At 39.2% G+C, this 72,089-nt stretch overlaps 2 protein-coding genes across 3 annotated transcripts; one reads left to right on the top strand and one right to left on the bottom strand.

Moving 5' to 3' along the window:
- The first annotated feature begins 4,322 nt into the window (after window positions 1–4,322).
- LOC149218995 (2-oxoisovalerate dehydrogenase subunit alpha 2, mitochondrial-like) lies at window positions 4,323–10,531 on the top strand. 2 transcript variants are annotated; one of them, XM_089384210.1, is made up of 9 exons: window positions 4,323–4,884; window positions 7,438–7,575; window positions 7,696–7,878; window positions 8,251–8,408; window positions 8,552–8,651; window positions 8,834–8,945; window positions 9,061–9,200; window positions 9,741–9,926; window positions 10,087–10,531. In XM_089384210.1, exons 1-9 carry the CDS (start codon window positions 4,588–4,590, stop codon window positions 10,252–10,254), a joined length of 1,482 nt encoding a protein of 493 aa, XP_089240336.1. In that variant the 5' UTR covers window positions 4,323–4,587; the 3' UTR covers window positions 10,255–10,531. The 2 variants fall into 2 exon arrangements, with proteins under 2 accessions (XP_089240336.1, XP_089240337.1); XM_089384211.1 differs by having other exon boundaries at window positions 4,746–4,884; window positions 7,454–7,575.
- Window positions 10,532–54,442: 43,911 nt separating this feature from the next.
- Window positions 54,443–54,958, bottom strand: LOC149218994 (uncharacterized). The gene has a single exon (XM_089386684.1). It carries the CDS (start codon window positions 54,956–54,958, stop codon window positions 54,443–54,445), a length of 516 nt encoding a protein of 171 aa, XP_089242810.1.
- Between the last annotated feature and the right edge of the window lie 17,131 nt (window positions 54,959–72,089).

The raw sequence follows: 72,089 nt of genomic DNA, 5'->3' as shown, positions 1-72,089 counted from the left end.
CGATTTTTGGATCCAGTGGGAAAATCTCTATGTATATGTGTTTTATGTGTTATGCTCTCGCATTGTTTATTTTTTGTGTTTTAGAGTTCGTATGCAGGTAATTTTTGTACGGGCTTAAAACCTACAATTTATCAATACCACATGCCCAAAATATCATATGACACGTGTTCATATGATATATATATATATATATATATATATATATATATTAATTTAATTAAAAGAGAAAAAATGACATAACTACTTTAAAAATAAATCTAACCTTTGATTTGTGTAAACCATTAGTAATATTCTAAGATATTTCTTGGATGTTAAATATTTTTTTACACGGTGGAAAACCTATCATAACTCAGTTGTCAAACCAACAGTGAGGACGACAACAGTGAGGACGACCATCTCTTGTGAATTCAGGCTGACTCATCACCCTGTTATTCAAGGAAAACCAAGCCACTTGGAATAACCCGTTGGTGGTCCATAATGGGGCAAATTTTCACTTCTACAAAATGCCTCTAGGTCTTGGGTTGTTAACTTGTTTCCTTATATCCTAGAAAAATGAACTCTTAACCAAAAGCATAAATAATTTTAAGGCATACTGCACCTTTTAGATATTAAATATTTACCATCCATCTATAATTAAATTAAAATTTTGAAAATTTTATTCTAGAATAAATATACCTATCAACATAATAAGTATTAAAAAACTAATTTAAAATTTAATAAAATAATAATTAATATTAAAAATCTATAGATTTCTGATTTTTTTAATCTGAATTTTAAATATATAAATTATTACCCACACCTTTATATTCTAATTAAGAAAATGTCACCATTATATGATTAAAAAAAGTCAGAAAATGATGAACGTTAAAGCAGGAATCTAGGGATCCTCAATGTCAATCATGGTCTCACCAAACTCCAAGTCAGTCCTATCCGTTTGTCATATAGATATATAATGACAACCAAATATATGATCGCCATTAAAATAGGTCATCAAATAAAAATAGGATAAAATAGGTCATCAAATGATGCCTAAACAGATTCTCAATGTCGATTATCATCTCATCAAATTTCATGTAAGCCCGGTTGGTAAGCAAAAGTCATAATTCTATGAGGTTAACTTTTTCCATAAAAGTGAAATCCCCTTACAATGCTAAAATTTTTAATATTCTATTTTTAAAGTATTTTTATTTGATTGAATGACCTTAGTAAAAGTTTATTTTAATTTGACCAAAGAAATTATTTCTATTTCAAAATCAAAGTGGCAAATTTGTACCAGGTATACACCTCATTGAGTGGGTGGCAATCACAACAGCCTCTGTATAACATTTATGCTTTTTTTTGGCATTCTCAAATTTATATTAACATCGTTTAAGTGGAGGGTATTTGAGCTTTCATAATGTTTATGTATTTTATTTTTGGAATGGTTTTGGGTTATTTTATAAGCTTATTGTTTTTTATTTTTTTATTTAAGAGAATTTAACTTCTAAAAAAATATTTTTAAAATGTTGTTGTTTTTTTTTTTATAATTTTATATTATAATATTTTATATTTAATTTTTAATAAAAAATTGATTTTAATTTAGAATTATCTTTATTTTATGAATATTAATTCAGATGAAGTTTTATAGAAAAGAAATTTACATATATGTAAAGATTAATTTTTGAATATAAGATAGGTTAATGTTAAAAATATGTTCATATTATTTTTTAATTTATTAAATCTACATGAAGATAAGAAGATTGGACAATCTCAACCCACATTAATATTGCTGTGATAAACACAATGGCCGAGTTGAATATTTGGTATCATAGTTTGACAAATAAATCAACCCTCCATCAAGACCATGGTCCTTCTTCTAGAATCTTTGGACATGATCTTTAGGGTTATAGGAAGAAAAACAATACGAAAACCATTCCATCAAAGCATCATTGGATATTAGGTGGTCTAGGTCAATTTAATTCATTTAATAAGATTTTTCTTTTTAATTATTTTTCACAAAAACTGGAAAATTTGTATCATTAAAATGGTTGCAGTGAAATAAATAGCACTAATTTATTTATAATTGGTTGGCACGATTTTTAATTTATTTGCATTATTGACAAGAATTGGAAAATTTGTATTATTAAATTGGTTGTAACAAAATGGATAGCATTAAAAGTACATAATAGTGACTGGTTGATTCATATTGAAGTTTGTCTAGAGATTTCTTTGATACCCTTTTACAAAAATTTCAAAAAGTTTCTATTACTATAGATCCTAGAAAAGACTTTAAAATACTTGTTACTTTAAATATTAGACTAGAGGAAAGAGTGGTGGCTTGCTACTTTATCAATTCCATTATTATTGAACGTTAGCTCTTGTTCAATAATATCCACGCCCTTAATTATTTGTGCTATTGTGTTTTCATTCCCTTTGTTCCCTTGCAATGAACCCCACTAGTTAGATGCCATTGACAAAGCTTCTTAGATCATTGATTCCACCATATGCTTGAGAAGATTGCATTTTTTCTCCATTGATATCTAATATTTAATTTACCTACGAAATTGTGTTCATGATTTTTGTAAATTGTGACATGCCTTGCAGCTCAAATTCCCCGAGCTTTGAAATAATGGTGAAAACGTTGGTTCTATTTCCTTGATTATCTCCTAGTGAATCCTTAATAATTGTCTAAATTCTATGAGGTCATAGGATTTCATTATGATTGAGGAGAGTGGTAACAAACCACCCCCTAAAATAAATCTAGAAGCTACAAAGAAATCCAAATCCTCAAAATACAATACTTTTGGTAGCAACAAATATTCCCATATAAGTAAACAAGAACACAAAGTTTATACTTTTTTCCAGAGATAAAGACTCTTTCCTAAAGACAAAGTCAAATGATACCAATTATGGGGTGGGGAATTATTGATATTCATTGGTAACTAGGATGTGGTAGGTAACTTTATTATTATAGATATTAAATAGATATGCAAGGATAAATAATTTAGACTGAACCAATAAAGATGCACTATCTTTAAAATTCTTTCTTTCTCATTCACACACACATAACACCAACTTGGCCAATGTGTGTCTGAATGAATAATCAACTTTCTCCATTAGGTTGTGACTCAGTGGTTTGGATGGGGACTAAACTAATTTTATAACAAATAAATCATTTTTCTAATTATGAATTTAATAAAAATTTATTAGAGGTTTCATTGCTTTTTGTGTTTGGTGGAATGATACTCTTTAGGGTTTTGCTTCAAAATTAGATAAATGTCTTGGATTGATGAGAATTCTCATGAGAACTTTCACTTCCCATATTGTGAAATTTTGACAACCAGATAAAAAAATGCTACAAGATTAGATGGTTTCATTCACAAAAGGCATTGCTATTAAAGATCCAAGTTAGCATTGTCACTAAAAGCCCAAATTGAAATCCCAATAAATATCAAGACTTGAAAAGTTAAAGAATACACTAACCATACAACAAATAGACTCTAATTTTGACAATAATTTTGTATTGATTCTCATAATTTTTTTAATATAATCAAAATTCAACTACAATTCAAATTTCATGTATAGGAAAACTTATTTTTAAGAATTGTTCCCACTCTTAAATGACTCAAACACTAAAAAAATTATTCAAAATTTTATATCAATTCAATTTTAATATTTTAAATTGTGAAAATTTCATTAAAAAATTCAATAATTTTAATTATAAATCAAATTTATTAAATATATACCACATAAACATTAAATTATAAACCAATTTTAACAATTTTGTAACATTAAATTATAAACCAATTTTAACAATTTTATAACAGATGCATGAAACAAATATCTTCACCCTCTGGGCAAGATAATTATCCCCTCCCTAAATTAAATAAACAAAAATAACAATAAACTCAACTTAATAATTTTATAATTTTAATTATAAGTCAAATTGATTAAAAATATACAACATAAACATAAAATTATAAACCAACTATAACATAAACATACAATTATAAACCAACTATAACAATTATATAACAGATGCATGAAACAAAGATCTTCACCCTCTAAACAGGATAATTATCCCCTCCTAAATTAAACAAACAAAAATAAAAATAACAATAAACTCTATTAAAAATAGGATGATGATTTATTCCTATTGAAACATTAACGGAACATATTATAAACCAAATTAAATTATAAATCTGGTTTATATATACATAATACGATAATAATATGAGAATTTAAGTATATCAGGTTTTCAAGACGCATCTCTAAAATTATAGATAACAATAAATCTTCCTGGTGCATCGGAAATTGGGTGGCAATATTGAAAGCTGACCTGTAACTTTCAGCAATATTCCATAGAAATCTGTAAATCTAGTCACCTCATCGTCATCGATTCCCACCTTACCAATCATGCGGAGCTATTGAATTTTTTTTTTTTATGTCTAAAATATTCAAGCCCATGATTGAATTTTTTTTATGTCTAAAATATTCAAGCTCTAGCTCTAGATACATCAGAGGATTTTATACCGGGGACACTGGCCCTCCTCCACATAGACCACATCCACATTTCGATTTTGGGTTGGAAGCGGATTGAATTTTGCCATGGCGATCTTCTTACCATCCAAGGCTTCTAAGTTGTGTCTGAATCTGCTTCGCCGAGATTGTTTGTTACAGAGGGCGCCCTGTAGTCTGGTTGGCTCTGTATATGGTAATAATGATTCTAGCTTTTGGGGTTCATCTGGTTTCCACTGTCGAGAGTTTGGACATTACAAGCAAAATCCCTTGCAGGAATGTGGCTTAGAACATGGCTGGAGGCTTTTAAGCCATCGTGGGCTGACCACTGAAAAGGGTTTTGATGAGTATTCTGACGAACAGTTGGAGGATGATGCTGAAAGCCGGGTTTGTTTCTTAACAAAAACAATAATGGAAGTTATGTCTTATGCATATTAGGAAGTGAAGTCAGGAATCAGTATACAGTTGCTATATAGTATCAAAATCTAGCGTTCTTAGATTTTGTCAGTGGGATCTGTATCAGCACAAAACAATAGAGTAGCTATATCATTGCTATTGCAAGGTTCTTGGATGAATTTGGTTTTGTTTGTTTATGTTTCTGGTTTAGCGCCCTTCGAGACCTACGCGGTCTCTAAGACCTCTTCTGAGAATAAAAATGGGAAAATTGGAATTGAGCTTAATTATAAGATACCAGAAATTTTATCTAGAATGTTGTCTTTTTAAAACCCATTTCTTAGGTTGAACACCTCAGCTATGGAACTTTCAGGTCCATTTTGTTTCTGCGGGTAAGGCTATTTTGGAGAGAATTATCATTCAAAATGATTTGTATTTCTCAATGGGCTGCTTGCTTAGTGTTGGTGGAAGCAGCCCCACAAAGGTTCAAGCCTGTCCAATGACAGGTTCCTTTTTGTGCCCTGCTACTGCGATTCAAGTCTCTCCAATGACAGGTTCCTTTTTGTTCCCTGCTACGGCGATTCAAGTCTCTCCAGTGACAGGTTCCTTTTTGTTCTCTGCTACTGCCCCATGAAAGTTCAAGTCTCTCCCATGACAAAGTTCTTTCAAGTCTCTCCAGTGACAGGTTCCTTTTTGTTCTCTGCTACTGCCCCATGAAAGTTCAAGTCTCTCCCATGACAAAGTTCTTTTTTGTGCTTGTGCTTGTCTATGCCTTAATGAATGGGTTTGGTGCACCACTAAGGTTCAAGTCTCTGCAATGACGGGTTCCTTTTTGTGCTAGTGGTTCAAGTCATTGCAGGTTCCTATTTGTGCTGGTGCTTGTGCATGCCTTAGTCGATGGGTTTGGTGCAGGTCCTACGAAACTTTGATGGAATAGATAATTCCTATTCTATGTCTCAGATCTAGTGGAAGTTTTAGGTTTCTCTAGTGCAAGTGTTAGGTTGTTCTAATGTCCAGTATGATGTGTAAGGATGTTCGTCCATTATTGAAGTTGAGAAATTTTACTATGTCAGCCAAAATAAAAATTAAAACGAAATTGGATCTTTCTCGACTCATCTTAGATCCGTGTTTAAAATAGATCTAACGGCCGATATGATGTGGAAGGATGTTCGTCCATTATCAAAGTTGAAATTTTACTATGTCAACCAAAATAAAAATTAAAACAAAATTAGATCTTTCTAGACTCATGTTAGATCCGTGTTTAAAATATAGATCTATGCTGGTAGGTAATGATATGCTTTTAAGTCGTGATACATCTCACATCTGAGATATGCTGCTCATCATTGAACAAAAGTATTTTATAAAAAAATTTTCTTCTGTAGTCATCTCCAATGGGTTCCTTGGCCGCAGAGCCTAGGAGGAGGTGTTTTCTGTTTGAGATGACTTGAGGTATACAATTTTTACAGGTTCGTTCTTCTCCATGGGTTTTAGGAGACAATTTCCAAATAGGGTCATGATTTCAACAGCCATGAAGTCTTTTCATTAGGATAAATGACACAGCCCCTATAACAGAGTTTAATGCAAAGCCCTAGAAGTGGACAGCCAAATTTTCTGTTAAGGAGCTTTTAAGAATCATAAGCACTAGCAAATTATATTTCCCCCATTTAGCTGTGAAAGTATTCATTTAAATTTTATTTGTATTCTTTATTGTCCTTCTTGTTATTGAGTTGTGTCCATTTGGAGGCTTGTAGAGAGTTTGGACTGAATTAGTTTCATTGCTTATCAATGATAATCAATTGATCAAATTTCTGGCAAGTCCTTGTTATTGAGTTGTGTCCATTTGGAGGTTTGTCGAGAGTTTGGACTGAATTAGTTTCATTGCTTATCAATGACCATCAGTTGATCAAAATTCTGGCCACTAGTGGTGATACTCGTCAAAATTGGACTGGTTATAACCAATTTAGTGAAACTTACCCTCTATCTGGTTTGAGAGGTTAAGTTCGCGGTGATTCCCTTTCCAGGCATTTCAAGAGCTATTGAGATATTCCAAATTGCATATAGGGGTAACCTTTAAAATACAGGTCTGCATATATTTGACATCTGAAACCTGAATCTGTGTCAAGATTATTTAATTTTCATTTATAGACTACCATTTATAATTTGAGATCTTCATGATGGCTGTTGAATCTCATTCAAATTGAAGCTTTGTTGTACATGACCTTATTTAGAATCAGCGCTTCTGTTATCTATTGCAATGTGAGCCTGAGCATATTTTCGTTTGAAAGTAGTTCGGTAAAAAAGCTCTTCCCTGTGATGCCCCTGCTGCAGTTTGACTGAGACTTCAAAAATGCATTTCGAAAGCTCAATATACAACCAGTTTATTCAAAATTAGTTATTAATTCAACATAGTTAAGACCTGCTTGAAAACTACGAAGAATCAAAGCCATGTAGAGTAGAGATTGTTATTGTGAACTGCAGATTTAAATGCTAGAAAATGAATGATTACTCTTACAATTCTGATTTTAAGTTCTATTTTTGAATTGACAGTTTCTGGATGTTCCAGGCGGGAAAGTTGAGCTCACTTATCAAATGAACTTCATATCCGAGTCTTCGAATAAACGTGTACCGTGCTACAGGGTTCTGAATGAGGTTGGGTGTCAGATTTCCACTGATGGCTTCAGTCAGGTGATCTATGTACTTATAAATATTTGATGAGTTCCATTGCTGTGACGTGGACTTCTCTGATGTATATTTAATCACGAGTTTATCTGTGACATCAATATCCATAATTTTGATGTCTGACAGATTAGCAAAGACTTGGCATTGAAAATGTATGAGAGTATGGTAATTCTTCAAGTTATGGACACCATATTTTATGAAGCACAAAGGCAAGGCAGAATTTCTTTCTATCTGACGTGTAATGGAGAAGAGGCCATCAATATTTCATCAGCAGCAGCTTTGACTATTGATGATGTGGTCTTTGCCCAGGTATATAGTTTGATCAAGATGTGTTAGTTTAGAAATTGAAAATAAAAGTGTTTTCGAAAAATTATCTTAATCGGCTTGTTCAGTGCTAAAGACCTTGGCTGAGAATGGAATTTTAACTTGTATGGCTGTTCTGAAGCAACAGCTAGTCTCCCAAATTCATATACACCATGGTTTTGCAACCTTTCCATATAGATAATACCACTTTTAAAAGCATCCCAGCATCCCACCAGGGTTATGAATTGTTTCATTAATAAGCACCTCAGATCTATATTATTATTCTAGAAGCCTTTATAGATGGTTGAATGTACTGCCAAAATACTTAAGCACTACAGTAAGCTTAACCGAAAGGGCTTATGTTTTTAATGTGTGCAGTATCGAGAACCAGGGGTCCTTATTTGGCGTGGTTTCACAATGCAAGAATTTGCAAACCAGTGCTTTGGGAACTGTGCTGATTATGGCAAGGGGCGCCAGATGCCTATCCATTATGGATTTAATGCATTGAATTACTTCACAATATCATCCCCTATAGCGTAAGGGTCTGCTTCACTTGAATGGTAGTTATCTTTATGAATTTAGCTATCAGGTATATTATGTATTAGTTTTATTTTGTAAACAATCTTTTGGGCTGATTGGGAGTTCTTACTGCATTTCACGTATCATGTGTATTTTCCAGGACACAACTTCCTCATTCAGTAGGTGCAGCATATTCCCTAAAAATGGACAAGAAGCAAGCTTGTACAGTAACTTTTTTTGGTGATGGTGGCACGAGTGAGGTCAGTCTCCGCTCTCAACCATCACATTTTTTACTGATCCAGTTATCCTTCCAAAGAAAGATGTTATCTTAATCTGTGCTCCTAATGTCAGTTCAAATCTCAATTGCTTTTAATCTGTGCTCCTAATGTCAGTTCAAAATCTCTATTGCTTTTAACTGATGCATTTCTCCTTTTTGCCTCAGGGAGATTGTCATGCTGCCTTAAACTTTGCAGCAGTTCTAGAAGTTCCAGTTGTATTTATTTGCCGAAACAATGGATGGGCAATCAGTACCCCATCTTCAGAACAGTTCAAAAGTACTCTCCATATTTAATAAGTTTGTATGCCTATTTGTTACTAAAAATGACTCTCTTCTGGAAGGGCACTCTAATTTGATTGTCTATTTGTTCCCTATTTTTTGGCAAATTCCAGGTGATGGTGTAGTTGTTAGAGGGCAAGGTTATGGGATAAGAAGCATTCGTGTAGACGGGAACGATGCACTTGCTATGTACTTTGCAGTTAGCAAGGCACGACAGATGGCCATTGATGAGTCTAGACCAATCTTGATAGAGGTATACTTTCAGTGGTTTTCACATAGTTCAGATTCCCTTATTTCTTTAAGAAAACCTTACAGGAAACCAAATGGATGCTTCCCCACATTAGTGAATGATATCCTTAATAAAACTGTTAGTGTAAACTAATACATCTAACCCAGTGGGATTCAAATTAGGGACAAAATGCTCAACAATAATCATGACAACCCATTCAGTTAACTCCTTACACTTCACATGTTATTTTATTGTATTCACTTTGTTAAAGTCCAATCATTTCTTGAATCCTAATACTTTGTTGGGACAAATAGTAACAGAAGAGTTGTGATCTTTTATGGATTTTAATTTATTGTTCTAATGTTTCATCTTCACTTTCGGTACATGAACAACATATTTGTCCAAACGAATCTGGATTTGTATTTATGTTTTTTCTTGGATGTTGACAAATCACTAATACTTGGCTGTTTGTAAGGGGATCTAGCAATGCTTGTAATGTATATCTTTATATAGTACACTTATGATGAAGATGAAGATGGTCCATTCTGATTATTATATTGGCAGGCACTTACATACCGAGTAGGTCACCATTCAACATCAGATGACTCAACGAAATATCGAAGAATAGATGAAATTGAACATTGGAGGCTGAAGCATGACCCTGTGTCAAGGTTTAGAAATTGGCTGACTCAAAATAACTGGTGGACTGAGAAGGCTGAATCGAACCTTCGGACTGAAATACGAAACGAGGTATACTTGAAATCCAAAGCCTCGTTTTGCACAGAAAAGTGTTTTATGGTATTCACTATCACAGCTTTGATTTAGATTATGTCATTGTAAACAACTTTGAGCTGTTGATAATCCACATGAACCATGTTCGGGAAATTAACTTTCCTTTTGGTCTGTACAGGTTTTACAGGCAATACAAATTGCTGAACGCATGGGAAAACCAAGCATTGAAAATCTCTTCTCCGATGTCTATGATAGAGTACCTTCAAATCTTCAGGAACAGGAGAAACAACTTCGTGAAACAGTTTCCCTACATCCAGAATCCTACCCAAGTGATGTACCTTTGTAGGAAGAGAATGTAATTACTGTAACTTGATTCATTTTACAGTTTACAACATGATTCATGGATCGAGTCTATTAGGATTCAATGAATATCTGGGCATGTACTGATCTTTGGTCGAATAACTTCTAAGTAATTCAAATATGCTGACAGACTCGGTTCTGTATCCTGTAATCTGGGTTGGCAAGCCAAGCTATTGATCTGGCAGATGTATTATATATTTGAATCCAACTTTATAAAATGCTGAAAATATAAAACTCCAGAATTTCTGGAGAGTTCCTAGTCATCTTGTTTCAATCAAAGGCCATAGTGGAGAATGTGTTATTGTGCTTGGTTCTCAGTGAATAGATAAAACAGGCCTATCCATATAATTTAATCCATAATTGCATACTGTACTCTATGGTACATTATGATTGATGTATCATAACCACTGGCAGCGTCTACAAATGCACACTATTCGATGACAATGAAGGAAGAAAGTGTTCATATAATTTAATCCATAATTGCATACTGTACTCTATGGTACATTATGATTGATGTATCATAACCACTGGCAGCGTCTACAGATGCACACTATTCGATGACAATGAAGGAAGAAAGTATTCATATAATTTAATCCATAATTGCGTACTGTACTCTATGGTACATTATGATTGATGTATCATAACCACTGGCAGCGTCTACAGATGCACACTATTCGATTGATGTATCATTATTGATTAATGCCATTTGGAAGAGGAGCTGTTATAAAATATACCATCAGAGCCTGGACCTGAGATGGCCAAAGAATGATATAGATATGGCCAATTACAACGTTTGTAACTACTGTTGAGATCCTTTTTTATCCATATAATGTAGAACTTACTTTCATTAGAGCCTGGACCTGAGATGGCCAAAGAATGATATAGATATGGCCAATTACAACGTTTGTAACTGCTGTTGAGATCCTTTTTTATCCATATAATGTAGAATTTACTTTTGTTTGATATGAAACCATTTTCTGTAGGGTAAGCCTCTACAGTAATTGCTTACGTGAAAAGTTGTAAGATTATTTTATAATTACAAATATTATGGTTTGCACTTGTGTAAAGTGATACTTTTTATAAGTATGAATTGTGGAAGAAAGTGTAACTAGGTTCGGTCTTCATAAATGTAATTTTGATCTTTGTACTTGTAAAAGAAAAGAATTATTATTTTTATAAATTTTATAAATGAGTTTCTTGTTCATTGCATAGGTCAAATACATGTTTGAGTGCTTCTAGGAAAGTCAAAGAGTCAATGTAATTATCAAAGACTCATGTGGGCATGTTACACTGTAAATCTATGTATTAGAGTCAAAGAAATATGTCAAAAGAGATTCTCCAAAGCAAAGACAAGCCTCCTCTTCAAGTCGGCTCAAAAAAGATTTTTTGGTGCACTTAAGGATATGTCGGCCTCACTAGTTCAAGTCGGCCCAAATAGGAGGGACAAACTCCTATATATAGGGCAGTTCGACCTCACCAATAGACCATCAAGCTATCTTTGAAATCAGCGAGGAAGAAAGTCAAGAAGGAGGTGCAAAGAAGAGCAAAAGGTTGCTTCTAGGCCAGTGAAGAAGAGAAGAAAGAAATCCAAATTTTTGGGACTGTTTTAGGGCTCTTTTCTGTCACACATGTGAAGGAGAAAGGGCTCATTTTGCTGCCACATCAGATCTGCAATTGCAGTCATAAGAAGTAGCTCGGTTGGGCTAGAAGAGATCACCAATCAAAGTCTCCTCATCAAGCGAAGAAGGGGACACCTAAAGCGAAGGAAAGAAGCAAGTAAAAAGGTCAATTCCAAGCCCTAGATCAGCCACACGTGCGAAGAAATCAGATCTGCAGTAGGGTTAAGAGGATCAACCTCTAACTCAGAAATATACCGGAAGAAGAGCCTCATTCTCTAGTCTAAGTATCAAGGAGAAGGAAGATTGCCAAGCGAGGTAGAGAAGGAAAGGAAGGCACCAAAGAAGAGGTCTCTAAGGAGACCTAGGGTTTCGGCAGATGCCGGAAAAAGAGCGAAGGAAAGTGCCATCACTTGTCGGAAAAAGAGCGAAGGAAAGTGCCATCAGTTGTCGGAAAAAGAGCGAAGGAAAGTGCCATTAGTTGCTGGAAGAAGTGCAAAGGAAGAGATCTAGGTGCATTGCAGAAGGAGGCTTTGATTGAAGAACATAAGGGAAGGTACAAAAGAGACACTATGTCTTGTGCTTGGAGGATCTACTTGTCAAGGGTCTAGGGTTTGACATTTGTCAATTGAAGCTTCAATAAGAGAAATTTGCAAAAGGGTTTTCCTCTCTAGGGGAGATAGGTTTTGCCCAAGTTGAGAGCCAACATCTTGTGTTCTTGTCTCTTTTGTTTGGTCAATGTTTGATGAAGTAAAAGAACTAGTGTTGATAATATCGATATCGGCAAAATATCGGCGAGGGTCCATCAAACATTTTATCGGCAATATCGGCAAAAATATCGACAAGCATAAAAAATGCATAATATATTCATTTTTTTTTTTTTTTCAGATTTTTAAACATATAAAGCAGTAACAACATGAACTAAACACATTGGCACATAAATATGAAGAAAACACTATTATATATGATGTCAAATAGAAATGATACATCAAACTTCAAAGGTGATACCAAATCCTGTTGATCCTTGATAATTGTCCAATCAAGGACTCAAACAAAATAACATCACATATATAAAAGTATCTCATCATCATGAGTTATAAACTTATATGTAGCAAAACAAATAAAACTAGCAGCTATCTATCTGAAACCAGTGCCCTCTTGCTAGCAGCTATCTTTTTGTCTTGTTCAACAATTGCTTCAAGAGCTTTTTGTATAACCTCCGCACTAGAAACCATACAAGGTATTACATTTGCATCATGTGCAAGGAGTCTAGCCAGATGGTATTTCAATTTCGTAACCCCTCCTGACATCTTGGTTCCACACAATTTGCATGATATATATGCTCGATTTGCCCCACCAACAGGCTCCCCATAATCCCAAAATGGGTCCAAGGCTTTTGGCATATTTGACATTTGTAGTGAACTAATTCAAACCTAGGGCACAAAAAAAACAAAATATTGGCATTAAACCCCCCAACACAAAAAATAATAAGTAATAACCACCTCATTTAAAAAAATTACTACATTATTTGCACTTTGCAATGTGAATGAAAAATGGCAATAAGAGGGTGCATAAGAAAGTTGAAAAAAAAAATGAAGCTTGCTGTCCAAATATGGAGAAAACCCTTTCATTGGCTCATGGACATGAAAATCATAGCAAATGAAAATAAAACAAAGAAACAAAATGTTGGTAGGCAAAGAGGCGAGCAAGCATAACCCTAAATTTATGAAAAAATCATTAACATAGGGGTTTTTAAGAACATACATGTTAATGGAAGAAATGAAGTTTGTCTCGCTGTTCTTCAATCTTTGATCCACAAAAAATTTTTAGTTGGTGGTGATAATCGTTGTTTGATCCTCAAGCCCTCCTTGACAACCACCACAAAACTCTTCCCCTTCCTTCTCCAACACTCGGAAATAGAAATGAAGAAAAAAAAGACAAAGTTATCTTTTTCTAGTCGTGGCCTAGCTTGCCCGACGATATTTTCTATCGTCACGCGATATTTTGCCAACATATCAGCGATATCTCGGAAATATCGCAATATTTTCGAGAGCCAAAATATTGCAATATTTTCTTGGCGATATTTCAGCTCGCTGAAAATATCGTAATATTTTCAATTATCAGCGAGATATCATCACTGAAAAAAACACACTCTAATAATAATAAGAGAAAATTGTACTAATAAGAAAAAGTAAAAAATACCTCACAAATAATTATCATCATCAAAAAAATCTTATCCTACTTAAATCCCCTAAATTCTACCCCTCTCCAACATGAAAGAGATGTGTAATTGTGCTATACACAAATGGTTGAATGGTTGAATGCTAAGATAGATACTTTCTGCAATCCAATTTGAAACACTTAAAAAAAATACAACAACAAAATTTTTATAATGTTCAAATAAAAAAAAATTTATCCGAAACATTAATATATCTTGATGTGAGGAAGATCCTAAGTTATGACAACTTCATATTTGTGAAAACAAATATACATGAACCATTGAACAACATCTATAAAATATCCATCTCATATCATTATAAAGTGAAACAGGGTAACGGAGTGAACTAGTGAAATATAAAGGAGGAGGACTTTCTTTATGAAGAACGGATGGGGTGACACTACAACTAAGGAGCACTTAGCAGTTGGCATTTATAAGATTTATCGATATATTTGTATCATGAAACTTAGTTACTAAGTAATTGTTTGATGACCTGTAGTTGACTAAGGAATGTATTGTTACCTTGTTTGTTGTGAATCACCTTTATCTATTTATTATAATGTGAGATTTTATTTTACTTAAATACTCTACTATGTAATGTAATGTGTATAGTGAGTAATTTCATTATTAGAATTGCATCACACTAGTTTTATGAGTAGATTTTCTTGTAAGTTAATAAATATTTTAGAGTTTGGTTAATGATTAAAAGCATGTTTTTTTCAAAGAGTTGAGAGTTTCAAATTTAAAGTGGGGTAAAGTTTGTATATATTTTTAATGTTTTACGTATTAATTGGGTCTTTTGTCATATAAATAAAGGGGTTTTATACACACTAATTTGGTATCTAGTTTGGTTGTGACTTTAATATTAGATCATTATTATTATTATTATTATTATAACTATCTCACATTACTTTTTACAAATATAAAGGTCTCATATATATCAATTCGCTGTAGAACATATTGGTCCCTTGTCCCACAAATAAAGGGGTCTCATATACACCAATTTGGTGTAGAACATATTGGTCCCTTGTCTTACAAACAAAGGGGTCTCATATGCACCAAGTTGGTGTCTATCTTGGTTGTGACCTAAAAATTACATTATTATTACTATTTTTATCGCTTTTCTAACTATTGTATCATAGTAGTTTAAACGCTTGGGAGCATGGTTTGTTGTCCCATCCTCTTGGGTTCAATTCCAAGGGACATGTTTGACCCCTTGTGATAAGGCTCACAGAGTAGGCTCCCCCACTTGTGATAAGTTTCAAGGAGTAAGATCCCCCATCACATGGAGTTTCAGCGCTTGCTATGATTTGTACACAGTCATAGACATTCCATTAGACAGTTCGTCACAACAAAACTGATAAATTTATACTTGAAAATCCAAAATCTATGCTTTGAGGGGTTATTTCTCTTTATATTTCTTGACCTGTAAATTATTGTTTAATGTGTATGCATGGAAATTATGAATATGTAGAAAATGGAGAACAATGGAATTAAAGCTCACAAACCAAAATTAATACGAAATATATCTTGGGAAACCCTTTTAGGAGAAAATACAACTAGAAGATGAGGTCACTCTGCTCTCTTTCTAAGAATATAAAATGGTTGCAAGTACAAAGAAGTAAGGTCTATGGCCTATGGGCTGCTATATTGCATAAATATTCTTTGTGTGATCTCACCCTATTTCTCTCTATTACTCTGCTCATTTATGGAACAAAATTCCCTTGAAAAAATGGAACCCCTTTTCCTCGTAGTGGCCCAATTATAACATAACCCGATAGTCTACTAGTGGTTAGGCCCTTGAATCCTTCAAATCTTAACTAGAGTTACAATTTGGACTCTTCTAGAGTCTTCTTCATCATGATCATGTGGCTAGCCTATTTTCCATGAATAATGGGGGTTGCCATGACATCCTCTTGAATTATGGTGGCAAAAAATGGAAGGTCAACTTTCGAGTGGCATAATTTTTGCATATGAACATTGATTGAGGTGATTCTTGTGCCATTGGAAAGGTCTTTCTATACAAAACAGAAAAAAGAGAAGTGTTATTCTAGCAACAAAACTTTACCCTAAAATCCACCCTCCGCCCCCCCCCCCCCCCCCTCCAAAAAAAAAAGACGACGTTCCTAGAAGGTTTCAGACCCCAATTTTCCAAACTAGGTCCTGCTAGTAAAACTGGTCATATGAGTTAATTCCTTCACTTTTTCATCTCTGTAAGTATCAATATGGATAACAAACAATATAATGATCCAATGCAAATCACAACTCCCCATTTTGGGACACTTTTGATCCCCAAAAGCTTATAATGAATGAGGTGAGGAAAATTTTCTTCCATCTTCTCTCGGGTGTACCATTTATCTTTCCCTAGAAGTTGTCCTTTCAACCTAATTTGTCAAAGGTCATGCTACCCTTTTCTTCTCGTTTTGGACCTCTTCTACAAAATTTCACCCTTTGTCAATTTTGCTTGAGCGTTTGCTGCCAAATCCTCTACAGAAGGTAGGACCTATTCATTTTCCTAATCTAGCATGGAAGGCTCATAGATTTTAGATTATCTACATTCACCACTGAGTAAATGTGCATGTATGGGGGTATACCGAGTCTATAAGAATTATCTCCCACCATTTCCAGTATCTCAAAGGTACCATAACACAAAGCCTTGATTTTCTCATCGAGACTCGGTAGCCACTCCTTGTTCAGTTGAAACCATACTATGTCTCCCACCTTGAAGGACTTCTCTGTTTTGTGTTGATCATGCATGGCCTTAAATTTTTCTTGTGACTTGCAATGTCTCCTGTACTTGTATATGGATATGCTTGATCTTCTTAACAAAATTTTCAATCCTCAAGCAATCTCCTGTAAAATCCTCCCTCACTCCTTGTTTCCCATATGCAATATCCAAAGGTGAAGGTGGTAAATATCCAAAACAAGTTTCAAATGGGGACTTACTCAGTGTAAGTGTGGACTGATCTATTATAAGAGTAATGTAAATATACCATATTTTCATCCCAAGTCTTCCAATGTTTCTAATTGTAACCCCTAGAAATTTTCACCAAAGTCCTATTGACTACTTTTATTTTCCCATCTGTCTATGGATGGAATGTTGTAGACCTATTTAAATTCGTGTCATTCTTCCACAATATAGTCTCAAATGTGCCAAGAAACCTTGTGTTGTTGTCTAAAAGGATGCTCCTTGGTATCCCAAAGTGCACCTAGACTTGTCCAAATAACAAATTTGTAGTTTCTTGTCTGCTGACGATATTTTTTATAGAGCATCAGAACTCACATCTTGGTGAACTTGTCAACTACCATGAACATGTAGTCATGTCCCTTCTGGGTTGTTAGTAGACCTCCCATAAATTCCATGGAAATGCTTTCCCAATGACGAGTGGCTACAAGTAAGGGATGATATAGACCTGATTCATGTCACTAGGCTTGATGTAACAACAAAGTATGCATCCTCTTATGAACCTAGCTACATGTTCTTGCATGTTTGGCCAATACACATACCTCTGCAAGTTGGCCACTATCTTCCCTACACCAAGGTTCCCTACAACCTTGGAGGTGTGAGCCTCTTAAATTCGCTGCAGTTGCTCACCTTTATGAACACATAACTTATCCATCTTGTAGAGTAACCTGTCCTGGATATGGTAGTCAATGGTGCTATCACCATTGTGCACATGACTATGGCTTTGCAACTATTGAAACACCTCCTTGAAGTCCTCATTCTCTAAATATGCCTCTTTGTATGCATCATGCGTGAATGGCTCCATGTACCACAAAGTACCCAAAGTTGTGATCTTTGATGTGGGTGGCCTTGAAAGCATGCTGACCAATTTGTTTGTTCTACCCTTCTTATACTTGATCACTAAATGAAACTGCTGTAAAAACTGATCCATTTGTAATGTCTAGTTTTCTATAGCTTACTCTAGGTATGCAAGTATTGTAGTGGCTAGTGATCTGTGTGGAACACTGTCTCCTTTCCCATAAAATAATGTTTCCACTTCACATCTTCCACTAGGGAAATAGATCTCCTTGTCATGGTAGGGTAGTTAAGAATTGCCCCATGAAATACTTCAAAATGGTAGCATACAGGCCACGAAGACTCCCATAACATACCCACTCACATTTGTCTCCACTTAGAAGGGGTGCTGCAATTTTGGTAATGCCAGAACTTGTCCTTTTTCTCCTCAAAGGCCCTCTACCGAATCCTTTCCCACTGGAAATTCTTGCCACTTGTTATGGCATGGAGTGGTGCTACTACTACTAAAAATGAGGCTATGAATTTCCTTGGGTATTGTGTTTCCTAAAAAAAATCTCCTGACCTTAGAAACATTAGTAGGAACTGGTCATTTCATATGACCCCCATCTTTGCAGGATTTATCTCATGCTCTCCTCCACTTATCACATACTAAAAATACACCAAAATTATTGTGCAAAGTCACACTTCTTGAGGTTTGCTAGCAACTAGTGCTTCTTTAATGTCTTCAACACCTATGTCAAATGTCAGATTTACTCCTCCTAGTTAGCACTATATACCAATATATCATCCAAATAGACAATAACAAATGAATCTATAAATGGGAAGAATATATCATTCATTAACCTCATAAACATAGTTGGTGTATTACATAGGGTAAATGGAATGACTAACTGCTCATACAAACCTTACCTGGTTTTGAAGGCGGTTTTCCATGTATATTTTTCTTTGAATCGAACTTAGTGATATCCAAACTTTAAGTCCATCTTGGTAAAGTATTTCACTTATTGCCACTGATCCAAAAATCATCTATTTTGGGTGGTACGTGTTCTTGAGCATAGTATTTTTCAATGCCATGTAATCTATACATATTTTTCAAGTCCCATCCTTCTTTGGCACAATAATGATGGGTGGCCCACATGGTGATGCACTCTCTCAAATGACACCCTATTCCAGTAGCTAATGCAGTTATTCTTCACCTCACTTTTGTAACATACTACTTATACAACCTAATGTTTGGTGATGGGAAGTTCGTAAATAGTTGGATATCATTCTCCACTTCTCTCTTGCAAAATAACCCTTTAGGTTCCTGGAACACATCTTTGTATGCATGTAGTAGTGTTGCTAGATCCACTGGTCCTCTACATACTCTATAGGGTAAAATTGTGACTTTATGAGGGTTTTAAAGTCCTCCCATTTTGTCACTAGAGGATCTCTCTCCAACCTCAAGGTCTTCTTGTGGCTTTCCTACCAAGTCAAGGCATGGCCATCTGATTTCAACTATACAAATGAAATCTTTTGTTATTCCTCTATACGATGAAAACTAAAATAAAGTTCTAATTGATGCAACCAGTGATTTAGCTTTAGAGCATTGATCTCACCTTTATATGGCTTGATATTGACCTTTGCTTCCATTTTGAACGGGCATTATGTATGGTTAACGACACTCGATCTCGGTTGATATTTTTTCGGTTCTTTCTTCTGCTCCTTTATTTCTTCCCGATATCCTGATCTCCCCTTTGATTGGACCTCTGCATTAGAACCCCATCTTCTCTAGATTGTTGGAATTGTAACTAGATTTGGTCTTCATAATTGTCATTGTACTTGTGTCAATATCTATTTTATGTAAAATTAAAAAGAAAAAAAAAGTATTATTATTATTTTTATTATCAAGCATGTTATTCATGTTTTATTTAGGTTGTGACCCTATGAAAACAAGAAAAAAATTATTTTTTGTAAGTGTCATTTGTCCCTTCAAGTTGCCAAGTCGACCCTCTAGGAAGACAAGTCAGCCTGCCCAAAAGCCATGTCTTTTCGCATGAGGAAACAACTATATATTGGCATTGTTCCTCCACCATTTGTAAAGAAAGTTCGGTCTTATTCTATTGAAGATAATTTGGCTCTGTATTAAGGAATCTAAAGCACCGTATTCTATCATATTAGATCAAGTTGTGGCACCTTCTATGAATGTGAGCTACATAAAGACACTAGGTTCTATGATAATGATAATGCATATTTTATGTGATGATGATGATGTGGCTCTCTATGACATATCTCTCTTTAATGATGCAAACTTTTGTGATGATATTGATGCAAGATTCAATAATAAGTCTCTCCTTGATGATACAAATATTCCGTGGAACATTATTGTGCTTATGCGAGTTATTGTAGCAACTTTCTCTGTGATAAAGTAAGTCTTCTATGAAACCTACTAATTTTTGATGTGGTAGGCTTATGTAGGCAGATTGGTTGAACATCTTGTTGATGAATCATGGTATAATTTGGAGGGTTGACTTGGCACTTAGATCACTGGTTGACTTGGATTTCTCTTATTGATGAAGAATCTATAAGGAAATGATTGTTTGGTTTTCCCCCTTGTGTGGTTTTGCCTTGGATTGGAGCCTAATTTTTGTGTCTCGTCTATTTTTTTCTTGAAAGAATGAAAATTTGTATAATTGTTTGATGAAAAACATTTAAGAAGTAATAAGAATACATTAAACATTCACAAGTAATTATCAAGACAGAGAATTCAAGCCTAACTCTACTACACTTGATTTCTCAACATGGTATCAAAGCTATGGTGAAGAAAAGAGAACGAAGAAACCCTAAGTAGGGCTAAAATATGAAATCAGAGCATAAGAAAGAAATTTTTGGGCATTCGAATATAAGAGAAGAAAGAAAATTCAAACATATGATGACACTTGTGAAGCAATCTAAATCGGTGATGATGCTTTGGAAGTGATCTGAATTCTCTGTGGTATAATAGAGATACGAATTACATGGAAACTCAAATTGTCGAACTATTTGTAGATTGTGTGACATAAATACAAATTGGGATAGAGGTATGCATTGACTAGTAAAATATCCAATCTTGTACATCTAATTCTTTGTGATTTGTGAAGGAAGACAATGAGTATCTAGTGGATTTTGAAGCCTCTTAGCCATCTATTATAGCTTGCTCTTTCTCAAGGTTGAAGGTTGAGTTTATAAGAGCCATCATTATAAAGAGATCGAAGTATGTCCAAAAAAATAATGTATGCAAAGTTTTGAAACTCCTTCTCTGTGCAAAGACATTTGAAGTCCCCGTGGAATATATCTGAATTGGTGGATCAAAAGTTTTTTCTTCTCCCTAACGTCACTATAATCCTAATACAAAGTTTGTAAAGAATCCAAAGCTTGTCTTCAATAGTGAAAGACCTGATTTTGTGATCTATAGTGTGTGCCCTTGTTCAAGGTTATTGTCATGAGAGATCTGAACCTAGGTTGAGACCTAGATGATCAATCCAAGCATTCTGATCAATGATCCAAGATATACTTCTGATATGTGATCCAAGTTTATGTTGTTATGATTCTAAGTTTCATGGTTTAAATATCTATGGATCTAATCCAAGTCTATAACATTGTATTCTTGTTTCGTGGTAGCTTGATCCAAAGTTTGTGACCCTAATTGGTGAGTTGTGGCACTAGTTCGAGATATATGCTCTACTAAAAAGAGGTATGAACCATCCACGACATTCAAATTATCTATGTGGAAAGCATAAAATGCTAAGGCATTATGTTACTTGTAACATTTTGGCACTAAGAATAATGCAAGAGAGCTTAATGATGAAGTTTATGGCACAAGTTTGTGAAACCTTGATATCCTTACTATACATAAAGAAATACGAATGAAGCCAACCTATCTATGAATTCTAAAAAGAGTCTAAAGTTTATGGAGATATTAAGCCTCCTCTATAGACTATGTCTGTGAAAATTGTGTAACCCAAGACAAAGGAAATTACAAGCATAAATATTTGTGATTCATATCCTAGTTCGATGGCTGAAGGTTTGAGGTACATCTATTGGAAGAAGATGATACATGTCAATTGAAAGTCAAAGGATTGGATCTCAAAAATAATGGATAGGTAAGGATAAAAATGAAGGTATATACTTTTTGTCTTTTTGTAACCAATGATCTTATGCTCTTTTAGACAATAGTATATTATAAATGGATATGTATAAATATGTTAAAGATCATTGATGTAACATTTGAAGTCTCTCATTGCATAGGAAGACTAGGTTTTATGATCAAGGAATGAAATCTCATGCATAGAAGGATCCTCAATGACATCTCTAGGGTTTTGCAACTAAATCATTAATATGCCTGTAGAATTTTCAATTCGTAAATGGCATATCTTGAAGACTTTGGAGAATCTAGGGTTTGTAAACAATAGAAAATGTTTGAATTATAAATCCTAGGAATAAAAACCTAACTAATCGTTTCCATTGTAATAAGAATATATAGCTCTTGAATATGACAAAAATAACATCATGAGAACAAGGATGGTGAATAGGTTCAATATTAAGAGGGAGCTAAACTTCCTCAAAAAATAAGTACTCTACATATCCTTTATTTGACTACCACTATTGCTATTTTGTCTATGCACTTTGCTTTTGTTCTTCTAATAAAGTTTGCGAGTAAAAATAGGAGTTGTCTAAACTTTACAAGAAGATGGAAGAATGGAAGAACATAGCAAAGAATGAATATTTTTTTGAATATTATTAGACATAAATGAAGAAGGAGAAAGTAGTTTAAAGTATGCATCAACGAAGTCGATTAGATGGCAACATTCCAAAGTAAGACTTAATAAAAGGGAAGAAGTTCAATTACCTCAGCTAGAAAGAGAGAGTTGTAAGATATTAGATGGATACAATACCACTTGAAGTTTGGCAAAGAAGCTTGTGACATATGACATATTTATGGAAATACCCTTTAGCAAGAAGTTGAAGAGTTATGATATTATTGATACATCATTATATCGACAACTAATTCATTTCTTGATATATATTTGATTCGAGAACACATTGATTGGGTTGATCCTAGTAGAGATACTAATAATGATTAGGAGATGATATGATTTCTTGGAAGAGGGTGAAGCATAATTATATTATAATAAGAAGGAAGAAGATGTGAAGGCTTGTATAATAAGTTGTGAAGAAGTTTGGCTCTATGAGGAGTTTGTTGAAATACTTAATGACATGTTGGATTTTATTATGATATTGATCAAAGATACATTAAGATTTTCAAACAACTAGGAAGGTTGAAGTGCTTTATGATTCGAGAGTATGATGTAGGTAGGAGCAGAGAAGGTGCAACATATATCCACGGAAAAACAGGTAGCTGATGTAAGGGAAGTATAAGCACCTCCAACACAAGCTTGGGCTTGTAGTTATCTCCTCCATGTTCGAGAGGGAGTGATGATCTCCTCCCTAGTTGAGAGGGATTGAGGATAGACACTGTGTTCTCCATGTGTCATGTACTATGGCCAGGACTAACAACTGTAATCCTAGTGCATGAAAACTCGTAGGGAGAATTATGGATTGGATAAGCATCAAGGATGTACATTCTTCAGTCATGTATTGTGGTTGACTAGGATTAACATTCTTAGTTGGATACATGGAGTTGGTAAAGAATGTTCCGAAGAATGTACTTTTCCTTGGATTAGGAAATGGTCTTGTGAGGTCATACCTTGGGAACACTCGGGTGGGGTATGTTCCTTGAGAGGCAGTAGTGTGCAAATTTATGCCTCCTAGCATTGTATTATGATCTAATGGAGAGATAGAGCATGCTTGTCAAGGCCTTGGTATTTTGATAATTCTGGTTATGATGATATAAATCACCATTGATTCTTAGCAATCCAAACCCTTTCTTATATAAGTTTTCAACTTGAGAATATCCTGATAGTCATTATGAATACCTTTGTGGTTAAGAGGAAGTGATGGAATTGTAACTAGGTTTGGTCTTCATAATTGTCATTATACTTGTGTCAATATGTATTTTATGTAAAAATATAAATAATAAACAATATTATTATTATTTTTATTGTCAAGTATGTTCTTCATGCTTTATTTAGGTCAAAAGAAAAAGTCAGAAGGCATGTTCTTTGTGACAATATGAAAAGAAGAAAAAATTGAATTTTTGTAAGTGTCCTTTGTCCCTCCAAATTTCCAAGTCGTCCATGAGGAAACAACTATATATTGGTATTGTTCCTCCACCATTTGGAAAGCAAGTTCGGTTTTCTTCTGTTGAAGATAATTTGACTATGTGGTAAGGAATCTAAAGCACCTTTTTCTATCATATTAGATCAAGTTGTGACACCTTCTTTGAATGTGAGCTACAAAAGGACACCAGGTTCCGTGACAATGATAATGTAGTTTTTTTGTGATGATGATGATGCGATTCTCTATGACATATCTCACTTTAATAATGCAAACTTTTGTGATGAAATTGATGTGAATTTCAGTAACAAGTCTCTCCTTGATGATATGAATATCCTGTGGAAAATTCTTGTGCTAATGTGAGTTCCTATAGAAAACTTCTTTGTGATAAAGCATGCCTTCTATGGAACCTACTTTTATGTGATGTGGTAGGCTTACGTAGACAAAATGGTTGAAAATTTGTTGATGAATCATGGTAGAATTTATAGGGTTGACCTGGCACTTGGATCACTGATTGACTTGGATTTCTCTTGTTGATGAAGAATCTACAAGGATTGTTTGGTTTCCCCCCTTGTGGGGTTTTCCCCTGGCTTGGAGCCTAATTTTTGTTTCCCTTGTCTATTTTATATTCTTGAAAGACTAAACATTTGTATATTTTCTTTATGGAGATAATTTAAGAAGTAATAAGAAGACATTAAACATTCACAAGTAATTATCAAGATAGAGGAGTCAAGCCTAACCTCACTACACTTGATTTCTCGACACAAATAGCCCGAGCTTATTATTCAAGGCTAATATGAAGAGATTTATGTTACAATTTATATAGGCAATTTGTGCTTCTAGCTGCAAAAACCTCTCCTCTATAGGATCAAGAGGGTTATTAACGGATTCCTTGGCCATGACTGGGGTTTTATGACTTTAGCAAATCTATATCCCCTGCATTTCTCCAGAATATGCCCAAAGAAACATACTCTAATACCAATATGATCCATTAAATTCCATGGATATTCTATTGGATAGTTTGTCACAATAGCTCTGATAAAATTATACTTGAAAATCCAAAATATGCTATATGAGGGTTTATTTCTCTTTAGATTTCTAGATCTATAAATTATTGTTTGTAAATGCATGTAAATTATAATTATGCAGAAAATGGAGAACAACGGAATTAAAACTCACAAACCACAATTGATCTGATTAAGAAAATTAGTTTTGTTGTTCTAAATTTACTTTTCAGATTATATTAAATATGCTTGAGGATTCATGATATTGATTGCAAGTTTAAACATGGGTTTTTGAGTGTTTTTATGTAATCGTTATGTGAAAATTAACATAAACAAATGACTGAACAACAACAAATGACAAACATTAACATCACCATAAATAGTATCACAAAAACACATGATAAAGGAGTTCATCCATCCTAGGCTACATCTCCTTGGTCTAGCTTCCAATGGCTTGGCTCTCTCTATTATGCTAAAAAATGTGAATACATCAGTTTACAATGCTTAGAATGCTCTGAAACCTGTTCCAATGGCTCCAGAATGCCCAAAAATATCTGTGTAGCCTCTTTCTGCTCCTGATTTGGTAAAAAACTGAAGAAGTTATGGCCTTTCCCAATCTTTTTCTAATCGCACCACAAATTCCCCAAAATCCGACATCATCCTACAATTTCGCCCTTAAAATGTGCTAACAGAGTGACAATTTTGCTGAAAACTGGGTGAAATTGTCAGACAATTTAAATCTCTGTTAATGCCTATGTACCAAAATTGTGGCCACATGGGGGGCCACGTGACAGGGACTAAGGCCAAAAACCCACCCCCACTAGCTGTGCTCCCACTCCTCCTCCGTGGTGGTTGTGTGCATGGTTATATAACCAAGGGCTGGCCCCCACGTGGGCTGGACCATTCCCTAAACAATGTGCACATGTAATTTAAATAAACACTACGGTCTATACATGTTAAGACACACGATCATGGTGTCTTGGTAACGACTTTGTATTAGTGTTGGGAGGCCGCGGGTTTGACCCCCATTGTCCCTGCTCAGAGTATAACCAAAATTTTGGTGGCCTCCCAGGCTGCCACATGGCGACCTCCGACTGGGCCACGTGTCAGCCTGTGGTTGGCCACCACTCCAACCAATGAAATTGTGCCAATTGCACCTAGTAATAAAATGACACTTGTCACATTGAGATTCGCCGAGGAGTCCGTTGACCAAGTCAATGACCACATACCCTACTAGTTAGTGCCACGTCAACAGTACGGACTGCTGACTGGGCTGTCAATTTTTTTGAAAATTTTCCCTATTTGGGAAAGTGAACAAAACTCATTTCTAGAGTCATACAGAGTTTGTTTCATGCAAGACATGTTGCGTCAGATTCAGGATGATGAGCACTACGCGGCCGTCCAGGTTCCACACCATTCCAACAACGTTGATTTTTGAGCTAATTTTTGAGACCCTGATCATTCCTCCCCACTGGAAGCCTTTTGGACCCCAATAGATCACTTTTAGTTGTCTAACAGGTGAGGGTATAGTTCCCTCACCTTTCCAATCTCGATCCATTCATCACTGACTTGGAACTTGTGATATACATGATGCTTTTCATGCCTTGCTTTGTACTTGGCTTTGCTCTTTTCAAGTTGATCTTGCACTATTTGATGTACCATTTGGAGTCGTTAAATGAACTCCTTGGCTTTGTCCATGTTACTGTCAATAGCAACATCCTTCTTACCAAGATGATACAACACATTATGATGCAAATGGTAAACAAATTCCTCTACTTGATTCATTTGACTCAAGCTTGAATGTACATCTTGAAATTATGTATTTTGTTGATCATAACTTTCATGTAAAACAAAATTATGCTTGACAAAAGTAATTATACAAACAATAGGCCTAGAAAATATATCAAAAAACTTGTCACTTATACCTTTCTTGTTCCTTTTGACCAAGTGGAATATTAGAATAAAACCCATCCAATGAAAGTGCCTTTTTTGTTGCAAATTAATCTTTGCACCATTGAAAATTTCTGAATGAAATGAAATGGGCTTACCATGTTGCATAAGGACTGCTCCCATGGCATAGTCACATACATCAACCTAAAACTAAAATGACTTTTTCAAGTTTATAAGAACAAGTATAAATTTTGAACTGATCTTTACATTCAATGCATCAAATGCCTCTTGTTGTTTGCCTCCCCACTGGAAGACCTTTTTCACAACTGCCAAAGAATGCAAATGAGCTACAATAGAATAAGATTTAACAAAATATTTCCTCCAACATTGGGCTGCTCCCAAAACACCTCTTATCAAATGACTATCTTGAGCATTGACCAATCCATAATGGCATCAATCTTGGAGAAGTCTAACTTCAACTCACCTTCTCCAATATTATGGCCTAAGTACATCAAATAAGTTTTATCCAACTCATACTTTGACATCTTCAATAACAAATGTACTTGGCATAAGACATCAAGTATTTCTTTCTCACACATGGCGTGTTCATAATGAAATTTTCTGAAAATGAAAATGTCATCCAAGTAGACTGTCATGTCTAGAAATGGATTCAATACATCTTTCTTTATATGCATGAAAGTAGTAGGAGCATGGAAAAGACCAAAAATCATAACAAGCCATACAAACAAACCTTGCTTGGTTTTGAGTGTCATCTTCCATATGTCTCCTTCAACAACTCTACTTCGATGATAGCCACTTCTTGAGTCCCATTTAATGAAATGCTTACCATTCTTCTTGGGTGCCAAAACAATAGGTGCACCACATGGTGAAGGAGATGGTTGGATGATCCTTTTGTTCAACAATCCTTGGATTTGCTTTGTTATTTCTCTACTTTCCCTTCTTGACATCTGATGCATGTCAATGTTAGAAAGAAGACACTTTTGATCCAATGGTATTTCATGTTGGATTCTCCTCTTGGGAGGAAATCCCTTTTCTTTTTGAAACACCTCATCATCATGGTTAACTACATTAACCAAATCAGTTTTCAATTTTGAATTACAACCATCAAACACTTCATAATCAACATCAACATTGGGTTTGATCATAAGAAGCACTAAATTCTTGCTTGAATTCACTAGTATTTTCGTTTTCCCCACATTAACTAATCAAAGATTTAGTTTCCTGTGATGTGCTCTCACAATATAATCCACACCATCATTGAACAAGTGGTACTTGTTTTCATGACGATAGAAGATTTATTTTCTATCATAGAGGTAAGTACTACCCAAAACAAGTCCTGATATATCAAGTGGTACAACATCTAATTCAACTTCGTCAATGAAGTTTGCTGTGATTGCAAACCGAAGAATACGTTTTCTTGTAACTTGTAAGTTTGTGTCCTTGCATATCCAACCCAATGGATATTGCTTGGGATGTAAAATGGCTTCAAGATTAAGTTTCTTGACTAAATCATTAGATATCAAGTTGGCTTGAGACCCATGTTGGCTCACTTAGGCCTAACCTAGGTTTGGAAGAATTATTTAACCAAACAAATCCCGTAGCTACCGGCCCTTTCGTCAACAGTCCACGAAGCCCAGACTGAGGTCTCACCCGAGGTAGTAGGGGAGGGTGCTGGAACCAGGTTTCTGCACCCTTGGGATGTCTAGGTGTGGTATTTGGAGGCTTCACACACTATTCCCTAGCTTTCCGCTACTTTCGCACAGGTTTGAACCCAGAACTTCCTTTATTACTTACTTGCTGCACGGTTTATATATTTGATTTACTTATTATAGTCTTTAAGAAAACATTTATCAGAGGTAACTCGTTCACATAAAATAAACACCAACGCATACATTCATAATAGAATCAGATACATATAGAATAAACTGTGAAAGTAAAAGCCATATCGCGATAATTCAAATTTAACACAGAATTCCGAAAACACTTATCTTTATTAACTTTCTTCACCAATACATCCAACCTACCCTGCACACTCAACTGCAGGGGTCCGTGCACACAGTTGCAGACTCTTCTAGGCCTCTACGCAGACAACTATAGAGCCTCTTCCTACTACCCAACCCTTCGACTCAGACTTACAGACGCTTTCTTCTTCCTCAGATACCCATTACATAATAGATTCCAGCAAAAATCCACAAAAATGTCTTTCCCCCATAGAGCCTCGCTCTATTTATACATATCTATGGTCCACGGACCGACATCCTATCTAATTATTTTATATTATTTTTCGGGCGGACAACCCTTTGACTCGATATTTTACCCTTCACACTCCACATATTCCGAAGTTTACAATATGTTTATTCTAATTTCCAGATTAACACACCCAAAACTATTACGTGGGACCTTCGCTACCCAACAGTCCCCCAACACAATCATCGTGACTTGTCTTGAGTCATGTATTGGTGTGGCGAAATTCACTACCTCAGCTTCGCGATCCAATTTACTCTGAGTGATACGCATCGTACTAATGCATCCATGCTGTCTCGTACAGTGCGTCTTCTAGCTCCTACTTCGGTGTTGTGACCCCTTCCTGTGACCGATGATGCTCATTCTGCTCTACTCGGTTAACACAGAATACCCCCTCCTAGGACTTTAATTCGAGCAGGGGAACCGCGTACGGGCCTTCGCATACCACCGTAGCTACTTCCAGCATTCGTTGCCAGTCTTCGTCCCATTCGCTGCAGCGTGTGTTGCAATTTTGCAAGACCCTGGCTGCTATCCATGAGACCCACCTTCCTTCTGTCATTCAGAGATTCCTTAGTTCCCTGTTTCTACCCCTGGTCTCTATATTTCTCTTCCTTCGGTGAATTAGTGTCATGGACCATTCAATCTGCGGCATCTGGACCACTTCTGCTTCATGTTACTGTTCTCCTCATAGATCGGCAGGCATCCTCCTGCGGGTTAGAGCGTCCGGCTGCTGCAACGACCATCTTACCACCTTCAGGCTTGCTCCTGGTGCAGAGATAATTAACAGTGCCATAACAATGGTTAGCCGATAGTATGCGGACTTGTAGCTGGGTTGGTGGATGTTCCTTGTTGATTTATAAGCACGTTGAATTTCAAATCCCATGATTCCCGCCTTTTGCAACCCTTCCTGGAGCTTCCGGGCATAACTCATGTCATAGTTGGCTCGTACTCCGTCTCTTAATTGTCCGCCGCCCACTCCCTGTCACCATAATGTAAACATCTTGTCGTGAATAGTGACCCGAATGGTCACCTCTACTCGGGGTACCGCAGCAATGAGCATTTGACTGCGCGACCGCGTTTGTGCTGATGAGCTCAAGCTACACACCTTGCACCCCTCATCCCCAAACTGCTTTACTGTCCCGCACTCTCTTTCACCTGGTTGGAGTGGTGAGACTGTTCCGTGAATGGCAAGTCAGGTGGCCGACCCGCCGATGTAGAGCTTCAGGCGACTACCATTCACTCGACCCGGGAAAAGATCCCCATTAAGCTTGGCCAACTGGACCGCGCCCCCGTTGGTGACTTCCTTGAAAACATATGGCCCTAACCAGTGCATTCAGAGTTTTCTAGGAAATTTCTCAAATTTACTGTCATATAGGAGTACTAGATAATTTTCTTTGAAAGTGCGCACCTTAATATGTCGATCATGCCATGATTTTTCTCGTTGTTTCTGTACTTGCTGGTGGAAGCCAGCCAAGAACCGTTCTTCTTCCAATTATTCAAGCTACGCGAGTCTCTCCTCCAGAGCCTCGCGGTCTGACATACCCGTGAATTCCGCTATATGTAAGCTCGACACCGTATATTCCATAGGCATAACGGTCTCCTAGCCATAGACTAACCGAAACGACGTCTGGCCTATCAATTTCTTGCATGTGGTGTGGTACACCCATAATACAACAGGGATGTGTAAGTCCCAGTCATTTCGTCGTGCATTACAGAACTTGGTCAATGCGGTCTCCAGAATTTTGTTGAATGCTTCCACCGTCCCATTGGCTTGCAGATGGTATGGCATACTCTACTGGTGGTATATCTGGAACTCTTCAGTGAGGGTGCTGATTGTTTCATTCAAAAAATGTGGTCCTTGATTGCTCATGAAAATTTTGGGACATCCAAACCTTGCCAGAACATTTTCAAACAACAAATTCGCAGCAGTTGCAGTCGTATAATCCTTAACCGGCTGTGCTTCTGCCCACTGGGTCAAATAGTCAGTCGCGGTAATGATATAGCGCACTTCAGTTTTCCCTCGCGGCTCAATAGGTCCTACGAAGTCAATGGCCCATTTTTCTAAGGGTTGTAGTGTCATCTGTGGCTAGAGTGGCATTTCATCTCTTCGTGAAGGTTTCCCCATCCATTGATAGACATCGCAGGCGCGATAGTGTGCTTTCGAATCTTGATATAGAGTAGGCCACCATAGTCCTGCGCGAAGGATTTTCTGGGCCGTGGTGCGACCCGCGTAATGTCCGCCTGTAACCCCTCCATGTGCTTCGGCCAGGATTTGTCCCCTTTCGAACTCTGGGACATATCGCCGCAAGATCTTGTCGGTGCCCATTTTGTAAAGGTGGCCTGCAATCACAGTAAAATCCGCGGCGCGTATTACTAGTTCTTTCTTCTGTTGAATGAAGTAGCCTTGCGGCGTGACCCAATAGTTAAGAAATAGATTATATCTTCAAAGTGACCATCTGCAACTCAGATCGCATATAGCTGGGCATCTAGAAGTCCGTCTTCTATATTTGTGGGTTCTTCGCCAGTCTCGATTCGTGATAGGTGGTCTGGGCCTACATTTAAACATTCTGGTTTGACAATTACCTCAAAATCATACTCCTGGAATAACAACAACCATCGACAGATACGCCCCCCCAACTCAGGCTTGTTCACTAGGTATCTTAGTGTCGAGTGGTTAGTATACATCTTAAAGTGGCCTCCAAGCAGATAGTGGCAGAATTTTTGTAGTGCATATACCATTGCGAGCCCCTCGTGCTCAGTAGTGGAGTAATTCTTCTATTCTTTTGATAACCTACGACTTGCGAATGCAATTGGATGGTCGATTCCTTCCGCTCTTGGTTGGGTAAGTACTACACCCAACACGATACATGACGCATCGACATGCACATGAAACTTGACATCCCGTTTGGGGAAGACCAGAATAGGGGTTGATGCCATCTTTTCCTTCAGTACCTCCAAGCTCTTGTCACATTCCTCATTCCAACAGTAAGTAGCATCCTTCTTCAGCAATTGTTCCATTGGGGCCATGATCTGGGCATAGCCTTTGATGAACTTTCGATAGTAGCCCATGTGTCCCAAGGTGGCGCGTAATTGTTTGACACTTCGCGGTGCTTGCAGGTTGAGTATGATGGCGATCTTGGCTGGATCCACCATCAAGCTGTGTTGGCACACTATGTGGCCGAGCAGGTTTTCGAATGGGACCAGGAAGGTACACTTCTTCAAATTGAGCACAATCTGATGTCGGCAGCAAGTATCCAGCATCAATCGTAAGCTCGCCACATGATTCTTAACCAATCCAAACACTGTTCAATCATCTAGATAGACTTCTAAGAACTTGTGGATAAATTCTTTAAATGCCGCAACGACTATTTGTGAAAATGTGGCCGACGTGTTTTTTAGTTCGAATGGCATCATTGTGTACTGAAAGCGGCCCCATTCAGTGGCGACCGTTGTATTACTCCTGTCCTCCGGTGCGATCTTGATCTGATGGTATCCTGAGAACCCATCTGTGAAGGAGTAGGCTTCCTGCTCGCCCACATTTTCCAGTACCTCATCTATGAATGGTGTAGGAAATGGATCGTTGACATAGGCATCATTCAAATTTCTAAGGTCCACACAGATGCGAATCTCTCCCTTTTGTCTCTTCTCTTGTACAACCATCGGGCTTACCTAGTCAGATTCCCCAACTGGTTCAATGATCCTGGCCGCCAACATCTTGTCCAGTTCTTTGCAGACCTTTGCTTTATATTTTGGGTTCAATTGGTAGGGTCGCTATTTTACCAGCTTCGTGCCTGGTTTCAATGTTATCTTCATCATACTTAAGTCTCCTAGGATCCATTTTAGCTTCATCATTTTGGTCGGAAACAAATCTTGATATTCCCTCAGTAACTCAACAACCTTCTCCACGGTAGCGTCATCCCAGTAGTCCCCAAGCGTCGCATACTTTGGTTCATCCTCGGTCCCGATATTTACTTGTTTGGTTCTTAATGGTGCTGTGATGTCTGGGTCCTCGATTTTGGGTCCGCGCACCTCCCGGCTACCCTTAGATTCCGGGATGTTCACGTTCCACGGATCATCCTCATCATCTTCTATTTGGACATTATAGCATTCGAGGGCCTGGGTCAGCTGCCGCGACCAGTCGGGCTGCACAGGTTCCTCTTGCTCCAACAGTGTTTTGAATATGGCGGCTTTCACCATCTGTAGAGCTTCGTCCACTGGTTCCCATTGATCTTCAAATAGGAAGGTCGAAAAGAATTCTGTGTGCAAGATATCCCATTTGCCTGTGTTGTGTCGAAGCTCTACCTCCGTATACTAGTTCCTGGGAATGACGTCCAATGTGTGATAAAATAAGTGCACCCATTCCGGCTGAGGTTCCTCTCCGTGGGCCTTGCACCATTTGGTAAGATGCATGTGCGGATCATCTCGCCCAGTGTACTTTTCCGCTATGCGCAGCTCCGACTTCCCGAATCTAATCTTCATGATGCGTCTACTGGAGCACCAATCCTCGAACATTCCTTCATGTGTTCCCCACCATCGCGCCAGTGTTGCCCGCAGTGCCCATTTCATCGCTTCAAACCGTTTGTGCTCTGGGATTGCGATCTCAAATGCAGTTAGGAATTCATCTACCATTGTCAACCCATCATATTTTCACAATTCGTGATCTTGGGCCCTTACACAATACAATGGTTTAGTTAATGAGCTGTGCCATTGCTTGGCTTCTAAGTCCCATGTGCATGATTCTGCATTACCCTGTGATAGCCTTGCATCCTCTGTTGTCTCCATCCATCCTCACGCTTGGGCAAATATTCAGTAGCTATAAGCAGTTACTGTGAGCAATTTGATCATGAGATGACTGAGTGTCCTACACTAATAGCATAGATTCGCAAAAAAAGGGCTTACAGAACCATTTGTTGGCTCACTTAGGCCTAACCCAGGTTCGGAAGAATTATTTAGCCAAACAAATCCCGCAGCTACCAGCCCTTTCGGCAATAGTTCGCGAAGCGCGGACTGAGGTCTCACCCAAAGTAGTAGGGGAGGGTGCTGGAAGCAGGTTTCCGCACCCTTGGGATGTCTAAGTGTGGTCTTTGGAGGATTCACACACTGTTCCCCAGCTTCGCGCTAATTTTGCGCAAGTCTGAGCACAAAACTTCCTTTATTACTTACTTACTGCGCAGTTTATGTATTTGATTTACTTATTATAGTATTTAAGCAAACATTTATCAGAGGTAACCCATTCGCATAAAATAAACACCAATTCATACATTCATAATAGAACCAGATGCATATAGAATAAACTGTGAAAGTAAAAGCCAGATCATGATAATTCAAATTTAACACAGAATTCTGGAAACACTTATCTTTATTAACTTTCTTCACCAATACATCCAACCTGCCCTGCGCACTCAGCTGCAGGGGTCTGCACACACAACTCCTGACTCTTCTAGGCCTCTTCACACATAGCTGCAGAACCTCTTCCTACTACCCGACCCTTCAACTTGGACTTACAGACACTTTCTTCTTCCTCAGATACCCATTACATAATAGATTCCAACAAAAACCCACAAAAGCTGTCTTCCCCCCATAGAGCCTCGCTCTATTTATGCCTATCTATGGTTCGCAGACCGACTTCCTATCTAATTATTTCATATTATTTTTTGGGCGGACAACCCTTTGGCTCGATCTTTTACCCTTCACGCTCCGCATATTTCGGAGTTCTACAATATTTTTATTCTAATTTCCAGATTAACACACCCAAAACTATTACTGGGACCTTCGCTACACAATAACCCACTATTAAATAGTGTGTTGATTTTTGTATGTTTTTAGATTACCTTCACATGAAATAATTCAATCCTTTTTTCTTCATTTGGAGTGCTAGTGTGACCATTTGATATACTAGTGCTAGCAATGAATTATTTTCCTTTTATACCCATGGCTGTAATTTTAGTTTCATCACCCAAATCAGATCCCAAATCCTCTTGAATGATGACAAATGTCTTTTCTTTTCCTTTATTGTTTAATTTCTTAGGCCTCATCTTAGGATGAAGCTTCCAACAATTATCTTCATTGCGACCCTATTTGGAACAATGTTTACACATTGTTTTCTCTCAAATGGATGCATTTTCCTTTCCTTTGAAACCATTTTATTTTTCTTTACCCTTTAATGGATTTTTACTACCCTCTTCTGGAGTGATTTTCCTTCTTGCCTCAAGATGAGTGGCTTGCACACACACCTTATTTAGATTATTGGGATTAAAACTAAAGAAGTTATGGAATTTCCCAATCTTCTGCTAATCTCACCACAAATACCCCAAAATCTGGCATCATCCTATAGTTTTTCCCGCAAAATGCGCTAACAGAGTGACAATTTCACTAAAAACTAGGCAAAATTGTCGTACAACTTAAATGTCCGCTAAAGCCTATGTACTGAAAATTGTGGCCACGTGGGGGGCCACGTGCCCGGGGCTAAGGCCAATGGCATGCCCCTGCCGCCCGGGCCCCCAGTCCTCCTCTGTGGTGGTCGTGTGCATGCATGGTTATATAACCAAGGGCTAACCCCCATGCGGGCTAGCCCGTTCCCCAAACAACGTGCACATGTAATTTAAATAAATATTGCGGTTTATACATGTTAAGACACATGGTCATCGTGTATTGGTAACGAATTTGTATTAGTGTTGGGAGGTTGTAGGTTCGACCCCCACTACCTCCGCCTATACTATAACCAAATTTTTGGTGGCCTCCTAGGCTGCCACGTGGTGGCCTCTGGATGGGCCACGTGTCGGGCCATGGTTGGCCACCACTCCAACCAATGAAATTGTGCCAATTTCACTTAGCAATAAAATGACACTTGTCACATTGTGATTCGCCAAGGAAACCATTGACCAATTCAATGAACACATACCCTGCCCAGTTAGCACCACACCAACAGTACAGACTGTTGACTGGGCTGTCAATTTTTTTGAAAAATTCACCTGTTTGGGAAAGTGAACAAAACTCGTTTATGGAGTCATACAAAGTCCGTTTCATGTGAAATGAGTTGCATTGGATTTAGGATGACGAGCACTACGTGGTTGTACATGTTCCACACCAATCTGACAACTTTGAATTTTGAGCTGTTTTTTGAGCACCTGACCAACAATTAACACAAGATATATCTTGGTAAACCCTTTTTGGTGAAAACCCAACTAGACGGTAAGGCCACTTTGCTCTCTTTCTCTAAATCGAAAATGGTTGCAAGTAAAAAGAAGTAAGGCTTGTGGCACTTGGGCTAGTACATTGCACAAATCCTTTCTGTGTGCTCTCTCCCTATCTCTCTTGGATATTCTTCTCATCTATCGAACAAAATTCCTCCGAAAGAATGGAACCCCTTTTCCTCCTAGTGGACTAGTTATAACATAACCCAAGAGCCTACTGGTGGTTAGGTTTGACTCCTTCAACTCTTAACTAGATTTACAATTTGGAATATTCTAAAGTCTTCTTTATCATGATCAAATGGGTAGCCCATTTTCCATGAATAATGGGGGCTGAAGTAGCATCCTCTCAAATTATGGCGGCCAAAATAGGAAGATAAACTTTTGAGTGGAATAACGTTTGCGTACAAACTCTAACTGAGGTGATTCTTGCACTATTGGAAAGGTATCTATGTGTAGAATAGGGAAAAAAGGTGATATGGTAAAGTGGTAAAGTTCTACACCCCCCTCCCACAACAAAAAATAAATAAATCATTTGATGCCTCAAAATTATCATTGAAGGTATCAAACCCCAATTTTCCAAACTGGGTCTTGTCGATAAAAATGGTCATGTGAGTTTATTCCGCCACTTTTTCCACTTTGTAGGCATTGACATGGATGAAAAAAATATATATTTATCAAATTTAGATCATTCTAAGTTATAATTTATTGGTATATCTTGCTTGCGGGTTGATCCAGGTGGATATCAGTGGTCATCTACCTACTCCATTGGATCATAGCACAACTCTCGATCTTGATTTTTTTTAAAAAGTTTTTCAGAAACCTTAACTCTGAAGCCATTTTGAGTCCCTAAACGATGATTTTTTGATGTGGAAAGAACCTAGGTGATACTTGTAGGCTCTTTCTTGGGCCTTGGTTAAAATATGTAATTCTAAGCTAAACCTTTCCAATGAGATGCTGAGCAAGTAAATGGAGATTGTATGCAAAAGTTACAACCATGGGAAGATGATGTACCAATTAACCCGATTGGGGCCCACAAATATTTTGGAATTTCATCTCTTAGGGTTAATATTTTGAACATCTAGGGTTCTTTCTTTATGTTAAAACTCCATTCTCTCGATCTCTTTTGATAGCCTTTACAAATGCATATAGTTGTCATCTCTTTCTAATTAAATATAACTACCATCATTGAGCCAATCAATGTTCAACAATATTCTATATTTCATTTATTAATAAAATTTGAGTTTTCCTCACATTATTATAATACTTGCTATATTTCTTTATGTGTGTTCCTTTTATTTTCATTCATTTCATTTCATTCCTTGTTTGACCCAGATCATGGGTTGTTCTTTGTGTTATAGTGGAAACAACTAGGTTTGATTGTAGGTATCATCTAAAAAATGATTATATATATGAATTAATTACAATGGATGTTTTTATGTAAGGGAAAATAATCTAGGTCAATATTGGTGGCCACCCACCTATTCCATTAGCTCAAAGAATAGTTCTCCAACTTGGCAGTTTTTACAGTTTTTCGAGACCTAAAATTTTGGTGTCGTTTTGAGGCCCTGTCTTTAAATAATGATTTTTTGACATGGAAGGGGCCTATGTAATAGCCATAGGATTTATCCTAGACATGGTCAAAATGTGTACTTTTTAGCTAGACCTTTCCAATGGGATACCAAGCATGACAAACAAAGATAATATACAAACAGTATGACCCTAGAAAGTTGACGTACTAATAACTTCAACGGGGCCAAAAATCTTTTAGCATTTCATCTCATAGGGTTAGGTTTATGGATGTTTAGGGTTTCCTCATTGTTTCTTTATGTTAAGAAGGGTCTTTTCGCCTCATTGTAATTCTCGTTGGTGAATGTGCGTAGTTGTCACAACTCTTCTCAGAGATAAACTACCACCATTTGAGTGATTTTGTTTCATTCCACATTTTTACAATTTCAACACATTCCATTTATTAATGCGAGTCAAGTTTCACTGTATCTCTGTGTTTTTATTATAAGTTTGTGTTCCATTTCATTCCCTTCGTAAAAGTCATACTAACCTTAATTTGTTCTAAAGGTTGTTTTAGGAATGTCTTCTTGCCTTATATTGATTTGATGATATTTAGAATGAGGCTCCAACTTAGTAAATAAAATTGCTCCATGGAATTCATCTAAGTCATCAATGACAAGAATAGGAAACTTATCTTTAATTGTCACTATTTTAAGTTGTCTGTAATATGGGCACATACACCACGAACCATCCTTTTTGATAACCATCATCGCTGGTGAAGAGAAAGTTCTCTGGCTAGGTTGATTCCTACCTCTAACATCTCTTGAACGATGCACTCAAATATCACTCTTTTGTGCATGTGGATACCTATAAGACCTAATTTTAGGTGGTACACTTCTAAGTTGCAAATGAATAGTATGGTCATGATCTTGAGTGGGTGGAGGACCCTTAGGCATCTCTCCAAATTCCTTAGAATGATTTTTAATGACTTTTTGGAGATCCAATAGAGTAAAGGATATAGATGTTTGAACATATAATGAAGAAAATTGTGCAATTACACCTTGGTGTCCACTTTTTATCAAAATTTTCATGATATTAGAGTTTATCACTTTAGTAAGTTTCCCTTTGATATCTCTAAGCTCAATTTCCTTTCCTTTTGTTGATAGTGTTGGACGTCTTCCAACACTAGCGTATCTCCCTGGTATAAGGTCCCAACTAGACCTTACACCATTTGGAGTAGGAATCCCATTTGGGAATTTGAATCAGCTTCCATTTTGATGAACTTAAAGATATTATGCCTTGGAAAGGAATAACAACATAAGAGAGAATTCCTATTACTTTTGAGGCAAGAAAGAAATGTTATATTTGTGAGACATACAATTATAATGAGTATAAGTTACTTCCATAGACAAAGTAAATAAAGTGAGCCTTTAGAAGGACAATGATAACATCAATCTAATAAAGATGCACATACAAGTAAAGAATCATTAATACATTTGAAAAGTAGTTTTCAAATAACCACGATCGTGAAAAGAAAATAGGACATGCAATTTTAATTAAGATATGTACTAAATAAAATAAAGTAGTTCATTTTCCTTAAAACATGTAAACACAACCACTAAAATAAAAGTCTTACTATGCTTCCAATACATGCATGAAAATGTTGTCTCACTCTATGAGCTTCAAATGATTAAGTAGAAGTGCAAAATACAAAATTAAAATTCCATCTCACTTGTTCCAATAGTGGAACATGAAGCCACAAATTTCTTCTCAAAAGAATGATCTCTCTCACCTATGATGGCAAGAGAAGCCAAGGATAAAAGTCCCTTTGCTTGAGCTATGAGGGCTTATATGTAATAAGTGGGGTGACTCTTCACCTCCCTTGTGACTCTTGAGCTTCCATATGTCCTTTGGAATTCTTTGTGACTTTTCACATTCCACATGTGACCTTTAGGCTTCCACATGTTTTTTTACATTTTTCATTTTTAAATTACAAAATTTACGTCTAGCAAAATTGCGGCTAAAGTCCACAAAAACAAAATAAACATATTTATCTTCACATTTGGGGAAATTGTAACTTGACAACTGTGACATGAAGCTTTGTTGTAATGTATTGATAACAAGATTTATACTCTGTTTCTATGTTCTTGAATCCTTATGGTAGCTCTGGCTTGTATCTCATATTTCTCTCCAAAGTATCTAGAAATATAGTTTTGGAGCCCGCCTATATATTATTCCACAACATGGCTAATTTCATGTGTACCTTGACATGTTTGATGACATATTATAGAATGGTATCTTTGGTTACTTCAAGGTCATCTTGGGTAGTTGCATGCCTCGTAATGTCCAAAAAATCCTTCAACTCCTGTGTAATGGCATATCTATGCTTGATTTACGTGGGTGCAACTAGAGATGGTATCTTGTGCAATCAAAACAAAGCTTCCAATCCATTATGAAATAACATGTAAGCTATCATAGTGTTGGCTATGTGATTGTTTATATTTTCATAGGAGTGAAAATGTATGCTATCTAGTGCCAAGGCATTGTAAGGGACAACTAGGTAAAAATTCTTGGAAATGAATGAATAAGAGTGTGTGCAAAGGAGTGTCAGCGAATTCTAGGTTTCCCAAGGATGAAGTGTGTTAGGAGAAGTTTAGAATAGGACTTGTAGGGGCAAGCCTATGGTTGTGATAAGACATGTACAAAGTAGTTTCAGACAAAGGGAGAATTTGGTTTGGGCATAGCATTGTTTTATCAATGACTTGGTTGGGTTCCCAAGTCGCAAAAAAAGTAAAGCTATCTATGAGGGCATGATAGCTAGGGAGTGCCAAGGTGTTCCAGGGAATGCTAGGAAGTGCTAACACATGCTAGACAGTTCCAAGGAATTTTAGGTATGCTAAGACATGCCAAATCCTAAGGCATGCCAAGAAGTTCCAGGTGCTAGGGTGTGGTGCCAACACATGCTAGGGAGTGTTAGGGCCAAGTTCCATAGAAAAACAAGGGGGCACTAGTTTCAAATGTATGGAAATGAATGAATAAGAGTGTGATAGAGAGTGTTAGCAAGTATGAGGTATGCTAAGTGTCAGGGAGTGCTAGGATGTGCTAGGGAGTGCCAAAGTGATATGAAATCACTCGTGGATGATCTTAGTTAATTAATAAAGGTATTACAGACTCATGTGCTGGGTGTGCCTATGTTACTTTATGCAATGGATTGATAATATTGTGAAATACATATACACTAAAGAAGTTAGAGAAAAAAATAATAGGAAAAACATATAAACACAACAATTTTAATATGGAGTTCACCCAATGCGCCTGGGCTACGTCTCCTGGTCCAGCCTTCAGCGGTGGCCTCTCTATTATGTTTTCGAAGAAAATTTTTTGCAACAGTGAGCTCAATTTGAGTCTCACTCAATAGATATGAATCAATAGGACTGGAGTACACAGATTCTCCTTACTAAAACATGAACTCTACTGGTCAAAGTAGTATGAGCCCAATCCGAGGCTTATACATGACAGGCCTATGCTAAGAGCTCGCTTGAACCTCTCAAGCTTTCTCTAGAGTACACAGACTCTCTGACTCTCTCTGGCTCGATGTTGCCTTCAGGTTAGCTCGACTTCTTCTCTCTATTCTCTGCTCTTAGCTTCCGTGTTTAACTAACTCTCCTCTTTGTGTCCTCTGCTTCTGTCAGTTCATGGCTTTAAGGCCAGTCTGCTTTCTATCGGTTCGTTTCCGCTTCCCAACATTCTGGATCTCCTGCCTCTGTTCGTTCGAATTCCCCTGCTCTGCATCATCATCACTGTGTAACGCTTAACAGAGAGGTGGCCACCTGTTTCATATGAACTGAGTGTCAGTTCTCTTGGAAACATTTGAACGGTTGTTATTTCTGTTTGCTCCAAGAATGCCCGCGAAACACGAATCTTTTGCCAACTCATCATCCACGTTGGACTTCAAATCCCATGTAATATTTCTTTATAACCTTGTCAAATCCGGTCATTTATCAGGATGCGCCTCCACCATTGATTTGGGCTCCCCAAATCCTATGGTTGTCATCCATATCAGGTGGGTAAGTGGCATGACGTTTACCCGTCCGATGTGAGAGGTTTTCTCTCTCTTCTGCCAGACGCATGTCACTCAATGTGTGGCATCGGGCGGGACTTGGTTGAAACTGCTTAGCACCTCGAGGCCTTTCGATATCCTGCTGGTTTTATGGAATCCCTCTCTTCGGAACTGAAATAATTATTTTTCTCGCATTTCATAGTCATTTTGGATCCTAGCGCTCGGGGCTTTTCTTCATTGAGGGGGACGCCCTGCGATACACGATTAGCGCTTTAGCACTAATCACATATCAGAAACTACCCCCTTTTATTGAATTAGCATCTGGCTTTTCCAATTTGCGCCAGTGCGCGTTACCATGGGCCAACAGTCTACGCGCTCGACTGAGGGTTCTCATTGCTCCGCGCTGATCACAAATTGCAACTATCATGAGGATTCCTTTTGATAGCTTGATCTTTCTAAGACTTAAATCTTTTGGCATAACTTGAAAGAGTTTATGGAAACTTAGAGAGTGTTTAGGATCCAATTCGGATCACGGCCTTCCCACTAAAAAATCTTTTAGACCACCAAAAGTCGGTTTTCAAGCATCGACTAAGTGAGGGTATAAATATCTCACTTGTCCAATCTCTATCCATTTTTCACTGCTTGGCTTTGAACCTTTGAGTCCAATCCTGAGGTACTCAACATCTCCCTTGTGCATCGTCCTAACCTTCCTGTCTAGAACTATGTCTTCGTGCAATTCATTGAGATATTCAGGTAAGAGATCATCAATAGAAGGAAATTGACTCTGCTCTTCAGGATCTTCAATTAATGAAGGTTCAAATAGTCTCAAGCTATCTGCATTAACGACTGAGTAGATGTGCATGTTCTCACCAATTTTCTCAAGTATCTTGAAAGGTCCATACCTTATTGGCTTCATCTTCTTACCTTCACCTTGCATTCTGTCTTTGCTGATATACATGCAACCGGTCGAAAACTAGAAAGGAGAAGGGGGTCCGCTCCCTCGCCTTGAATGCGGGAGGCTAAACAGAATAGAAGCCTTTCGAATCTTAGCCAATTAGAACAACAGCTAGCCAAACTTGATCACCAACTTGAAAACTGTGCTCCATCCGATGCTTGTCATGCCTTGCCTTATACTTGGCTTGGATCTTTTCCAGTTGTTCCTGTACTGCCTGGTGAATCTCTTGGATTTGTTCGATGAACCTGGTTGCCTTGTCCACATCACTGTGTCCATAAACCACTATGTCTTTACCAAAGACAAAATCCAAAGGAGACCTTGGTGTGAAACTAAAACGGGTCTCAAAAGGAGATATTTGTGTAGAAGAATGTTTAGTATGGTTGTAAGCATGCTGCACATAACATAAATGTTCATCCCAAAGTTTGGGATGCTTGCTGCAATAGCCTCTGAGCAACTGGATCACTGTCTTGTTGACCACTTCTGTTTGGCCATCTGTTTGTGGATGAAAGGTTGTGCTCTTCTTCAGTTTGGTGTCCATCCCACAGACTCGACCAAAACTTCTCAATAAATCGGGAATCTCGATCAGATACAATGGAAGTGGGTAATCCAAAATGAACCCATACATGCTGAAAGAACAACTTTGCTATTTGTTCAGCTGTAGCCTGTTTGTTACATGGAATTAAAATACACATTTTACTGAACCCATCCACAACAACATATAAATAGTCATGACCTTTTCTAGATTTGGGCAGTCCCCCAACAAAATCCATGGAAACACTTTCCCAAGGATGAGAAGGTACTGGTAGTGGAGTGTACAAGCCTAGTTTTCTATTGCTGGGCTTGATTTTAGCACACATAGTACACCCTCTTACATATCTAGAAACCGTCTCATTCATTTTAGGCCAATAAAAAAATCTTTGCAGCTGTGAAACTTTTTTACTTACACCAAAATGACCTGATATTAGAGAAGTGTGTGCTTCTCGAATTATCTTTACTCTTTCAGTTTGTGGAATGCATAACTTTCCCAAATGATACAAGAGTCGGTCCTTAACATGATAATCCAATTCTTCTACTTGTTTGCCACGACTTAAAATTGCATATACATCTTTAAAATCTATATCTTGAGCATACTTTTCAATGTAGCTTTCATGAAATACTAAATTATGCTTAAGTGTAGTAGATGCATTGATGATTGGTCTGGACAACATATCTGCAACTTTATTGTGTATGCCCTTTTTATATCTGATGACTAAATGAAACTGCTGTAGGAAACCCATCCACCTATAGTGTCTTGATTGCTGCAACTTAGTTTGGGAGTGTAAATATTGAAGTGGTTGATGATCAGTATGTATAACTGTCTCTTTTCCCATTAAATAATGTTTCCACTTTTTCACACTCTGTACTAATGCATACAATTATTTATCATATGTGGGATAATTAACTACTGCAGAATTAAATGTCTCAGAATGATAACATATGGGTTTACTGTGCTGCATCAACACTGCTCCCATGGCATAGTCACTAGCATCTATTTCAATCTCAAATGGTATTTGAAGATCATGTAGTGCTAGCATTGGTGCTGTACTAATCTTTTCTTTCAAGGTGTCTAAGGCTTTCTGCTGTTTGCCTCCCCATTGAAACACCTTGTTCAATCTTGTCAAAGCATGTAAAGTGGCTGCAATTAAGGAAAAGTTAGCAATAAAATTTCTCCAATATTGTGCTGCCCCTAGGAAGCTTCTAACTTCAGTAGCAGATTTGGGTTTAGGCTAGTTTACAATGACTGCAACCTTAAAGGGATCTATCTTCAATTCATCACCCCCTACTATATGACCCAAATAATTCAAAGATGTTTTACCAAATTCACATTTTGAGAGTTTAACATAAAGTTTTTCTCTTTTTAAAACATCTAGAGTCTCCTTGACATGCTTTAAATGTTCTTCCCATTTTTTACTAAATATAAGAATATCATTCAAATATACAATTACAAAATCATCAGTAAACGGTCTGAGTACATCATTCATGACTCTCATGAAAGTAGCAGGAGCATTAGTTAAGCCAAAAGGCATAACCAACCACTCATACAATCCCTGCTTTGTTTTGAAAGCAGTCTTCCATGCATCTTGTTCTGCAACTCTGACTTGATGATAGCCACTATGCAAGTCAAACTTGGAAAAATAAATAGCTTCTTTCAACTGATCCAATAGATCGTCTATGCAAGGAAGGGGATAACGATTTTTGATCGTTATCTTATTCAGCGCTCGGTAATCAATGCACATTCTCCATGAGCCATCTTTCTTTCTCACCAAGACAATTGGAGACCCACATGGTGATGTGCTAGGTCTTATGAACCCTTTCTCGAGAAGCTCTTGTACCTTCTTCTTGATTTCTGCATTCTCTAAAGCAGACAACCTGTACATTTCGATGTTAAGCAATGGAGCATATTGCTGCAAATTAATATCATGTACTATTTCCTTTTGGGGTGGCAAACTTTTAGGTTCTTGGAATAGTATATCATATTCTGAAACAACTTTTTCTAAATTAGCCTGCTGTTTAGCATTACAGCTCTCAAATATTTTGGTTTTATCAGGTTTCTTTTCCTTTACAACCATCAGTAAAAATTGCTTGTATGAATTTACAATTCTTTTCATCTGCCTTGAGTTTATGAGAGTATAGTTATTTTTGAGTTTGTGAGCTCTTACAATATATTCAATTCCATCTTTAACGAGTTGATACTTGTTTTTTGCTCTATAGAAAATTGCTTTTCTATCATACAAGTAAGGACTTCCTAAAACAATTCCACATATATCCAAAGGAACTATATCTAACTCAACCTCATCTACAAATGCTGACCCAAAAGAAAACCTAAGTTTACATTGTCTAGTCACTTGTAGTTGTGCTTTATCACATAACCAACCTAATGGATATGGCTTCTTGTGAGGTGTAGTTAGTAATCCCAGCTTCTTTACAATTGCTTCAGAAATTAAATTTACTTGTGAGCCACTATCAAACAAAGTATCAATCTTTTGATGCTTGGAAATAACTCGAATATGAAAAAGCTCATGTCTTTTCCTCTCATTTTCTTCATTATCAATAGATTGTGCAGAATTACTAGTAGATGCTTTAGAATTTTTACCTTTTATACCGGTGGCTGCAATGGTTGTTTCATCTCCTGAGTTTGACCCCAAATCCTTTTGAATAGCTGCAACAGTCTTCTTCTTTTTTCCCTCGAACTTCTTAGGTCTCAGCTCCGGATGCAAAATCTAGCAGTGTTCATCATCATGCCCATCCTTTTTACAGTGAGTGCATGAAGACTTTGTCTTTTGTACAACATTGGCCTTCCTCTCTTTCCATTTCTGTTTTTTCTTGTCCTTATTCTTGCTTGCAGTGGGTTTGGATGATCCCCCAACTTTTGGGACCACATTCTTGCCTCTAGCCTCTAAATGGGTAGCTTGAACAGAGACCTCATCTATGCTAGTAGGGTTAAACATGAGAATGGTATGTCTTAAATAACTGTGTAGACCACCTATATACTTCACCAGAGTTTCAGGTGAGTCTAAAGAAATGCCTAGAATCAAAGCTCTTTTCATAAATTCTTGAGTGTAACTTTGTACACTTTGCCCTTTCAATTATCAAAGAGTTTGCTAGCTCATCATGGCTTGTTGCATATAAGCTAGTGGATAGAATTGCTTTTTAATTGCAGAAACAAATTCACTCTAGACAGATAGAATTTTACCATGCTTCTTCATGTTAGCTTGTGTTCGACCTTCCCAGCATACCAAGGCAGTTCCTCCAAGGCATAGGCTGGCCAGCTGAATCTTACTTCTGTCTGAGTCAATATTTTGCACCCTGCAATACATATCAATCTGTGCAATCCAATTATCTAGCTTCTCTGCATTCAGCTGTCCATCATAGATATGCAAATCAAATTTAACATCCAATTTAATCAATGACGCCCTCTTCTTATTTTCAGGGCTATTAGGAGGTGTGAGAAAGTTTTCTTCTTTCCATTTGCCTTTAGAGTGGTCATGGAGGAGAGATTATTCTTCTCCTTTATCTTTGGAGTGTGATGAATCTGCATCTCTACCTTTCTTAAATTCCCTATACATTTCCTCTAGCATGGACCTCATGGCCAGGAAACTATCTATGAACTGGGGGTTTGATCTCAAGGGACTTTTTTCTGACATTTTGTTCTTAGGATAGACTCTTCCAATTTCTAGGTTAGCTTCAACCAACTCTTCTTCTCCTAATTTAAGCTTTGACCTAGTTAGCATTTAACAACAAAATCCATCACAAGCTTGTCTAACCTTAACAACCGAAATCTCTGATACCACTTGATATGAAATCACTTGTGGATGATCTCAGTTAATTAATAAAGGTATTACATACTCATGTGCTAGGTGTGCCTATGTTACTTTATGCAATGGATCGATAAGATTGCAAAATACATAGACACTAAGGCAGTTAGAGAAAAACATAATAGGCAAAACATATAAACACAACAAGTTTAATAAGGAGTTCACCCAATGCTCTTGGGCTATGTCTCTTGGTCCAACCTTCAATGGTGGCCTCTCTATTATGTTTTTGAAGAAGAGTTTTTACAACAGTGAGCTTAATTTGATATGAATCAGTAGGACTGGAGTACATAGACTCTCCTTACTGAAACATGACCTCTACTGGTCACAGTAGTATGAGCCCAATCCGAGGGTTATACATGACAAGCCTATGCCAAGGAGCTCACTTGAACCTCTCAAGCTTTCTCTAGAGTACACAGACTCTCTGACTCTCTCTAGCTCTGTCTGGCTCGATGTTGCCTTTAGGTCAGCTTGGCTTCTTCTCTCTGTTCTCTGCTCTTAGCTTCTACGTTTAACTAACTATCCTCTGTGTGTCCTCTACTTCTATTAGTTCATGGCTTTAAGGCCAGTCTGCTTTCTGTCAGTTCGTTTTTGCTTCCTGGCATTCTGGATCTCATGCCTCTGTCCATTTGAATTCCCCTGATCTGCATCATCATCGTTGTGTAACGCTTTATAGGGAGGTGGCCACCTGTTTCATACGAACTAAGTGTCAGTTCTCTTGGAAACATTTGAATGGTCGTTATTTCTGTTTGCTCCAAGAATGCCCGCGAAACATGAATCTTTTGCCAACTCATCGTCCATGTCGGACTTCAAATCCCATGTAATCTTGCTTTATAACCTTGTCAAATATGGTCATTTATCGGGACGCGCCTCCACCGTTGATCTGGGCCCCCCAAATCCTACGGTCGTCGTCCATATCGGGCGGGTAAGTAGCATGAAGTTTACCCATCTGATGTGAGCGATTTTCTCTCTCTTCTACTGGACATGTGTCACTCAATGTGTGGCATCGGGGGGGACTTGGTTGAAACTGCTTACTGCCTCGAGGCCTTCCGATATCCTGCCAGTTTTGTGGAATCCCGCTCTATGGAACCAAATTAATTATTTTTCCTGCATTTCATAGTCATTTTGGATCCAGGTGCTTGGGGATTTTATTCATTGAAGGGGATGCCCTACGATACGCGATTAGCGCTTTAGCAATAATCACGTATCAGAAACTACTCCCATTTCTTGAATTAGCCTCTGGTTTTGCCAATTTGCACCAGCGCGCGTTACTATGGGCCAATGGTCTGCACGCTCGACCGAGGGTCCTCGTTGCTCCGCACTGATCACAAATTGCAACTGTCATGAGGATTCCTTTTGATAGCTTGTTCTTTCTAAGACTTAAATCTTTTGGCATAACTTGAAACAATTTATGGAAACTTAGAGAGCGTTTAGGATCCAATTCGGATCACAAAGAATGCCAAGAAATGAAGGGGATGCAAACACATGCTACATAGTGCCAAGTGATTGTTAGGCGTGTGAGGTGTTATGGCATGTCAAGATGTAAACTTTGTTGCTTATTTGGTTTACGACCATGGTTGGATGTGAGCCTCATCTTTGTAACTTGTTAAGTTGTATGAGTTGATATTCAACACGAGTATCCTAAGATGAGTTATAGGAAGTTCTTAGCTGAACAAGGCATAGTCTAGTTGTAGTAATTTTTAACTTGGTTAAGTTGTTGTTATAGATGATGTAGGATTTGGTTCAGTTCCCATGTTGCAAAAAAAGTTGTGAGGGAGTGATAGCTAAGGAGTGCTAGGGCATGCTACTGAATGAAGAGGCGTGATAACACATGCTAAACAGTGTGAATGCATGAAAATGAGTGTTGGGGAGTCTTAGGGCTAGGTACAACATGATTTTTTCAATGACTTGGTTGGTTTCCCAAGTCGCAAAAAAGTAAGGCTATCTATAAGGGCATGACAACTAGGGAGTGCCAACATCTGCTAGGAAATGCCAAAAAGTGCTAACACATGTTAGATATTTCCAAGGCGTGTTAGGAATGTTGTTGGGGTCTTTGTTTTTAGTTTTTTCGAGAAGAAAACACAGGAACAGGTGGCAGGAATGATCGGTCGAGTTGTGGAGATGATAGCCAAGGGGGGTAACAAGAACCATGAGTGGTCTGACAGTTGTGGAAAGGTGGTAGGGGAGAGCAAGAGCAGTCGAGCAAGTAGAGAGCAAAGGAAGCCAAAGGAAAAGTGTTGGCTTGACGGGGCCTGACCCAGGTTCATTGTTCTCTGCGCCAAACAACAAAACCATAACTGTTGGCCCTTTCAGAAATAACTTGCGTAGTGCAGGCTGCAGTCTCACCTGAAGCAGTATTAGGGGGTGACAGAACCAGGTTTATACATCCAGAGGCCTATGTGATTGGTACCTACAGTCCTTATGGCTTAGATCTACTTTCACGCACCCTTAACCCTTCCAACAGACAATTATTGTAATTGTACTTAAACAACTTCCAGATCTTCGTGAAGGCCCTTAGTTAGTCTTAACATGCATTAATATTACATATCTACTATTTTTGCGTAGTAAATAAAAATTAATTCATGTAAATCATAACATAGAGCAAAGATACATAAACTTTACAAAAGTAATAAATAAGACATAAATGCATCAGAGTTGGCTCCAAACAATTCTTATTAACTATAATTTTTCAGATACAGACTTATTTTCCCTGTGCACTTAGCTACAGGGGCCCACACACTCAGCTTGCAGACTTACCAAGGTCTTCGCGCACTCAATTGTAGGAGCCTTCTCCTCTCGCTTAAGTACAAGAAATAGACCTTTCCTACCTTAACACCTTTCCCTTACAATGGTTCTTCTCCAATGTTATTTCCTTATAATTGCTATGACTAATCGATATATAGCATTCTTACAATACCATGGTCTGTGGACCATGGGCGGGTCTCAAAAACCTCCTGTCACCTACCTACCTAAGGGACTAAAGCCCCTTTGACTCATACTAGCTTTGTGCTCTACTTCCACATTTCGCGAAGACTTTACTCTTTCAAAAAGATATTACAAATTTTACCAAAATTTGGCTTAACTTGACCCCGAGGACCCTATCCCTACAGGCCCCCCAACACAAATTGGGTGACACACCCTTGAATCACTCGACTGGCACAACAATATTTGCCTTGAGTTTGCAGAACTCCACCTTGAGTACATTCAAATCAGCAGTACCCTACACCACAACCTATTGTACTTCTTCGACTAGCTTCTCTGTTGTAGGGCCTTCCACCGTGAGGCCCATTTTCCTTTGTGTCTGCTAGAGAGTCTTCAATTTTTTGTAAACTTCCAGAGTGAGCTGGCTAGCTTCCTCTGTCCATCGCTGTGTCCTGGCCTTCAAGGTGGCCTATTTTCTTTATAACTCCTTAATCTGTGTTTGCAACTATTTTCCTTCCGTCAATCGAGCGAAGCACTAGATTGGCACAAAAGTTTGCGTAGTCACCCTGAGTTCATCAAATTGTTGTTGCTTCTCTCTGATATTTGTACCAATTTTCTATAGAGTTGGGTCCTCCTGTAGAGATTTCCATAGTTCCATTGTCTGCTCAAAGAGATATGTGCAGTCCTTGACTACTACATCTAAAGTGGCCATTCCCTCTTTGATGGTTGCTTTGCGCTGCTCCCAGACTTCTGGTAGAGTGGTTGGCTACAATTTTAACTATCATTAGGAGATCTGCATATTTAACTCAAATCGGACTTGGTTGATTTCCTCATTTGATTCCCTGATTGCTACAACTAAATTTTGAATCTTTTTTGTTGATGCTTCGTCTTCGGGAATGTCGAGTTCTGGCAGCGCATTACATTCCTATGTAATGGCTACCTCCAAGTTTTGGCTGCTCATGGAGAGTTCTTCCTTTTTTTCAGCGCCTTCACTTTTTCTGTGAATATTTGTTCATTCTTGGTCTTCATGTCACTGATTACTAGTAGTGCACTCTGATCCCTAACCCTAAGCTCGTCAGATACTCCCTGATGTAATTCATGGAGGGTCTGGATAGGCAGCGCTGTGAGGTTGACACCCACATCCTTGATCTGTGAGAGTTCAATGTTTCCTTCTTCTGATTGGGAGGGCAATGAACCCTCTGGCAGTGGAATGACTCTGAGGTCCATAGTTTGATCAGTATCCAACACAGTCACGCTCGCCTAACCAACGCATGCTTGCAGCCGTCTTGTCTGAATCTGCAGGTCGCAGATCCTTCTGCACATTCCCAGTGCTTGCTAGTATTGTTGTTCGAATTGCATCCATAGTTCTATCGTGGTGTCGTGGACCTTGTTTCTGATTTCATCCAAGTCCCCCTTAGTGAGGACCATTGGATCAACATGTGTGTGCTTGTCATATTTCTACTTCTTTTCTAGGTATGGAAGTTGTGTTCTTGGTCCGCTTCTGTAGTTTAAAGGGAGTGCTCTGCTCCTCGCCCCTGCCTCCTTCAACATCAGTCTCCCCTTTGTGCTCAGTGTGCTGAGAAGTAAGCTCCTCAACATGAATGGAGGTCTCCTTAGTCACACGGTCTTGCTCAGCAACTGCTTTAGTAGTAGCTGCTTTGGCAACAACTTACTTCTTCTACTACGCTACTTTCTCACGAGTTGTGACCTGATCAGATTCCTTTTTCTTTTGCATTGTTGTGCCATACACGGAGGAAGTTTCCCCTACCTTGCTTGTACCCGTGTCAAGATCTAATGGCCGCATCCACTCTCCTACCCATTTCCCCACAATCTCCTGTACATCAACCTCACTCACCAAGTACGACAACTTGTACCATGTCTTCTTCGGATCCTTTCACGCGCGGATAGACACATTGTGAAAATTTACCTTGAACTCTGCATAAACCTCCAATTTCTCAAGTAGAGTTGGTGACAGTCGCGGTCTCTGGCTGATCACCATGTGGAGATCCATCTCGACCAATAACTAGAACATCTTCTTCTCCAAGACCCTCGCAGGGTCCTTTGTCGCCCATAATGAAGCAAACTTTGTGGCTTCTGGTAAGTCAACATCCTATGGATGGAATTGACTGTCTTCTAGTAGCCTCCATGTGACTAGGGAAATCAACAATAGTAGCCAAGCATAATGGAATGCCTTGCCCTCATCTTGCACTTCGCTATAATTGAGAATTTTTTTTTTACAAAGGTATTGTGCCCAATTTTACTGCACTTGCTTAGCACATTGGGTCGCAAGCGAAATTACCAGTGTCGGAACCTCGTTCGCGTGAAACTTAGTCATACTGCACCGTCTTGTCGGTGATAGAGCAGATGGAATATCAGTGCAACTTCTTTACTAAGTCAAACTCACTCTTTATTTTGTCTGCGAATTTCTTTTCCTTGGTATTTCCTCCAAACTCCTCGGTTGGATCCACCCCTTGGTATGGCAACACTGTGATGCAGTGGATTAACATATCCGTAATAGGGATGGGTTATCCCAACCAGAGACACCCATCATGTACTAAGGTAAGCAATTGTGTCACATAGACCATGTTGATGGTTGTTCTTCTAAAGTGCGGCAAGCACAACATATTCAATAATCTTGCTTTTTAAATCCCCGTGACCCATTTCATTGGTTCTAGGTGCATTACCTTAGTCCCCTCATAGTAAATATTTGCCAAATACTTATTTGGTGCCAGCGAGGGGAATTTCTCATGATTCGTCAGATCCCAATCTTCCATTTTGAGTGCAGAAATGCACCCTAAGAGAGCGCCTTCAAATATCACCTTCTCCGGTAGCAGTGGTGTAGAAAGCATAAACTTGCTGGTATCCAGATATTTTGGTACCTTCGATTTTCCTTGTTGTAATGGGATATACTTTGGTAGCCGAGTCATAGGCTTACCCTCTTCAGCTTCCATCTCCTCAATTCCTCCACGAATCTCTTATTCATCAAGATCTAGGGGTTCATGCGGTTGCTTAGACCTATCCATTTTCCTCTTCTGGTGAATCTTAGTGGGGTTTTTCCTTCGTGACTGCCTCACTGGAACTGACTATGGTTTCTTTTGTTTCTTCACAGTGGCAGATGACTTAGGCCTAGGTGACCTCCGCGCCGTAGGTACAGAGGGCGTCACTTCCATTGCTTGTGCAACTTCAGGGGCAACGGCTTCTGCAAGGTTAGTGGCCATCATTCTCTCCAAGAAAGCCTCACGGAATGCTTTGGACACGTTAGGTAAACCTGGATGTAAGAAAAGATATTCCCAATTGGACCAGTTCATAGACTTAAAGAAAAAAGCTCACAAGCGATTTTCAAAGAGAAAAGTGTTCTAATGCAGGGAAGCATGCCAGATTTATAGGCGATTTCAAATTCAAATTTGACCGTTCCTTCCAAATTTCTACAATAAATGCATCTTTGCTGGTAGATTTCCAAAGGTTCTCACCATAAATGTAGCCTACCCGCTCCTTCTAACGAAAATTTTGCCATCCAATCATCTACAATGTACCCAGCGACTACTCTTTGACCTTTCTATACTGCACCAACCTCCATGGCGCAGCTCCTCCTGGTGCACTATCTTCTTCCATCGTGAAACCCCCTTACTTCGATTTTTCCACTCTTTGGGAAGTGTAGTTTATAGTCCCGTACTTCCTTGCAATTGCCTAGAGTAATCATACTATGCCCCCATCATGTAATCATTACGCAGGGGAAAGATCCCCTTTATACAATTTCAATTAGCGTCCATTGACTTTACCTGGAAACAATTCCCCATTCAGCTTCGTGAGCTGAACTGCGCCACCAATTTCCTTGACTACATAGGGACCTAGACAATGCATTTGAAACTTCCTAGGAAATTTTGTCAATTTACTATCATAAAGTAGCACTAAATCATTTATCTTGAAGGTGTGTAGCTTAATATGTCGATCGTGTCACGCCTTTTCTTGCTCCTTTTTCACATGTTGGTAAAATCCTGCTGAAAACCAGTCTTCTTCTAATTCTAGCAACTGTGCGAGGCATTCCTCCATAGTCTCACAATCAGCCATATCAATCTGCACTGCAATCTGCAGGCTTGGCACAATGTACTCCATGGGTATCAAAACCTCTATCCCATAGACCAACTTGAATGGAGTTTGGCTTGTCAAATTTTTACATGTTGTCCTATATGCCCATTAGGACTGTAGGTATGCATACATCCCAATCATTCCTTTTTGTGCTACAGAGCTTCGTCAACGCACTCGCTCGCCAGGATCTTATTGAACGCTTCAACCATGTCATTAGCATGAGGATGATAGGGCATACTCTTTTGATGATAAACCTGGACTTCTTCAAGCATCCCATAAATTATTTCATTTAAGAAATGCATACCCCTATTGCTCATCAATATCTTAGGACTTCCAAATCGAGTCAAGACAAACTTGAAAAGGAACTTCATGGCTATAGCGGTACTACAGTGTCTGACCGACTGTGCTTCTGTCCATCTCGTCAAATTCCTTGTGGCAATAATAATGTACCACGCACTAGTAGTCTTCTTCCCTGGTGGTTGTATCAGACCTACAAAGTCAATCACCCATTTGTCAAATACCTGCAATGAAATATGTGGGTTTAAGGGCAGTTCATCCCTTCGTGAAGGCTTCCCCATTCTTTGACAAGCATTGCATGCCTTGCAATATGCGTTAGAATCCTTATGCATCATTTGCCACCACAATCTTACGTGCATAATCTTCTCCATGATTTCTCTTCTGCATAGTGTCCTCCCACCACTCCTCCATGTGATTCAATGAGGATGTTGGATCATTCAAACTCCTTAGCGCAGTATTTCATTAGTGCCCATCTTATACAAGTGTCCAGCTAATATGGAAAAATCAGTTGCGTGGACTAGCAATTTCTTTTTCTATTGTGTAGAATATCTTTGTGGGGCTGTACTAATGGTTAAAAACTAGATTATGTTAGCAAAGTAATAGTCTGTGACACGTACAACAATGTGCATCCGACAATCCTTCTTCCAAACTAGTGGGTTCTTCGCTTGTCTCAATTATGGATATATGATCTGGTCTTGCATTCAATCGATTGAGCTTCACAATCACCTCAAAGTCATATTCTTGGAAAATCAATAACGATCTACAGATCACCCCCCCCCAAACATAGGCTTGTTGACTAGGTACTTGAGAGTGGAGTGATCTGTGTACATTTTTAAATGCGCGCAGCAACAGGTAATGTCAAAATTTTTGTAGTGCGTACACCATCGTGAAACCTTCGTGCTTTGTAGTTGAGTAGTTCTTCTCGGCCTTTGATAATTTCCTACTCGCGAAGGCTATAGTATGATCAATTTTTCCTTCGCCTGGTTGGGTTCATACCACTCCTAGCACAATACAGGAGGAATCCACATGAACATGAAATTATTTCTTCCAGTCAAGGAACACTAAAATGGGTGTAGTCACCATCTTTTCCTTTAACACATCCAGACTGTGCTGATAGTCCCCATCCTAGTAGAAATTCACGTCCTTCTTCAGTAATTTCTCCATTGGCGCATTTATCTGTGCATATGCTTTGATAAACTTCCTATAGTAGCTGGTGTGGCCTAGGGTTGCGCGCAACTACTTTACGTTCTTGGGAGCCTCTAAATTGACAATAACATCTATCTTCATTGGGTCTACCATTAATCCTTGCTTACATACCACATGACCTAGAAATATCCCATAAGGCACACTTTTGGCTTATGGGGGCTTGACCCAGGTTCAGCGTTAGGTAGCCAAACAAATCCCTAGACTACTGGCTCTTTCAGCATCAACTCGCGGAGCGCGGACCAAAGTCTCACCCGAAGTAGTATGGGGGGATGCTGGAACCGTGTTTCTACACGCTTGAGATGGTTGTGATGTCGGTTTATTCCAACTATACCTACCTTCATGCAGGTTGCTTCATGCTCTGTTCCACCCTTCAGTGCCTTCGCAAAGTGTTACAATCGGTCTTCGCATAGCCCCAACCAGGGACTTAGATGCTTTCGCGCCTCTAGGGTAGCGAACTGTGATATTCCCCCAAACTACACTAAGTATCTTATCTTATTGACAGATCTTAATTATCTTCGCGTAACCAGATATTCTTCCTTGTGTTCACTTAACCAATACAGTTATAAACATTCACGCATTATATAAGCATTAGAAGTGAAATTCATACCCAATATAACAGACACATAAATAGGAAATAAATACGCAAAAACGATAGGAAACTTCTCTTTATTAATTCTTCCAAATGAGTACAGACTCGACTTGCCCTGCGCACTCAACTGCAGGGGTCCACGCACTCAGCTGCGGACTTCTAGGCCTCTATGCACTTAGCTGCAGAGCCTCTACCTACGCTATGACTCAAAAATTAGACTTTCACTTCAGATCTATTTCGCATACTTCTTCATTCCTTAGACATTGTCTTATTTTTAACTACTTAGAGCTTCGCTCTATTTATACAATCCCATGGTCTGCGGACCATGGGTAGATCTTCTACAACCAAAATCACATTATCAAAATAAGGGTGGAAAACCCTATGAATCTTTAACAACTACGCACTCCGCGCCCACAAAATGCGGAGTCTTTACATTAGAATTACAAAATTGGACCAAAATCTGGGCTCTAAGCCCCAAAACTGCCCTTGGGGGATCCCGCGCCCAACAGGTCCCCAACAAAAACATCGTGACTTGCCCTCAAGTCACGCTATAGGTGCAAAGATCTTAGCGTGAATACCTCCCAGTTCTGTTTGGATCCCTGTAAGTTCAGCGACGCAATGAGTGGCTACCTGCTGGACTTCCTCCACGCGCTGTTCTGTGACCGCTACTGTTGAAGTGCTGCCCTGAATCCTCTCCTGAGTTTCTTGCAGTTATGTGAGCTTCGCTTCAATGGAGGTTGTAATTGTATAAGCCTCGTTGATCCATGGCTGTAGGCATGTTTTCAAGACTGCCTCCTTATGCCAAGCGGCATCCACTTGCTCCTTGAGCGCATTTGCCTACTGCATCCATGCAAGCCTTTGTGTAAGGGAAACCATTTGCACGTTCCCTTTTGCGTCATCGTATTTTTGTTGCAGCTCACGCGCCTTTGTCTCTAGGCACTCTATGTTTGGGCCCCCCTGCAGGGTGGTGAGGACCTTGAATGACTATTCAAACAACTTCATTCAGTCTGTCACTGCACTATCAACTGCTGCGATTGCTGTTGTGACTGTGGTGGTGTGCTGTTCTCTGAACTCTGTGGAGTTGAAGGCTGAGCCTTCAACTGTAGTTTTTCTATATGAAGGTTCATCTCTAGCTGAACCCTGGCCATTTTTGCTCTTGCGTCAGGCACCCCTGTGGCTAACTTATGGACACGCGCCTCCACCGGTTCCTTTGCTTGAATGGCCAACTCTAGGACCATTTGGCAGGCTTCCTCCATAATCTGCATTATCTATTTTTCTGCTCCCGACCTTGTTGCGCTGTAGGCTCAACTGATCAATGTTGATGCGCTGATTGCTCATTACTTGTAGAGCGCGACTCTCCTTGGCCTGAAGTTCTGTAGTGGCTCCATCCTACAATAGATAAAGTGTCTCTTGAGGGAGCGTGACCATTTTTAATCCGACCCCTTTCAAAATGCTGACCATAGGCCTATCGGCCTCATTCTCTGTAATGAGTGCTCCATCTGGTAGCACTATTGTGTTGGTCATCCTAGCGCGCAATATTTCCTTGGCTGCTGAAGTGCCGAATGTGAGGCTGGTGAACACTGTGCCACCCTGTGGAGTGTGCACTTGCAACAACTGTATTTGTGTCCGGAGAGCCCCCAATACCAACTAGTGTTGTTCCTCAAACTACTGGAGGGCCTCCACGGTGACATCCCTCACCGTTTCGTTGATATCATGTAGATCTCCTTCAGTGAGGGTGATAGGGTCGAAAGATGTCTCCGAGGCCTTTGTTTTATTTCACAGCCCTACCTGCTCTCATCGTTGCAGACGTTTGAGTTGGATGGACGTCGTCTGCGGGTCTGCGCCACCTTGTTTTATGTTTGTCTCTGGTTCAGGCGAAGGTGACTTTTGTCCTTCGTGCTCTTCTTCTGCTACTGTTCCACCAACTTCGCAGCATCGCACACTGCCTGTGCCTTAACCATTGCTTCTTCTTTCTTGTGCTTTTCTGCCAGCTGCGCCATCCGAATTTTTGTCTGCTTCCACCGCAGAGTTAGCTAGAGCACGCCACACCCGTAACCAAGACTTAAGGACCGTGAAAATTACATCGTCGGTCGCCAAGTATGGTAACTCATGCCACGTCTTCATAGGGTCCTTCTGTGCCTTGATGAAGACATGGTGGAAGTCGGATTTGAACTCCGCAAAGCCCTACAAACTATTGTAGACTATGGGCGATAACCACTACTTGCGATTGATCCCCATCCTGATGTTCATCTCCATGAGCACCCAAAATATCTTGCTCTCTCTAATCCGCTGTGTGTCCCTGGTCACCCACAACGAAGCGTACTTCACTGCTTCTGGAAGGTCCAACGTGACCAAAGGGAACTGGCTATCTTCAGGCAATTCCCATGCCACCAGTATGATCAACAACAGGAGCCATGCTTAATGAAACATTTTTCCTTGCTCCTGTGCCTTGTGGCAGTTCACAAGGAACTCACCGCATAGATAGTTTACCTAGTTGAACTGGACGCGTTCTGCGCATTGCGCCGCTAGTGCAACCATTGGTGTGGGCACCTCATATGCGCGGCACTTACGCATCACCTTCTCTCCCAATATTTGTGTCGCAACCTTGACTGCAGGGTTGTTGATGCTAGAGATGGCATACCCTCACTTCTTCTTCTCCAACTTAAACTTCTTTTCCATTGCCTCCGCGAGGGCCAAATCGCTACTTTTTCCCTCTAAAATGTTCGCTGGATCCTTCCCTGAGAAAGGGAGTCGTATAGTTCGGTGAATCAGATGGTTTGTGATGGGGATGGGTTCCTCTAGCCATAAGCACCCATCATGCACCAAGAAGAGAAGCTGTTTGATGACAAAAACGGTCACTAGGGCGTGGTGGTAATGCGGCACCCAGAGCAGGTTTAGAAACCCTGCTTGCTCAACACCTCTAAGCCATTTATGCAGCTTAATTCAATGATTCTAGCTAGTGCATCTATCTTCTGGCGCATTAGCTTTGTAGTCGCTAAATGTGGTAACTTCTCATGGTCTGCGAGGTCCCAATATTCAAATTTCAACACAGGGACCCGCCATAAGTGCGGTCCGTCAAACACAATATCATCACGGAGTAGCAGGGTTTGCAGAGAGCTCTTGCTCTCATCTATATTCTTTGGAAACTTGGATTTACCCTTTCATGAAGGAACATATTTCGACAGCCTGGTGATAGGGTCTGCACCCTAGGTTTTGACTTCCATCTCTACATCCTCCCCCTCCACCAAGATTTCTTCAAACTCTTCCTCCTCATCGGCCTCCAAATTAATGGCCTTCCCCTTTCCCTCCAATGTGAGCTTGGTCTTGAGCAGATTTCAAGGTGAGACATGCACTGGTATCATGGCCTGCTTGTCCTTCTTAGGTGTCGACATGCGGGGTGATTTAGGGACCTCTGTGATTATTCCAACACTCTCTGGGGCTTCCACTTCCGTAATTTCCTACGTGGATTCCTCGGCTGTCACTACTCTTGTGTTCATGGCTTCTTCAGGTGCTGACATCATTCTAGTCAGGAGGTCCTATGTCTCCTTTGCCAATGTTTCAAACACTGAACTTGCTCTCAATGCCTCAAAGTTCGAAAGGTTCATACATAGTTGATAGTGTAGCAACTCAGTTCTCAAAATAGCAAGTGTTGTTCACTGGACATCCACTTGTAATTTATAGTACCTTTTGAATTTGAATTTGATTGCTCCTCCCACATTCAGTCCATTAATGCTAGATTGGCGACAGATTTTCAAGAATCTATCCCACAAAGTTCGCCTTAAATGCCTTTCGCCCGCTCCATTTGGCTTTAAACCAACCTTCAAATCGTGATTAGTGACTTTAACAGTAACTTTTGGTAGACATGCGTGTTAGCGCAGCTATCCTCGTGCTGTCGCAGACCCTGTGACACTTCGCTACTGTGCATAGTCCTGACATCGCGCAGTTCCTAGGCAGAGTAGTTTATAGTCCCTCACCTCCTTTCAACTGCCTGGAGCACTAAGACTGTGCCACTTTCATATAGTCACATCACCAGATCACTGGTGTATGGCTTCAATCGGCTGCCATTCACCTTTCCCGGGAAGGGTTCTCCATTCAACTTTACCAATTGTACCGTGCCACCATCGGTAATCTCCTTAATAATATATGGCCCTAACTAGTGCATTATTAACTTTCCGGGGAATTTATCAAAGTTACTATCATACAACAAAACCAGATCATTTACCTTGAATGTGCACAACTTAATATGTTGATCGTGCCAGGCATTTTCATGCTGCTTTTGGACCTGCTAGTGAAATCCAACCAAAAATCGTTCTTCTTCGACCTCATCCAGCTGCACAAGCCTCTCCTCCAGGGCTCCGCAATCCATCATATCTATGAGCGTTGCTATGCATAGACTAGGTACAATGTATTCCATAGACATTACAGCTTCCACTCCATAGATAAGCCTAAAAGGTGTCTGTCCTGTTAGCTTCTTGCATGTCGTCCGATAAGCCCATAATACTGCAGGTATAAGTAGGTCTCAATCACTTCGCTGCACATTGCATACCTTGGTCAGCACGGTTTCCAGTACTTTGTTGAATGCTTCCACTGTCCCATTAGTCTGTGGGTGATAAGGTGTGACCTTTTGGTGATAAACCTAAAATTCCTCCGTTAGCGCGTTGATTGCTTCGTTCAGGAAGTGTGTACTGTGATTGCACATCAAGATCTTCGTACATCCAAATCATGTCAGTACATGTTCAAATAGAAGCTTCATGGTAGTCGTGCCTATGTAATCCTTCACCTGCTTCGCTTCTGCCCAAAGAGTCAGATACTTCATCATAGTGATAATATACCTCACACTTGTCTTTCCTTGAGGTTTAATGGGTCCTACAAAATATATTGCCCATTTTTCAAAAGGTTGTAATGTCATTTGTGGATTCAAAGGCATTTCATCCCTCCGCGATGGTCTACTTGTTCTTTGACATACGTCGCACGCTTTGCAATATTCTTTTGAATCTTGATGAAGGGTTAGCCACCATAACCCTGCGCATAGAATCTTCAGTGCGATTGCTCTTCCTACATAACGTCTTCCCAACATTAAGAGCCATCTGCAAATTCACCCCCCAACACATGCTTATTGACCAAGTACTTTATCGCGGAATACATGTGCATCTGTGTAGGTTGGGGCTCTTCATAGGCTTGCGTCCACTTGGCCAGATGCACGCATGGGTCATCCTGTCCATCATACTTGTCTGCCATTCGCACCTCATCATTCTCCTACATTCATGCCAACCATCAAAACTCCCTTTGTGCGTACCCCACCATCTCGTGGGCGTAGCACGCAATACCCAGTCCAAGGCCTAGAAGCGTTGCTTTTCCGAAAACTCCTCTTCAAATGCATCCAAGAAGGTATCTACCTCATTTAGACCATCATAAGTAGGAAAATCCCTTACTTCTGTCGACACGGAGCACAGCTACCTAGTCATCATATTGCAATTCAACGTAGTTACCTCATGTAACTGATTCTGCCATTGTTCAATTTCTTCGTCGGAATTTGAAGTGCAGGAGCTCTCACGCTCTCATGTAATCCACCCATCTGTGGAGGTATTCACCCAGTCTTGGTCTAGTGTTGTTATCTTATAGATACAGTCCAGATCATCATCACTTTCATAGTCACGGATTGGCTCCGTATAGCACGATCCTTCAGCAGGGTCCAGTGGTATAATTACGCGCAGTGACTTCTTCTCAAAGATCATTTTTCACTTATTCAAATTAATTACCCTGTTCATATCAGTGGCCCAGTCAATTCCCAAGAGCGCGGGGTAGGGATTGCTATCATCAACAATCTCTATCACTTTGAAATATTCCAACGCGCTCGCTCCCTCAATATCCATGGTTATTCCCTACAATTGGCCCATGGGTATTATTTTATTTTGATTCACCATCCTTAGTTGAATTGGATACCACTGCAGCGCAGGTCTCCCCATTCGCTCCCATGTCTATTCTGGCAGAATATTCACATCTGATCCCAAATATAGAATGACTTTATCCATCTCGTATTCTCCGATCTGCATGGTTAGTCTCATTTCTTGTCCCGTTCTTGTCTTATGTTTTCTGATCTTGTGGACTACGCGCGGTTCACTTAGCGCAGTCCCAACACATCTGTTGATGAGCTCCTGTAGCTCTTTCACAGCCTTACTGTCACACAGTAACTTCATACAGGTTTCCAGGAAATTTGTAAGCATGGATGGGTCCATCTCTGGCTCTAGTTTATCTTTTCTTCCTGAAGTGGAGGCCTCAGCGAAGCTCTTCTTAGCTTCCATGAAGTTTTCCCAAGCGCGCTCCAAATCAAACTCAACTTCTTTCACCGGGGCATTGCAAACCCAAGTACCATCTTCTGGTTGTTTCCCTTTGTCATCTCCTGTCGCGTTTCCACTTCGGAGCACAATGTTTACATTCAGAACTTCCTCGCGCGGCTCAGACCTCATCATTTGCAGGTTCTGAGTCAGGGGATGCAGTAGTGCTCCTTTGTCGCGTATCCTAGCTATTAGTGTAGGACAATCTTCTGTCTCATGATCAAATAGTGTGCAATAATTACATGATAGGTGCATTGGATTAGTGCAATCGTGGGCATAATGTCGTAGCCCTTCGCAATTGTAGCAAATCAACTGTCCACGACCTCTACCAGGTCCTCCGCCACCTCGACCTCGTCTGCGCCCCCAAAATCTTGTCCGTGCCATTCGTGCATTCTGGTCAAGGGGCCATGTTTTGCCTTGAACTATGTAGGTGGGAGTTCTATCCATCATCAATTCATAGCTTCTACAAGTACGATCATCATGTCCCACCAACCTACAAAAGTTGCAGAACAATTGTTGCGAAGTTTGAGTATACTTCTGTAACAAGTGGCAGTTATTCGTGGCATGTTTTCCTGCTATTTGTTAGATAGCGCACCACAAAGCAGGCACCACACTAGGTCCTGCTTGAACTTTCGGCCTTAACAACATCGGTCCTCCTCTTGCAAGGTAATTCGTGAAAACCAGGTAGTGGTCTTTGTCATGACCCTGACTCTTGCATTTCACGCACCACACTTTGCACTTCTGGTAGAACCGTCTTGTCCTGTTTTAGACTCTGCATCTCAAGGAACAGATTCTTTAGCTGCGCATGGATATGTTGAACTCCTAGTTTAGGATCTTGCATTAGGGTCTCATGTAGTCTCATGGCAATCTCCAAGGCCTCTGCCTGAGTTGTTATCTTTTGCTGCGATAACGCACTCCTTAAATGTGGTAGTAGCGAAGCTACAAACCACTCGCGATGCTGTGCATCTGTCAGATTCATATTGGCTTCGTGAATCGTACATTTCAGCCTCTAATCTAGTTCCCAAGGAGTCTCACCTGGTAGCATCGTGATCTCTTTAAATCCCACAATCGACCGTGCTTTGGATTTTGAGCTTCTAAATTCTCTATGTAGCACTATTTGGATATCCGCGACTCTCGCATTTGGGTTATCATTGGAGTACTTAATATACCAGGTCAACACGCGATCTTGCAGGGTGCTAACTAGTGTTGCCTTCTTTATATGGTCATCTGTGGCACCTTGCTCTTCCCATACAGCCCTTACAACGAACTAGAATTGGTTCAGATCTTCATTTCCCAAACCTTTGAACATAGGAAACTTCACTGTGTTTGCCATACTGAATCGCGTTGGTGGTGGAGTTGGTACGGGTGAAGATGGAGGTGATGGTGGTGAAGCCGGTGGTGGTGTGGGGGGAGGTTGGATTCGTGGGATTCTTTGTCTTATCAGGTGAATAACACTTCGTGGAGAGACCTTAGCGAGCTCTTCCTCATCCCTTCGCGAAGGTGAAATCAAGGGGCTATTTTATGGACTCTTATTTCCTTCGTTCCTGTAAACCTTTCCACTTCGTGTAGCCTCGAACATCAAGGTAAATGCATAACCCACTTTTCACACAACAACATTTTAATCCAAGTATTCAAAGATTTTACGTACTTACCTCGCAGTCCTTTGAGAAAGTGTCATTCTGCCTCGTTGTAGCTAACTGAGGTGTCAACCACAAACTTAATAACAAATCCTCCTACAATCCGATCGAGCCAATGGTTGATAGTATGCATGATCTTATCTTTTGATGCTTCCAACCTTCACACCAGCTTTCGGGTGCCCACATTAGGACTGCAAAGTTTCCACCTTCCTTGGCTATCTGCTAGCTTAGTGATCCACTTGTATAGCTCAGTAGGGAATGATGCGAAAAACATTTCGTGGATCTCTATATACAGGTAGCTGTCTAACCACTCTTTTTTTGATAGTTGCGGGTTTCTGTTCTCCTGTGCCGTGAACTCGTGAATTCTTCTATCCAACCAACCTTCGATTTATTTCTTAATTGGATTCCAATGATACGACATCACACATCTCTAAGAAGATTCTAGTCCTGGCAATGGAACCATTTGTTGGCTTATGGGGGCCTGAACCAGGTTCAACATTAGGTAGCCAAACAAATCCCTACACTATTGGCCCTTTTTGCATCATCCCGCGGAGCGAGGATTGAAGTCTCACTTGAATCAGTATGGGGGGATGCTAGAACCAAGTTTCCGCACCATTGAGATGGTTGTGATGTCGGTTTATTCCAACTATACCTGCCTTCTCGCAGGTTTCTTCACACTTTTTTCCACCCTTCAGTACCTTTGTGAAGTGTTACAATCGGTCTTCACAGCCCCAACCAGGGACTGATATGCTTTCGCGCCTCTAGGGCAGCAAACTGTGATATTCCCCCAAACTACACTAAGTATCTTACTTATCTTATTGACAGATCTTAATTATCTTCGCGTAACCAAATATTCTTCCTTGCATTCACTTAACCAATATTGTTATACAAATTCGCACATTATATAAGCATTAGAAGTGAAATTTATACCCAATATAACAGATGCATAAACATGAAATAAATACACGAAATGATAGGAAACTTCTCTTTATTAATTCTTCCAAATGAGTAAAGACTCGACTCGACTTGCGCACCAAGTTGCAGGGGTCCGCGCACTTAGATGTGGACTTCTAGGCCTCTGTGCACTCAGCTACAGAGCCTCTACCTATGCTACGACTCAAAACTTAGACTTTCACTTTAGATCTATCTTGCATACTTCTTTATTCCGTAGACATTGTCTTATTTTTAACTACTTAGAGCTTCACTCTATTTATACAATCCCATGGTCTACGGACCATGGGTAGATATTCTACAATCGACATTACATTATCAAAATATGGGTGGACAACACTATGACTCTTTAACAACTACATGCTATGTGCCCACAAAATGTGGAGTCTTTACATTGGAATCACAAAATTGGACCAAAATCTGGGCTCTAAGCCCCAAAACTGCCCTTGGGGGATCCTGCGCCCAACACACACGAAAGATACATTTCTTCAAATTAAGGGAAATTTGGTATCTATAACAAGTATCCAACATAAGGCGTAGACTTGAAATGTTGCGCTTTACCAACCCAAACACCGTCCTGTCATCAAAATACACTTCTAAGAATTTATGGATAAAATCCCTAAAAGCTGCAGTTAGAACCCTTGAGAAGATCGCGGACATATTCTTCAGCCTAAATGGCATCATTGTGTACTGGAAGCATCCCCACTCTGTCGCGAAGGTAGTCTTGTTGTGATCGTTCGACGCGATCTTAATCTAATTGTTCCTCGAGAACCCATCTGTGAAGGAATAGACTTCATGCCCTCCAACATTCTCCAAAACTTCATCTGTAAATGGTGTTGGAAATGGGTCATGAAAGCACACATCCTTGAGCTTTCTCAAATCTACACATATCTTGATTTCACTCTATTTCTTCTTCTCCTAAAAACCATAGGGCTCACCCAATCAGATTCTTCCACAGGCTCAATGATTCTAGCGTCCAGCATTTTATCCAGCTCTTTGCACACCTTCTACTTATACTCAGGATTTAGACGGTAGGGTCTCTATTTCACAGGCTTCGCATCGGGTTTTAGAGTGATCTTCATGATACCCAGATCCCATACTATTCCCTTTAGATCTGAGAACTTGGTAGGAAACAAGTCTTGATATTCATGCAGTAGTTCCACAACTTTATCGACTGTATCTTCATCCCAATAATCTACTATCTTTGCAAACTTAGGTTGTGCGTCCGATCCAATGTTTACTTACCCGGTCTTCAAAGGTTATCTTATGTCTGGGTTCATTGCTTTGGGCCTTCAACCTCACATTATCCCTCAGTCTCTTGAATGTTGATATTTCATGGATCCTCTTCTTCTGCTTCTGCGGTCATGTTGTAGCATTACAGCGCATGGCGCAATGGTGTATTCTAGTATGGTTGAACCCATTCTATCGGCTCCTCAGGCATATTGAATATTGCAACCTTGATTTCCTCAAGCGCTTCATAAATACATGAAAATCCATCCTCAAAGTGAAACTTAACAAGAAACTTTCCCTTAGGGTATCCCACTCGGTTGTCCCATGGCGTAGCTCTATTTCCAAATACAAATTCATTGGAATAGTATCTAGGGTGTGACAAATATATGTACCCATTCCGGTTGAGGCTCCTTCCCCCAAGCTTTAGTCCATCGCGCCAAATTTTCGCACAGATCATCCTTGCCTAAGTATTTATCTGTCATGTGTGTATTCTCATACTAGAACCTTAGCTTCATCATCTGTTCGTACTCTTTCCAGTTAGCAAAGCTATCCTTATGCGTACCCCACTTGCGGGTAGGCATAGTGCGCAGTGCCATATCAAGAGCTTGGAATTGATGCTCTTCTGGTACCTCCCTTTCAAACTTATCTACAAATAAACTAACATCATCTCAACCAACATAATGAGGAATATTTCTTACCTCTGTGGATACACACCAATGTGATTTTGTCATCATATTGCAGCGCAATGTTGAAATTCGTGCAACCTATTCTACCAATGCTCTAGTTCTTCATTTGAATCCGAGGTACAAGAGCTATCTTTATCCCATGTAATTCACCCATCTTTAGTGGGATTAATCCAATCTTCATCACACATAGTAATATTATATATTTGATCCAAATCGTTGTCCTCTTCATAGTGGCAGACCGATTCAGTGTAACACGCTCCCTCAGTAGGATCCAGTGGTATGATGAATCACAGTGCCTTCCTATCAAATGTCATCCTTCGCTTCTTCAAGTTAATTACTACATCCATGTCGAAGGCCCAATCAATCCCCAATAGCATAGGGTAAGAATTGTTGTCATCCAAGATTTCAATTACTTCAAAGTCGAACAGAGCGCTTGCTCCTTCAATGTATATTGTTACTCCATATAGGCTCCCCATAGGAATGATCTTTTGTTGATTAACCATGCAAAGATGTATAGGAGACCATTGTAGTGTAGGTCTCCCCATCATTTCCCATGTTTTCTTTGGCAGCACATTCACTTTAGATCCCAGATCTAGGATGATTTGATCCATATCGTATTCTCAAATATGAGCAGTCAACCTCATTTTATGCCTTGTCAGCTTCTTATGTTTACCCAAACAACACGTTGTTCAGGAGGAGTCTTGATTCTACCTATACAATTTTCAATTAGCTCCTAGATCCCTTCCACTGCCTTCCTATACTGCAACAACTTCATACATATTTTCAGAAAAGTGGCTAATAACGAGGGGTCTACATCCTACGCTTCATTGATTTCAGCTGGTTTCTCCTGACTTCTTAACGTAGAAGCCTCATCAAAGTTATTCTTGGCCTCCATAAAAGTTTCCTTAGACCTGTTGAGATCAAATCTGATCACATTTTCAGTAGCCTTGCATACCTATCCTTTGGTTTCTGGTTGCTTCCCTTTATCTTCTCCCGTGGAAATACCACTTCATGTCACGATATTAATGCTATGATCCTCTTCACGAGGCTCCGCCCTCATCATTTGTATGTTTTACGTAAGTTGTTTTGTCTTGTTTTCTTGCATCTTGGCTATCAATACTGGGAAATATTCTATCACATGATCAAAATGTCTTCAATAGTGACAGGATGGATGCATGGGGTTCTAAAAATCGCGTGCAAAATGTCCTGCTTCACCATAATTATTACAAATGATTTTTCCATGACCTCTGCCATCCCCTCCTCCTCATCCTCTTCCACAGCACTGGAATCCTCCGCGTGCTACACCTGCACCCTAATCCTGATGCCAATTTTCTTCCCGCATTCGATACATAGGGGTCCGTTCCATCATCAATTCATATCTTAGGTAGTTTCACTCAACATGCCCAATCGATTTATAGAAGGTACAGAAAAACTGTTGTGATGTTTGTACAAACTTTTGCAAGAGGTGACAATTGTCAGTTGCGTGCTTTCCAGCTATTTGAGAGATAACACATCATAAGGGTATTCCTGCGCTCGGTCCCACAATGTTCTATGACTTCAATGGTAAAGGACCTCCTCCAATCAAGTAATTATGATAAATAGGGTCGTGATCCTTATCATGTCCCTTGTTTTTGAATTTTATACACCAGACTTTAGCGTGCACCTATGCCTAATCTTCCTTTCCTGTCTTCAAGCTCTGCAACTCCATGTGTAGGCTTTCCAACTGCGACTGAATCTGTTGTACTCCAATGTTTGTATCCTACACCGGTGATGCTTCCAACCTCATCACGATCTCCATAGCCTCTGCTTGCATTCCTAGCTTCTACTTTGATAATGGTAAACTTAAATGAGGAAAGAGAGATGTGATATACTAGTCCCTATGCTAAGAATCTGTGATAGACATATTAGCTTGCCATATCAGGCACTTTAACCTCTAATCAAAGTCCCACGTGGACTCATTTACCCTCTATTGTATTTCCTTAAACTCAGTTACAGACTACACCTGAGGCTTAGCCTTCTTAAACTTTTGTTCAATGCCTGCCAAGTCTTTGCCATCATCACTCCAGGTCTATCTGTACAGAACTTGATGTACTAAGTCAATGCTTTGTTCTGCAGTGTTGTGACCAGTTGCAATTTCTTCATATTATCATCTATAATCTACTGCACTGTCCATATGGCATCCGCGACAAACCATAACTATTCTTCACTTCCCACCCCTTTGAATATTGGAATCTTCCTTGCGTTTGCCATGTTGAACAGTTGATGTGGAGGTGGAGGTGGAGGTGGAGTGGATGGGTGAGGTATCCCCTTGATACCCTATCTTACCAACTGTAGTGTGCTTTGCAATGTATTCAGAATATTTCCTTCGTCATCGCTAGAAGAGGATCCTAACAACGGACTGTATTTAAAGCCCGATTCTTCGTTTCTTTTGAATGGTTTTCTGCTTCGTGTAGTCCCAAACATCAATGTAATGGCATAACCCATTTCTCACACAACAACATCTTAATCCAAGTTTTCAGAGATTTTAAGTATTTACCTCTTGGTCCCTTGAAGAACCTGCATTATGCTTCACTGTAGCTAATGGTTATATCTATCGCGCGCTCAATGATGAATCATCCTAAGATACGATCAATCTAGTGATCAACAGCCCATACGATGTTATTTTTAGAAGCTTCCAAGCGCTTCACCAATACTAGGGTCCACACAATAGGGCTGTCAAGTCTCCACATACCCTATCTATCTGCTAACCTAGACAACCACTCGTGCAATTCACAAGGATAGAAGCAGAAGAAGGCTTCTGTCTCGTCTGTGTACAAGTATCTATTCAGCCATTGTTCCTCGAATAACTGCGAGTTTTTGTTATCTTGAGCTACAAATGCGTGCAACTTTTGATTGATCATCTTTTTGATTTTATTCTTAGTAGGGAACCACTTATTCGACATCACACATTCCTCAGACAGATCCCGGTCCTGGAAACGGAACCATTTCTTGGCTTGATGGGGCCTAACCTAGGTTCAGTGTTATCTGCGCCAACCAAAAAAACCCTAACAATTGGTCCTTTCGGAAACAACCTGTGTAGCATAGGTTGCAGTCTCACCCGAAGCAGTATTGGGGGATGATAGAACTAGTTTTTTGCATCCAAAGGCTTGTGTGATTGGTACCTACAATCCTTATGGCTTAAATCTACTTTCGCGCACCCTTAACCCTTCCGAACAGGTAATTACTGTAAATGTACTTAAACAACTTCTAGACTTTCACGAAGGTCCTTAGTTAGTCTTAACATACATTAATATTATAGATATACTATTTTTGCACGTAAATAAGCCTTAATTCATGTAAATCATAACACAGAGTGAAGATACACTTTATAGAAGTAATAAATAAGACACCGACGCATCAAAGTTGGCTCAAAACAGTCTTTATTAAGTATAATCATTTAGATACAGACTTATTTTCCCTGTGCACTCAGCTGCAGAGGCCCGCGAACACAGCCTACGGACTTACCAAGGTCTCTGCGCACTCAACTGCAAGAGCCTTCCCCTTTCGCCTAAGTATAGGAAACATACCTTTCTTACCTTAGCACATTGTCCTTACAATGGTTCTTCTCCAAAGTTACCTCCTTAGATTTGCTATGACTCATCTATATATAACATGTTGCTTACAATACCATGGTCTACGGACCATGGGAAGGTCTCAAAAGCCTCTTATCGCCTACCCACCTAAGGGACTAAAGCCCCTTTGACTCGTACTAGCTGTTGGCATTATGATATAGGTATGATACAGGTATTGTCCTTGATGGCAACGCACTCAGATGACAGATCATAGTGCAACAGGTCCATATCAAAGAATTAATGATCCGAAAGAAGTATACGCAGGTTCACTGTCACAAAGGAGAGTATATACGCGGGTTAGCAGAACAAAAGCAGCGTATAATGTACACATGCACTTTCACAGAAGGAAAGGCGTGTACATGTTGGAAAACTAAGTTTTGGTCCATGGTATTTTTGATCCATGGTATTTGGTCCGAGGTATTGACCCCAAGTATTGGGTCCAAGGTATTGGTCCTACATGGTTTTGGACCATGGTATTGAGAGAGGCCTAAAACTATATAAGGAGGAGAAGATCATTAGGCCAAGCTATGGAAGTGGTGCAAGTATTGAATATCTGATGAAGTGTGAGATCCAGTATGCTGGTTATGTGTTTGTGATGCTTTGCTTGATCTCAACCAAGGATGCACCTATGATGAATGATGGATCGAGATCATAAAGCTTGGAATGTATTATCATTATGTGGTTTGATCATGGATAGACTAGATCTGAATTATTGACGCATGTTTATTTTGTAAATGTTATGATCTGGGTATAACTGATGCCTAGAATAGCTGTAAAGTTATGAGTAAATATTTGCATATCTATACGTGGGTTCTCTTTGGAAAAAGCATGTATACACACTGGTCTGGTTCATCAGAGTAGCATACACATGATGAAATATGATATCTGAATTTACAGATGGTTCTAGTGGTTGTTGCAGAGTTCTGGGTTCTGCTCTATGTTCTGGTGACTGTGTTTTTATGACAGGGCTTCAGTGATTTAGTTATTGGGTGATTCAGGGATTGATGATTAGTTGATGCAATATTTGTATTGCAGTGGTGATTGGTTTTGAGCTTCAATGTTGTTGATGGGTCCAGTATGAAAATTGGATGAAACATGGCCTTCATATTATGGTGTTGTGATCCAGGTGTGTCCAGTCTGAAAATTTATGAAACGTGGTCCCTAGAGGAAGAGTGAAGGTTGGAGTCTTCAATAGGTCAATGCCTATGTACTGGTAAACATATCGACCAGTACAAGAGCCAGGGGGTTGGAGCTCCC

The sequence above is a fragment of the Pinus tabuliformis genome, chromosome Q, assembly GCF_031772625.1.
Source record: "Pinus tabuliformis cultivar Carrire ecotype Pingquan chromosome Q, CPIR1, whole genome shotgun sequence".
NCBI lineage: Eukaryota > Viridiplantae > Streptophyta > Pinopsida > Pinales > Pinaceae > Pinus > Pinus tabuliformis.
This window is presented reverse-complemented; position numbering and strand designations above follow the sequence as displayed.

What these genes read in the sequence shown, in the direction of transcription:
- LOC149218995 (XM_089384210.1), top strand. Translation starts at nt 4,588, where the DNA reads ATGGCGATCTTCTTACCATCCAAGGCTTCTAAGTTGTGTCTGAATCTG. An exon ending in ACAATATCATCCCCTATAGC is followed by an intron (nt 8,409 to 8,551) that starts GTAAGGGTCTGC and finishes TGTATTTTCCAG; the next exon opens with GACACAACTTCCTCATTCAG. An exon ending in CTAGACCAATCTTGATAGAG is followed by an intron (nt 9,201 to 9,740) that starts GTATACTTTCAG and finishes TTATATTGGCAG; the next exon opens with GCACTTACATACCGAGTAGG.
- LOC149218994 (XM_089386684.1), bottom strand. Translation starts at nt 54,958, where the DNA reads ATGGAGAAGATTATGCACGTAAGATTGTGGTGGCAAATGATGCATAAG.